A 67,043-nucleotide genomic window follows, 5' to 3' on the forward strand; every position below is an offset into this window, starting at 1 on the left:
CTTCCTTGGAGGGTCCTCAAGTGGTGTGAACTTGCCAGTGTGCGCTTAGTTTTTCCACTGCAGTAGGCTGACCTAGGAAGACAATGATATTGATTAAGCAACTGAGAGACTTTGGCATTCTCCCCACTTTTTGCATAACAGAAACTATTTAAGGGCCACTAGGCATACTTGGATAGCTGGATAAGCGCACTGGAGGGGCTGCAGACCGCTGAGATGGCGACCTGGACAAGCCTTTTCTTGATTCAGTTGACATTCATTGTTGCATCTTTAGCAGAGGAGCCAGAAGCTGCTTGCAGTGCATGTGAGTGTGACTTTTCCAACAAGGTACTCAATAAGGAAGCTGTGGCCCTTCGGATATTGTTGGACTCTGCCTCCTCCCATCAGCTTCAGCCAGCATGGCCACTGGTCAGGAATAATAGAAGAGCTTTAGTCCATGTGTCACCTGGAGGGCCACAGCTTCCACATCCCTGAACTAAACAGACTTGCCACTCCTGCCAAAACAGCCTTTGATTGCAAACCAGTACACATCCCATACATTATGAGCTCCTGCGTCTCTCCCATTCTACAGAAAACTTTCCATGCATCCAGTTGCTGATGTAGGTGGAAGGAAGATTTGGACATAGGGACTGGATTAAAAATTGGCCATGTCATCAAGAACTTGGTGCAAAAAACTAAAGTGATTTGGGCCAATGCACTGATAGCTATTTCTGATAACTCCAGTCAAGCCTGCCTGGGGCAAAACTGGTATAGAGTTGGAGTCCTCATACACATACACTTTGGCAGTTGGGAACTATATCCGCAACAGAACCATCCTTTGAAATTTCTCTGAATTTTGCAATTTAGTGCTCCAGCCAAGTAAAGTGTACAAAAATGCATATATTAGGGTAAAGTGTGCATATAAATATATATATTCATGAAAATAATATACTAAAATGCATTACATTGGGGGAAATTGCTTTGCAAAATTACATATGTCAAAACTACACACAAAAATGTGTTTATTGGAGAATTTTGCACTAAAATGCTGATGAATTTCATGAGTGTTTTTTTTAAAAAACCCACAAATTTCTGCAGAAGTTTGGAGAATTGAATTTAAGATAGGAAGAATAAAAAACCAAGAGAACCAAAACTGGCAGATTCATCCATCCCCAATGGCAGCCACCAGCAGCTTTTATTTGGATATCCCCTACATCCACAGGAAGGATAGGAGCTGCCTTGAGAGCTCTTACAGGCCTAGTCACGTCAGAGGCTTGGCCACAAACAATGTATGCTGACTACTGGGCAGCTGAGGTCAATTCAGAATATATATCACATCTCAGGTGTGACTTTTTGCTACAGAAATCACTTAGAATTTTTGCAGCTAGCTTAAAAGAAGCAGTTATGGGGCAAGTATTGCTTTTGGGGACTGTTGTAGCCTCAGCACTTAGTACTGCTTGTCTGAGTTTGTTTGCCTGTTCAGCCTATATCTTAAAAACAAATAAACAGCTTTTAGAGCACAAGTCTAAAGACTCTCTCTTCACAAAGGCGACAACCCTTTAGATTGGCCCTGGAATTTCTTACTATCCAAGGCACTACAAAACATGCTTTATGTGAGGCTGCCCTTGTATCTAGTCCAGAAGCTGAAACAGAGTTTGCCACCTGTGAAATAGATGTACTTTCACAACAGAAAACTGAGTTCAAAAAAAGTGCTCTTGTGTGTTTGGGCTCAGACTCCACCTCTGCCTTATAGTCAAGTTCTGGACCAAGTTATTTGTGTGTTAACCTCACCAGATTGCCTTCTGTGAAATGAGTTTCTGACATAACTACTTTCAAAATCAAGGTTGTTCATTGTTCAAGGCAGGAACCTGTGGGAGGACTCACTGAACAGAGCGCATGAGGTGTGGAAACTGAACAACCTTTCAGTTAAAAGGTTCTCAGGTAACAAGTCTGGAGAACAGTACCTTGGACAGCTACTGCTAATCTGAGGGCCAAAATAGATGAGATTCCAATTGCATGATGAGCTTTGCAAAAGTAAATTGAAGGCTCAGGACAGCTGATCCATACTGGAATCCTGACATGAGGGCTTAGGGGGCTTTAACCCCTGCATCTGCTATTTACACTGGGAAGTTGCTGCTGTTGTTGTACTGCCTTCTTTGCCAAAAAGGCCACAATTGTGATGCACAACAATAAAATCACAAAGCAATCAATAACATTATTTAAAACACATTGCAAAAAAATTACAAGGAATTAAAAATACTTGAAAGGCTAAATTAAAAAGATGTGTCTTAACAGACTCTTTCTAAAAGCCAGGAGAGTGGGGGGCTGTCATAGCTCTAAAGGGATGACATTCCTCAATTTGGGAACGACACAGGAAAAAAAGTCCTTTCCTGCATGTCTAGCAGGCAGGCCTCTGCAAGCAACTGCATCCTGGGAAGGGTAGTTCTTGCAGCTATTAATGAATGGGCAAGTTCATACCAAGACAGGAGGTCCCTTAGAAAATGAGGCCCCAAGCTGTTCAGAGCTTTAAAGGGTTAACTGTAACAGAACAATATTGTTGCTATGTCTAACTCACAAGTGGACATTCTAGGTATATTTTTAAGACTTCTGTTGATTGCATGGAAGAGGCACCAGGCCATCGTTTCTGTGGAGGTTTTGCCAATTGTTGTTTTGATCTTATCCAATCTTCTGTGAATAATAATAATAATAATAAAATTTTATTTGTGAGTCGCCTATCTGGCCGAATTAATGGCCACTCTAGGCGACGTACAACTTCACAGTAAAAATACAACAAAAGCCAAAGAGGACCACAACAATAATAATATTACCATATTAAAAACTAACCCACCCCAGAGGTCCCGTAGGCCTGCCTGAACAGCCAGGTCTTTAAGGCCCGGCAGAAACCTATCAAGGAAGGGGCATGGCGGAGGTCTAAAGGAAGGGAGTTCCAGAGGGTGGGGGCCACAATCGAAAATGCCCTCTCTCTGGTCCGCACCAGCCTCGCTGTCTTAACTGGCGGGACCGAGAGAAGGTCTTGTGTGGCTGATCTTGTTAGGCGGCATAATTGGTCTAAATGAATCTAATTGGTCTGGTGAATTTGGTAGGTCTGGCACACTGGGAAGTTGCTGTTTCTGGCTGTTTTCTACAAAAATGTATTATAACCTGGAATGGGTATCGGAACATGGTTTGCATGGATGTTTTGTGGCTTATTGCATGAATCCCATGTAGGCATGCGAGACTGGCGAATTTGGTAAGTCTGGCTCACTGGGAAGTTGCCATTCTGGGCCATTTTCTGTAAAACATAGTATAGCCTGGAACAGATATCAGAACGTGGTTTCTGTGGAGGTTTTGTGGTTTGTTGCATGAATTCCATCTAGTCATCTTTGACTAGTGAATTTGGTGGGTCTGGCACACTGGGAAGTTGCTGTTCTAGGCTGTTTTCTGTAGAAATGTACATTATAGATATCAGAGTGTGATTTCCATTACGTTTTGTGGGTTATTGTACAGATCCAATCTGGTCATGTGTGACTGGTGAATTTGGTATGTCTGGCTTGCTAGGAAGTTGCTGTTCTGAGTCCTTCTATTCCATTCCAGATGGCATTTTGGTTGTTAAAGGGTTAATAAAATATAATATCGGAATAGTTTTGCTTCCTAAGTGTTGTTCTCAAATGTCTCTAACACGTCCCAGTGTTTTTTTGCATCAATTTCTTTTATAAAGGATCTGTTCTGACCCGTTCCGTTCCAGCTTTTACACCGTCCCGCATTTTACATCACTATATGACATCCGAAGCAATATTACCCATTAATGATTTGGATTAATATTAACACTAACACATGCCCGCGCACACACAACAAACTTTCCAGGTCACACATCTGGTGCTCACTTGCTTGAAAAGGGTACACATGACAATACGAAGTCACTTCGAAATCTAACCAGTGTAAAACTAAGCAGTGTGTGAATTATATTGTATAAGTCTATGAATCAAGTGTTATAAATCTGTAATCCACCACCCCTCTTACACAAGCATAGATCTCGCGAGAACAGAAGACGACGACCGCGGATCGTAGAGTAGGTCAATAGAGATAGAAAAATAGAGTCACGCGCTATCACAGTACATTCTGTACTTTCTCTAAAGTTATTTTCTCACTCCAGCTTCCAATACGAATAATATTGTTTAGTAGAGTTTTCACCAAGGTAAAACATCAACACGCCCTACCTATAGAGAACAAGAACAAAAGGTCACCCTTAGTTTTTACCACAGCGCTAACAAGGGAGAAAATGCTTTCCTTATTGCTGTGGGTTTCCCAGCAGTTCATACTGCACGTAGCTCTAACCTATATATTTATTTATTTTTTGCTACCTCCATGGCTAAGGATAACCCGTGTGGATCTCACGACGCCACTCTCCTTGTGCAACCCCGGACGGAGGCACTCCCGGTGACGTCAGCTCCGCCCCGCCCTTCCCGCCTCCGGCTTCTTCCCACAACATCCAAACCGCTCCTCCCTAAACTTCTGAGTGACGTCTCCGGAGAATCAATGAGCCTCAAGGCGCGGCCGGAGGCCCCGCCTCCGAGGCGGTGAGCGGCGTCAACCTGAACCAATGCCGCTGGAGGTAGGCGGGACCGCTACGTCGGGTTGGGTTAAGGCTGCGCCTGTCAGTGAGGGCGGCGGGATGGCGGCGCTTTATGCTTGCACCAAGTGCCACCAGCGCTTCTCCTTCGAGGCGCTGAGCCAGGGACAGCAGCTCTGCAAGGTCAGGGCCAGGAACGGGCAGTGGCTGAGGGAGGGGGGCTCGTGGGGGTTATTAAGAGGGCGAGCTGGGAGCTAGAATACCATCCACCTACTCCTTCCTTCCCTTCCTCCCTCCCGATCCCAACTCGCTTAGACGTTTCCTTGGGTGCCGTAGTCAGGACAGCATTGCTCGGCATCTAACCGTCTTCTCTCTCTCTCTTTCTCCTTCCCCCCCCCGTCCCCAGTTCATTTTGGATTCAAAACACTGGCTTACCTCACAGGTTTGTTGTGGAGTATGGAGGAGGTATGCTGTACTCCATGGACAATACTACGTGGCCTCTAACCAATTTCTCCCTGTCTCTTTCTCTCTCTTTCCCGTGCCTCCATTCACATTGGAATCAAAGCAACACTGGCCTACCTCACAAGATTGTTGTTGAGTGTGGCTGAGGTGTGCTGTATTGCATGGACAGCATTGTGTGTTAACCCATTTCTCACGTTCTCTCTTTTTATCGTGCCTCCAGTGTATATTGAAATCAAAGCAACACTGGCCTACCTCATAGGGTTGTTAAGTATGACCGAGACATGCTGTACTTGAGGAGCTTTGAACAGGCTAGATGAAGGGGAGAGATAAATAATGATGTATACATGTTCTTGCATTTGTAGCCACCCTTCTGCAAAGGAGCCCTGGGTGCTGTAGGTGATGGTTACCTCCATTTTATCCTCATAACAGCCATGTGAGGTCAGCTTAGTTTGAGAGTATGTGGCTGGCCCGAGACCATCTAGGGACCTTTCGGGTGAGTGGGGATTCAAACCCATGTCTCTGTGGTCCAATATTCTAGCTCAGTGGTTCTCAAACGTTTTTGGTTTGTGGCGCACTGTAAAACATATAAAAATTTTCTGGCGCACTTCGTGTACAAAATTTAAAATATATTAATATATTTTAAACTATGAATAAAAAAAACTTAATAATAATATACTTTCATAATATTCACGGCACACCTAGCCACCTCTTACAGCACACCAATGTGCCAGCGCACCGTTTGGGAATCACTGTTCTAGCTATTATGCCACCACACTGACTCTCTGGGCCTGGTTGCTGTTGCTTCTTCAGGCAGGCAGCGCTTTGATAAAGAGAAGGGGAAAAGGAATGAAGCAAGACACTAAGGTTTCAGTTATGTGCACTTACCTGGGAATAAGCCCTGTTGAATGTAGCAGGCCTTATTTCTGAAATAAACATGAGTAGGATTGGACTGCAGATTGTAGTAGGAGTGGCTGCTTAAGGATGTGATTTAGAAATTGGGCAGGGAGTTGGTACTTGGGTTTGAAGGTATCCCCACAAAACCCCACTTAACACAACTTAGTGATTCTCTTAGTACATCTTTTGTTCATCCACACAGAGTTGAGTTAGTTAACACTATTGTTTTTGTGTTTCTGCTAACGTGGTAACTTCTAATTGTGGTTTGTTGAGAAAGATGTTGTGTGTGGCAGTGTGATGTTACTTAGCATAATTCGTATGCTGTCCTTCAGCCAAATGGCTCCCAGGTGGGTTCACAATAAAATCAATGCATTGAAGTAAGAACCATACAGCAGAGCCAATCCATTGTAATAGGACTAGTAATAAAGTTGCTGTTGGGATCTCATCCTATGATTGACTGACTGATTACCCGCCCTTCCTCCCAGTACTAGGCACTATGTTGCCGTCGCCGTGACCATATCACGCCAGTGTTAATAGATCTTCACTGGTTACCAGTTGTTTACCGGGCCCAATTCAAGGTGTTGGTGCTGACCTTTAAAATCCTATACGGTTTCGGCCCAGTCTATCTGAAGGAGCGCCTACAGAATCACCAATTATGCCGCCTGACAAGATCAGCCTCACAAGACCTTCTCTCGGTCCCACTGGTTAAAACAGCCAGGCTGGTGCGGACCAGAGAGAGGGCATTTTCGATTGTGGCCCCCACCCTCTGGAATTCCCTTCCTTTTGATCTCCGACATGCTCCCTCCCTGATGGGTTTTCGCCAAGCCTTAAAAACCTGGCTATTCAGGCGGGCCTATGGGATTGGGGAGGATTAATTTTATAAGGTTTTAAATGGAAATTGGTTTTAAATGGATTATGATTGTGTTTGCTTGTATTTTATTTTGTATTATGTACTGCTCTCTATTATTGTAAGTCGCCTAGAGTGTCCACTAACCTGGACAGATAGGCGACCAACAAATAAAATTTATTATTATTTTATTATTGTTAATTTGTTGAGTCGCCTAACACAGAGCAGACTCTATGTGACTTCCAATCAAGTTTAAAAACAATCAGATTTAAATGTTGTACTAGAAGTAGTTACTGACATCTTGCTTTGAACTCTTGTTTGTAGTTAGATGCTGTTTCCTGTCTAATGTGGTACCTAAGTATCACTAATAGATCCTCCGTGGCTCAGAGTGGTAAGCGGCAGTAACGCAGCCGAAGCTCTGCTCACGGCCGGAGTTCGATTCCAACGGAAGGAGGAAGTCGAATCTCCGGTAAAAGGGGTCGAGGTCCACTCAGCCTTCCATCCATCCGTGGTCGGTAAAATGAGTACCCGGCATATGCTGGGGGGTAAAGAAAGGCCAGGGAAGGAACTGGCAATCCCACCCCATATATACGGTCTGCCTAGTAAATGTCACAAGACGGCACCCTAAGAGTCGGAAACGACTTGCACTATAAGTGCGGGGACACCTTTACCTTTTTTAAGTATCACTAACTGGTCCTCTTTTGGAGTGCTTGTACAGTATGAAAGTCAACATTCATTTCCCTCGGTGAATGATTATGATGAAGAATAGCCGTGGCAATGAATTTCACTGTGTGTCCCTGTGAATGTAATAGTCTGTTAGAGAGGCTGTTATTTCTCTGAAAATAATCAGTTATCGCTGCTACTAACTTAATATGAGAAAGAGCCATGAAGAGGAGAGAGCATAGAATTGCATAAGGGATTGGCTGCAGGTGGCTTTGCCCTGGCCGTCTGCTCTAGTGGAATGCTGTGTTAAGGGGTAGCCCAGTCTGATCACTTGGTGAATAAAGAATAAAAAGACCTGTTGGTACTTTGCCATTTTGAGTCACAGCTCTAGTAGCTGCCTTCATCTTTGTTGTGACAGGGTCTCTGTCTTCACTGTTCCTTGTCAGTATCTCTCTCCTTGAGCTTATAGGATGTTAGAGACTGCCAAATACCCTTTTGGATGTTTTTGCCTTTCATCAAGAGTCTATAGATACTTCCAACCTTTTAAAATCTTTCTCTTTCAGGAATGTCGGATTGCACACCCCATTGTTAAATGTACTTACTGCAGGACTGAATTCCAGCAAGAGAGGTAACTGCTCAGGCTGTGTACATTGGCTTGTCGGAGTGGGGAGCAATGGAACAGCCTTCTTTGAGATAACATAAATGACAATTTTTCATGCTTTGTTTCCCAAACAAGGGCCTTTTGTTCTGCCCTTTTTGTGTTCCTTTGGTACTTCTTGACTGTCCAAACACTTAAGCTTTTGTTTTAACCAGTGGTGAGTTGCTTTGCCAGGGTGACTCAGTCAGGGCGTCTGAGTTATTACCCAACAGAGACTCTCGCATCAGAAGTGAGCTCTGTTGAAACTGATAGAGCTTGCTTCCAAGGAAGCGAATTTGGGATTTCAGGCTTGGGCACAGTTCATAAGTGCAATGTGGCTGCTTTAAAAAGATAAAATCAAAATTGCTCCTGCATGGTTGAGGTTCACATTTTGATGGTAACATATGCAAAAGCTGATCACGTGGATTGGTGGGTTGCATAGTTGTATTCAGTGTCAGTCCCAGCAGAGGTTTGGCATTCATGTGGGAATTAACCACATGATTGACGCTTCTATTCCTGCTGCAGCTACAGTGGGGTGGGAGGTTTTTTGGTGTCAGCTGTGCCTAATTAGGTATGTCTGATGGCAAATGTGATATGAATCTCAGTTATATCCAGTTGGCTCATACTTTGAGCAGACCCATTCTTCTTGCTCTTCCGTTTGATATATAATCTGTAAATGCAGACCACATTGCATCATATTTCCCTGTCTTAATTTAATCTTCTTTTTTTGTTCCGATAGCAAAACTAACACAATATGCAAGAAGTGTGCCCAGAATGTGAAATTTTATGGAACGGTATGTATCAGAGTCCTTTTTCCCTTCTGCGCTGGAAGTATATCCTAATTCCTATAGTGCATGCCTGGAGGATTAAATTTGGTAGTCAGTCACCTGATGTCATCGTGATGTAAGGTGATGCTGTGCTTGGAAGCCCTGGCCGTCATGCTGAGCAGGATTTTACTCGTGCTCGTCCAATCCTGCTGCTTTGCCTGTTTGCACTAGATCCCAGCAGGGGAACTGGTGCACACATAGGAGGACAGGAAGCTGCCTTGTAGTGAGTCAGACCATTGGTTCATCTAGCTCAGTGCTGCGTGCCCTGACTAGCAGCGGCTCTCCAGGGTTTCAGGCAGGAGTCTTTCTCAGCCCTACTTGGACATGCATGGGATTGAACCTGGGACCTTATGCATGCAAGGCAGATGCTCCACCACTGAGTTACAGCCCGTCCCAATGCAGAACCAAACCCCACCCATCACCTGACATTACCCTGCATCAAAGTGTTGTCACCTGATTGGCAGGTGGGTGTTGTTTTTAAATGTCCTCATAGGCCACATTTGACCCCTTGGTCAGCCAAGATTGGTCCATGGACCAGAGGTTTCCCGCCTTTAGTAGTCTTTTAAAGCCGAGGTGGGTGGAAAGTAGTTCATGAGCCATTGGTAGAACTCTGGTCAATTTCTGGCAGGCAATCTAGGGCTTGCTGGTTACTAGCATTTTTACGAAGAATGCTGTGCTAGATGGTCTTGTTTTGATCCAGTTAAGGCACTTCATTGTTCTTAAGCAAGATTAACACAGAATAGTTACACCTTAATTGACAAGAGATCCTGAGTATGCACTCTTGTTTTGTAAGTTTGAAAACACTTTAGCGGGAAATGGGGATTCTAGCAAAGGGAAAAAATGGGTAAGTCTCTTAAGACTATGACCCCTGTCCTGACTTAACATATCCAGGGATAATTTTGCATGAATTATTAAAAAAAAAGGGTAGCTAAATGCAGCATTTCTCAAAAAAACTCATCCCGCTTAATTGTGAGGCAGGAGGGGAGTAATGTTGGGAGCGATTAAGCAGATGGTGGTGGTTGCACAAATGATTAAAATGCATTGCTAATCTGTTTGCTATTTATCTTTCTTTTTTAAAGCCCAAGCCCTGCCAGTATTGCAATATAATCGCTGCATTTATTGGTAACAAGTGCCAGCGATGTACAAACTCTGAGAAGAAATATGGGTCGCCACATTACTGTGAACAGTGTAAGCAGCAGTGTGCCTTTGACAGGAAAGACGACAGGAAAAAAGTGAGTGTCTGAATATATTCAGCATGGAATGCAAAGAAGCTGTCTGCTGTGTGTAGATTCTAAGCACCTAAAGGGTATTTATCACATAACGTGTTTTAAAGTATGTCCTACAGATACGCTGATCGGATTGCTCCTTATTGCGTTATTTTGGGTGGGAGGAGGAGAGCTTGGAGAAAACAGCCCCAACCTGGATGCAGCTACTGAGCATTCAGTCCCTAGTAATAGCGGCTGAGAGACCTCCTCATTTGCTGCTCTAGCCCCTCCTTTGCCTGCTGAGATGTAGATTCTTCAGGCCTGACTAGCTGCCTCTGGTTCAGTAGCTGCCGCCTTCTCCCCCCTCTGTCTTTGGGGGGAAAGGTTAAGTACTTTCCTGGTGCAGTTCAGGATGCCCATATCCAAACCCCAAGTCATGGCTGGTCCAGCCAATGTTTGTTTCTGGATCAGTCTGTTAGCTAGAAGTGTAACCCTGACACCATGGCTCCTGAGAACACATTCTATGACAAATTGAGGTTCAGTCCCTTGTAATGCATGGTCTAATGCTTGCAATGGGATGTCTGTCCCAAGTCATGTCATCTCATTGAGGTGTCATCTTTATTGAGTGTTCTTACGCTTCCCCAGTTCACTGGGCAACCTTGAGATCTGGCTAGGCATCCGGTGTGAGAATGAATTAAACTTAAATCCACAGGCTTCAGGGAAAGGCCTGTGTAAATTGGCCAATGTCTTTCTCACCAATAAGATGTGTTTGGTATGAAATGTTATATCCCTGTCTGGCGAGAGCTGAGTGACTCTTGCTTTGTTTTTTTGTTTGTTTAAACCAAGGATAGCCAATATGGTGCCCTTTTAGATGTTGCTGGACTCCAACTCCCATCAGCCCTAGCTGTTGTGGCCAGTGGTAAGGGAAGATGGGAGCTCTAGTCCTTCAACATCTGGAGGGCATCACATTGGTTTAAACAGTAACAGATAATCTCATTTTCAGAACAGCTGTTTCTCAATTCCATTTTAGCTGATGTGCTTTTCCGTTTGTTTAATAGAAAGCTTGATAATATCCTGTCCGTCTTGTGGACTTCCCTTTCTGGTCTTCCTAGGTGGATGGGAAGCTGCTCTGCTGGCTTTGCACGCTCTCCTATAAAAGAGTCTTGCAGAAGACCAAAGAGCAACGTAAACACCTGAGCACCTCCTCCCGGACCAGCCTGCCAGAAAAGGAACAGTATGGCCGACTCAGTGGCAGCAGCCACTACAACAGGTAATTCGCTGTCACTGTAACACACTCTGCAGTTTCACTCCTTTCACTCTTGGGTGTGCCCCTGTGGCACAGGAGGGCAAGGTAACTCCACTTGCAGCAGAAAAGCAGGCTTGGTTTTTTGGCCAAATTACTGTATTCTGGCAACAATGCAGATCTTCAGTGGCCTGCTGAATTCTAAGAAAGGCTGCATACAAACATAAATTTATTTATTTTATTTATTATTTTATTTATACCCCGCCCTTCCTTCCAGCAGGAGCCCAGGGCGGCAAACAGAAACACTAAAAACACTTTAAAACATCATAAAAAGACCTTAAAATACATTAAAACAAAACAACGTTAAAAACATTTTTAAAAACTTTAAAAACATCTTTAAAAAAAAAAAAAGGTTAAAGACATGTTAAAAGCAGTTCTGACACAGACGCAGACTGGGATACGTCTCAACTTAAAAGGCTTGTTGGAAGAGGAAAGTGGAAGCAGACAGGGGCTTTAAGAGAGAGTGTGGAACATAGGGACCTGCCATTGGTCTGTCTACCTCAGTATTGTCTAGAAGACTGACAGGCAGCAGATCTCCTGGGTTTCAGGCAGGAGTTTCTCCCAGCTCTCCGTGGAAATGCCGGGAATTGAACTTGGGACTTTCTGCATGCAAAGCAGATGTGCTATCACTGAACTAAAGCTCCTTCCATTAAAGTGATGTTACAACTGAAACAGCCAGAAAAACTGCCTTCTGCTGCACACTGGAAAAACTGGTTTTCTCTCAACTTGATCTGGGGGGAGAAGATGGCACTTGTGTCCAAAATGTGGTAAATGCACATCCACTGTGGGCTCTCTGCTAAAACAAACTATGCTAGAAACACCCATGGTATAAACCAATGTGTTATTGAACATCTAGACTGTATATCTCCAGTCATTTATCAAGGGAGCTCTCAGTACTAGGCTATTGCAAAATAGTATTTGTTAAACAAGGTGCTTTAATTTCTTGGGATGATTAAAGAGCGTAGGCAATTGTCATATACCAGGGCAGACTGTAGCTATAGCCCAGTGTTGCCTTGTCAGCGGCTCATCAGGGTCTCAGGCAGAGGTCTTTCATGTAGCTTGCTCTTCGATTTTTTTTCTTAATTGAAGGTGCCAGTGATTAGACCTGCCATCTTCTGCTTGCAAATCATGTGCTGTGCCACTGAACTGTGGTTGCTTTTTCAGAAGACCTAATTAACTGCTAACACAGGGAATAGGAGGGAAAGGCTAGTGTACCCTCTCTGCCCCTTACAGAATTCTCTTTGCTGTAGAAAAGTGTTCAGGCGCTGTGCCCTTGATGCAGAAAGACGAAGCTGCTTATTGTCCATAAGGTTGTATCAGAACTGAGGTTTGCAATCTGGGAATATAGACCATCTGAATAAAATAATGAAAATCTTGAAATCTGTAAGATTTTCTGAATTAGCACTTTTTTCATGAAAAAGACAGTCTTGTTCTTGGAGTGAAAATTGGGTGAAGAGCTTGGGGCCCGGGGGGGGGGATGTCTTCCAAGACAATGGTTCTACAACAGAATAGAGTTTTTACAGTAAACCGTGGCCATAGAGAGAGCCCCCAGAATTGGCATCCTTTACCACCTTCCAGCCCAAGTACCATTCCAGAATGTTGTTCCACTGTACAAACTGCCAGGGCATCTCTGTGCACCCCTGCCGACAAAAAACATAGGTCCTACAAACCATAACGCTTCCTGGCAGCCAGTTTCAACCTTAGCAGAAAATGCGACAGGGTTAGTTCTTCATATAGTGCTCTCTACATCTTGCTGGGGTGGGATGGAGGGGAGTATATTACGTGCCAAGGAAATACAAGTTCTCCAGGAAAATGTGTATACTGCAACACACAAGTTAAACAAATTGAGCAGATGTGCAATTGATCTTAGTTTGTAGAATTTATATTGCAATTTTTACAGTTTTGAATAACTTGTCCTTCAGTTTTCCATTCATGGTGAGGGACAAGAAGACACAAAGAATACTAAAATCCACCAGAAATCTTTAGTTCGTAGCATCTCTAACAGGTGTTGATTATTCCCTTCCCCCCCCAAAAAAATTTTTTTACAGCCATGGGAACTAGAAACTTCCTATTTAAATTTTAAATAAAAGAAATCAAAAGTTTATCAGGACATTTAATTCTGCACCCAATACCACATTCAGTGCCTCTCCAGAATCACAGCACACACACAGCCCTGCTTAAATAGGCTCTTGGAAGCTGTTTGGCAAAGAAGTAACAACTGGTATTAAAATGTGTAGCAATTGAGCATGTGGAATTTTTTAAAAAGTGGATGCATTACGGTTGTCTCATGTTTATAGATAAAGCAGCAGTGTTTCTTAAAAAGAAGAAAAGAACTCTTGTTTCAAGGATTTTTTTGCAGTTATTGAAAACAACCAGAACACTGATGACAAATTGCAAAACTTCTCAAAAATGTATTTGTTGCTTGTTTCCTTTTGCAGCCAGAAAACACTATCTACATCTTCTATTCAGAATGAAATCCCAAAGAAAAAACCCAAGTTTGATGCCATATCAGCCAATGGAGACAGGTGAGCCAGTTAAATTTTGGAAGTTCAGGTGGAGGGGATCTGATTGGTCTTTACTTTAAAAAAAGGAAAAAAAGAAAAAGCCTCAGCACTTAAGAGACTTAAAATGAAAGCTCCTCTTCTGGAGTTACAGTGTTTTTGTGCACTTAGTTTGTCATTATGGGAAAAACATTTGCCAAGAGGCTGCTTTTTTAAAAATATGGCTATGCAGTATAGTTTTGGCGTTCCAGACAACAGGCTTAAATTAGGCAGCACAGAATAGAAATATAAGAGACAAAAGAAAGCTATCGTCAAACAAGGACTTGTTTAAAAACTCCATCTTTTTTCCTCTCCCTTGTTCTGGGAGAAGGAAAGCAGCTGCCATTTCTGAAGGCTGTAGCTCCTGTTCTGTGCAGCTTTGCGTAAAATGTGTTGGGTGTTTTTTTTGCCCATGTTGGAAAAGTCACAGCAAGTGAAGTAGTAAGACAGGGTTTCCCTGACACTGAAAATCAGGAAAGAATGCGGGGGATGTAGTTAGAATTGACACTCTTGATGTGCATATTTTCATTCCTCCCTTTCCTCTCTAATTCTCAGCGTTCCTTCCTCTCCCGAGATGCTTTGCCCCCCTATCCAGAGTGCCCCGTCCGTGTTGGTGCAGTGGGCTGCTTCCCAACAGAGTCTCGGTGCCCATGATTGTCCTGTTTCTCACGGCACTGACATCCTGAAGTGAGATCACCTATCATTTTCTCCCCCACCCTGTTTCCTTCCCAACCCTGGGAACTGTCTCATTTTCTGGAAGCAATCCATACTGTTGGATTTCCTCATCATGTCAGGAGTGTGGGGGAGATTGTAGGCCAGAACGTCTAAGTGTGTGCCTTAAATTCATTGGTAACATGCTTATTAACCATCGCTTGACAGTCTGGTTTACCTCTATGTTACAACCCTGTCACCGCTTTGTTGTCTGTGATGGCTACATTTAGAAATATTGAGGCATGAAATCCGTGTGCAAAGGCAATATTGTCCGATGTGCTAATATCGAACATATTTTCCTAGTGTGAATCCTTGTGGAGCCAAGATGGCACCATCCATGCATGAGAGGGAGATATCGGCAGGCTTGAGAGTACCCCAAGGTTTGCAAATGTGCAAGCCCCACCCCTCTCCAATCTTTAGGGAGAGAAAGACTTAAAGAGGCAGGGGAGAACCCAAAGCAGCCCAGTGAGGACTGAGCATGCTCAGTGGGCATGGAATACTGACTGAGTTGGGGGGTGGGGGTGGAAAACCATGGTGGTGGAATGGAGTGTCCTAAAAAAAGGCATGGCTGGTTGGAACCCTGAACAGGAGCGTTCCAGGCAGCAAGGTTTTGTTGCAGGTCCTGCTTAATCCTTTTGAATGACAGGTTGCTGGAGGTCAAATGACAGGAGAAGGCCATCACTTTCTTGCCCTGCTTCTGAAAAGCCAAAGGTATCTGGCCAGTTGCTGGTGAAAGCAGAATACTGGATTCTGTGGACCTTTTGGTCTGATCCAGAAAGAAGTTTTTCAGTGCATTTTTTTTTAAAAAAAGAGCAATATCTCCCTCTGTGCTACGGATATGGGAGCACCGCAAGATTCTGTATGAAACCAGAAACTTAATCCCGTTCTCTTTCCTCTCCCTTCCTGCTCTCCCATGAGCCTGACCCAGTTTTGCCCGACCTTTACTTTTGCCGTGATTCTTATTGCGGCATCCTGCAGGGGGGCAGCTTGGCTGCTTCACTGTGAGCTCGGTTTGATCTTTGGACAAAACTTAAGGAAGCGCCCTAGCTTGGTAGCAGAGCACACCCTTCGCATACTGAACATCCCATGTTCAGTCCCCAGCATCTCCAGGTGCGGCTGGGGAAGACCCCTGTCTGAAACCCTGAAGAGCTGCTGCCTGTCACGGTAGGCAGTACTGAGCTAGATAAGCCAGTGGTCTGACTTGGTATATAACGCAGCTTCCTGTGTTTCTCTGTCAATGCCCACAATGGTACGAAAGGCAGGGGCTTCATTGAATCTGCCCCTCAGCAGTCTTCTGTCCCCCCTCCTGGCCCTTTTATTTATATATTTCACTACATTTATATACTGCTTGATTGTAATAAAACCTGTATGCAGTTTACAAAAAAAATAAGACATTATTATCAATAAAACAGGTATTTAAAAGCATTCAAAAGAGAATTAAAATCAACAGCAAGCAAAAAAGATTAAATGCTAGCATTCTGCATGTCTGGATAGGCTTGCCTGAAGAAAAATGGTTTAAGCAGGCACTGAAAAGGGCACGGCAAAGGCAAGGGAGTTCCAAAGTGTAGGTGCTGCCACACTAAAAGATTGCTTACAAATGTGGAGTGAGTATTATGTAGCATGTGTTACAATGTCAGTTCTGCAGATAGAAGCGGTCGAGTGGGCAATCACAAGTTTTGCTAGCTTAGTAAAGAGTTGTTGCGCTTTGAGCTTGTGCACAAGCACCCTAAATTTTCAGAAAGGCATTGCTTCCAAGGGAGCCGACTCAAGTTTCCTGTGTTTATTTAAAATGTTTGTATCGTGCCTCTCCGTGCTTTCAAAGCAGCTTACTATAAACTAGCTAGCACAGAAAATGTCCAGAACGCATTCATTCATTCAAAAGTTTATAATCTGTCTTTCAAGGCACGCTGCCCTCATAAAGGAGTTTACATGAAAAATCAAAACTAATAATTACAACTAATCATTAATTTAGGACCATTAATCTTCACAAGCAACAACTAAAATTCTTTAGCACAGCACATCAATCAGATGTGTTCAGAGTGTTTGTGTGTGCAGATATTTTCTTAAAAACTACTTCCTTCCTAGCCTTCTACTTAGACTGCTAGCCAGCTGTTCTGCAAAATATCACATGCTCTGGAAAAAGCATGGGGTAGTGGTAGTTGCCTTGTTTTACTATGTAGGTGAAACTAAGGCCAGTGCAAAGCCCGCAAAGATGCCTTCCTGGGAGTTCAGTGGAGCTAAACATTTCCATCAGGCTTAATGTCAGCTCTCGCACTTCAGTTTGCACAATATCTTTCAAGATAGTGGCTCACCTTTCTGCTGGCTTCTGAGGATTGCTCAGGAGTTACAGTGATCATATCAAATATATATGTGAGCTGTGTTTTTTTCCAGAGAATTGGCATAGTTCTAAGATGGATCTGTGTAACGTGAGAATGATGCTTCATTTCTGTGTGGCAACAGGAAGATGCAGATAGTGAATGGCACTATTGGGTCGTCGTCCCCAAAGAAATATTTTATTTATTTATTTATTTGTTTCATTTATAGACCGCCCATAGCGAATAGCTCTCTGGGCGGTGTACAAAAAGGTTAAAATACAAAATACGACAATAAAATCAAGCTACACACAATAGCGTTATAAACATTTAACAGTTAAAATGCCTGGGAGCATAGCCAGGTCTTAACCTGGCGCCGGAAAGACAGCAGCGTAGGCGCCAGGCGTACATCTTCGGGGAGGCTGTTCCACAGTTTGGGGGCCACTACAGAAAAGGCCCTGGATCTAGTAACTATCCTCCGGGCTTCCCGATGAGTTGGTACCCGGAGGAGGGCCTTAGATGCTGAGTGAAGTGACCGGGTAGGTTCATAGCGGGAGAGGCGTTCCACAAGATATTGCGGTCCCACACCGTGTAAGGCTTCATAGGTCAAAACCAGCACCTTGAATCTGGCTCGGAAGCAAATAGGTAGCCAGTGCAAACGGGCCAGAACAGGTGTTATATGCGCTGATCGGCTAGTTCCCGTCAACAATCTGGCTGCCGTGTTTTGCACTAGCTGGAGTTTCCGAACTGTCTTCAAGGGCAGCCCTACGTAGAGCGCGTTACAGTAATCCAATCTAGAAGTTACCAGAGCATGAATAACTGAGGCGAGGTCATAAATAAAGTGAGATGTCCAGAAAAATTGGGACACTGCTGTAAATTCCTACATATTTATTCACTATCCAGTTCACAGGACAGAGGCACAATGTGAAAAGCTTGTTTTGTACCAACAAAACCCACAAAACCTCTATCTCCGTGACCGGCAGCAATACAAGGTCTTGTCCTTGGCCAGTCCCAACTCCCCTCCAAAATATTACTGATGTTTTTCATCAAAATATTGATATTTTCTTTCAAATATTGATATTTTAAAAGGAAATATTGATAAATGAAAGTACCAGTATTTAGAATGAAAGAAAATATGGATAATTTGAAAGAAAATATTGATAAAAGGAAAGGGAAGCAGTTCTGCCGCCGCCAACTTCTCCGCTGTGACTGAGGCTGGTCAGTTTTCACGTTGGTAAGCGAGCAGAGACAGCTTCCACTGCCTCCTATCTCCTCCTATGGTCAAAGTGGTTGAGGCTTGGCTTTTTTCCTCTCGTTTGGAGTTTGGATTATTGGAGTAGTGTCAGGTGGCGGGGGGGGGAAAGAGGGTGCTGTAATGCTGTACTGTGCAATTTAAAAACAGTACAAGAGCAATAGGAATATTTGAGGTGGGGAAAAACAGCCAGGGAAAGCCACTGAAGTTCCGAGCAAACAGGACTGCTTCGCAAAGATGGAAAATATGCAAACCACTGAAAAATCTGGTGCTAAATCTGAATTCAGCGGAATTGTTGCCCATCCCAAGCTAGATGGTCTGACTCTGTATACAGCAGCTTCCTGTGTTTCTAAGAGTAGGACCTCCTTCACCCAACAGCCCTGCCCGTTGATTTTTTTAAATCAATTTTGTAAACCACAAAAGTCCTCGTAGTTGTAATGCCCTATGAAGTTGCCGTTGTGCAGCTCAAGCCCTCGCCAAGTTCTAGTTGTGGGTTTGTTTGTTTTTCAAAATCTTTGAAAAGCAGCTAGGCTGCTCCCTTTCATATTAGCTTCTTGTTTCAAGAACTTTTTTAAGTTTTTAAAAAAATAATTTTTAAAAAGTCCCCTGCTAAGCTGAGCCAGCTCTGAGATGCTTAGGAGATCCTGCTAATCCGCTGCCATTACTTGTCTCTGTAGCACTGTTCAGGTGACTGTTCTGGAGTTAAATCAACACACAAGGAGGGGAGAATGTACACAAGTGCACTAGTTCTGCAAGGGTGACTCTGCAGCAGGAAAGCCTTCTGTATTTGAGGCTCCCACGTGTTTTGAAACCCTGGAAAATCTGGGCTCCAAAATGCATAAAAGCCTCCACAAGTGCAGGAGGATTCCCTGCTACAGGGACCCTTGAACATGCGGAGGGCAATAGGGACAGGGGGCAGAGCTGGTACATGTACATGCACTCCTTTCTCCATGCATGTTCATTGAACCCCATAATGCAGATGTGGGGAACTTTGTGCCCTCCAGATGTTGCTGAACAACAACAACTATCAGCTCCAGCAAGCCTGGACAACGGCCAGGAATGATGGAAGTTGTTGTTCAGCAACAACTGGAGGGCCGAAGGTTCCCCACACCTGCCATAATGAATGCCTGAAGGGGGCTTTTATCACTTTTATATGCCCACTCTTGTGCCAGTTTAAAGCAGCTTTCTGTGGGGCTCCTAGAAAATCTCTTGTCCAACCTTTGACTTAGCTTAGATCTGGTTCATTTCTAACAATGAAACAACTGTGTGCTCACACCCCTCTCTCCTCTCCCCATAAAGAGCAAGATTTTTTGCCCACTATTATATTACTGAATCTGTATCAAGCTTCAGTGATTAGAACAGTGAGAATGAAGTCATGTGTGTGTGCTCTTATTTAGTACTTATTGCTCTAATCCCCCTATATTCTGTACACCTGAACTCAATGGTATTATATACCATATTATATTATATAACAATTTTTCAAGGATTTTTTAATATAACATATACAATTTCTCAAGGATTTTTTAAGGAAGTGAATTCAGTTCTTTAGCACAGTCTTGCGTTTCCTCTGCACTGCCACTGGAGGGCAGGTGTAAACCAGGATAAAGAAATTACAGGCTTGTCATGATGAGTAAGAATTCCTGTTTGGAAGCAGCACCCTGACTGCAACTGGAATCTTTCAAGCTAAGGCTGCAAGGCTTCTGCCATAGATATAGCCTGCCGTAATCTGGGTGGTACAGCAGAAAGCCTCACAAAATCTTTCCAGATTTGATGTCCAATAATATCTAGAGCAGGGGTTCTTAACCTGTGATCCCTGGCCCCTAGTGGGTCTATGGATAGGCTTCAGGGAGTCTCTGAATTAGGCACACACACAAAGATAATCGATTTCTAATGCAATAAAATACATTATATGTAAAATGTTGTGTGTATGTGTTTCTGTGCATTTTTCTGGGGAGGGAGTCCATAGCTTTCATCAGATTGTGAAAGAGGTCTGTGACCCAAAAAAGGTTAAGAACCCCTTGATCTAGAGGGTCCCAGTTTCCACAGCCCTGATTTACAGCAAACCTGCATGGCATGTGACCCACCACCATGCTCACTGCAGCCTGCTGCATGCTAGGTATACCTTTAGGTTTTGCTGCCTGCCTGGGACTGTTCAAAACAAAATGGGCAATTGGGAAGGTGGAAAATCTGTAGCAGTATTGTGCAACGGTGTCTGGATCAATCAAGGCTAGGCAGGAGGGAGAAAATAAAATGATGGGCAAAGGGAGTCCTTGCCTCCCCTAGTGGTTGCCTAATGCAACTCTTGCAGAGCGCTGGGTCTAAAGTTGCCTGGTAATGAGCAAGATCACATTAGCCCGGCCTCATATTGAACCTTTGCCTGGTACCCATAAATAATCCAGGCATTCCATGTAGGTCAGGGTTAGGGAACCTCAGGCGTGGTGGCCAAATGCAACCCTGCAAGTCTCTGTCTGGCCTTCAGGGTTCTCCTCAGACCACACCCCTCACTGGCCCTGCTTTGCACCCTCCGTGGGTGTTATTTCCTGGCTCAGAACTCAGATGTCACTTGCTGGCCTGGGCGAAGAGGGATGTGCAAGTGGGTGTAATGACAAGCCTACAGTACAAAGGTAAATTTACCATTTGTTGCTGTGCTTACTTTTGCTTCTAGTCCTGTGGCCCTTGGAAGGTTGCCAGAGGGGAATGCCGCCCCTTGGGCTGAAAAAGATTCCCTGCTCCTGATGTCTGTGAGTGGGTAGAATGGCAAGAGGGGCAGATTGCTCTATCCCTCCTCTGCCAGCCCACTTCACTTCCAGACTGCTTGGGAAGTAACAGGCTTTCCTTCCTCCATAGCTGGCATGAAAATGAAGCAGGCTGGCAGAGGAGGGGCAGATTGCTCTGTCTCTCATTGGTAGAAGGCAACCTTTTTTTTGCATTCATTTGCTAGGAAGGCAGTAGCTTGCGTTTCCATGCGACTTGTCTCTAAGCAGGCTAATCAATAACTGTAGGCTTTTATCTTTTATGGATTTATTTGCAAGACTGTATTAGCAAATGGGGGGGTTCTGTTTGCGCTGTTCAGCAACATTCTCCTACTCAAGAGCAGCCTCAGGCACACCCGGGCCCACAATTGCACGGTGGAAGCAATAGCAAGAACTGGGCTGTACAATGATAAACAGTTCTACAATTGTGGGAACGGCCGTGGTTGTATCTTTGTGCAACCTGGTTCACAATAATGCTTCCCCATGTGATTGTAGGTGCGGTTTCTTGTTGAAAAGGGGATGTGTGCTTGCTCGTGTGTAAGAGAAACTGACTGTGCAAATTGACCCTTAGAGAAGAAGCTGTAGCTCAACTTACACGGCTTTGAGTATTGCAGAAAATACTCATCTTCCATGTCTTTGTTTTCCATTCGTTGTCTTAATTAAGGCTTCTGTACTGAATGTGCCATCAACAGAATTGAAAAAGACTTTTTATCTGTCATCCCCCATGAACTTTCACTGTAATGTAGGGTTTCTACTTCCAATTGGGTGGTTGTTTCTGTCTCCATTACTAATATTTATGTTTGTTTGTTTATATCCTGCCCTTCCTCCCAGCAGGAGCCCAGGGTGGCAAACATGTTGCGTTTAATGTGTTGTTGAATTCAGACTAAGTTCATTGTACCTAAATCCCACTGCAATCCAGGGGTCTTGAGATAGTAATGAGCACGTTTTTGCTTTGATCTTCAGTGATAACATAAGGGTGCCTAAAGTGATCTGGATCCACCCTATTGTCTTTCCCGGCTTCTACAGATTCCCCATGACTTATAATTAGATTTACGCCAGGATTCTTTGCCTTTCCAAAAATGTGCATGGGATAGTAATGCAATAGCATTTATCTGAGACACACATTGCGTGCATTATTCTCATTGGAGTCCAAGCGCGACCTGGGAAAAAAAGCACCATGTTCCTCACTGGGAACATGCAAAATAACTTAACCAGGATGCTGCTAGAAACTGGTTTCCAAGCAGACAAAGCAATGAATCCCAGAGCAATGAATCTGGAGGACAGCGCCCAATATGCATGAAGACTTATTACTACTCTGCTTCCCCAGTGAAACCGTGGGCAAAAGCACTTTGATTAAAGTTCAGTAAGGATGTAGGAAGACACTTCATAGTCTGCAAGCATCAGTTGGCCGTTCCTGTCGACACTGGGAACTGCAGTTCTGTGACGGTAGATTCTCAGGATTCTTTGGGAGAAGCCAGTAAGATGTGGGATGGGGAAACCTGGTGCCCTCCAAATGTTGTTGGACTCCAACTCCCATCAGCCCCACCCAGCACAGCCAATTGTCAGGGACGATGAGATTTGTGGTCTAACAACATCTAGAAGGCTAAAGGTAGGGATGCAAGGAGGCATTATTTGCTGTTCTGCCTTTTACTTATCACATAAAGCACTGTTTCTGTTCCACTGCAAGTCATCTTCTGCCCAAAACTATGTTGTTCTCCTCAGTGTTGACTGTGGCAAAATTACATCGTTTACATAATTAATTATGTAAATTATAGTGTCATATTTACATTATTCCGCACCATTTATTCCAATGCAAAGGAAACACAAGCAAATTGGGGGGAAATACACAATTAATTACGTATCATTTGCAGACTGAAAACAACAACAGTGAAATGATCGTCTTTGCTGGACTGATTTCCATTCTGGATCTGGGATGAATAACTGCACACTGGCAATTTCCACTCTTGTTTCTGTGGTTGTCGGAATTCTCCGACATCCCTAGCTCCAAGCATAACTGAAGCCTAATTGTGTAATATAGATATTCCCTTGTTGAGGGGGTCATAGACAACTATGTGTCATATCCACTGTTAAGCTTTTCATTCTTCTTACTGTTGTAGCCTTACCTCTTTCTCTGCATGCAAGGAAGGTTTCCTTGATATCCCACATTTTTGCCTGCTGAAGGTTACAACATGAAGAATACCAAAGCACATTAACTCATTTCAGCGGCGGCTGGTGGCTCCATGTCAGTGAGGAAGAAGAATCTGCTCTGGGTTTTAGCCTGAACTTTCAAAGAGCTGTCCAAGGTGCTGAAGCACCTTGAAAGTTCAGACTAAAACCTGGAATGGATTCCACTGCCCCACTGACATGGAGTCACCAGCTGCCACTAACTCATTTTGTACACTAGAAGATCCATTGCTCCTTTCTAAGCTGCTCTTTGCTGGCATGCTGATAATAGTGTTCCTCACCCTTCCATGTAAAGCTATTATGTTGAATACGGGAGGCCAAATGGGATTTATCGCTGTAGGACTAGGCTGAAAACAGTGTCTTAAAATCGACAAAGACAGATGCATACAGTCTTATACACAGGAGCTCAATAACATAGAGAAACTCCGCAGAGGGAAAACTGAACCTGCATGGAAGAATTGCTGTGAATTCTTATGGTAATGGATCGTCCAACACTGCTGCGAACAAGGGGAAGGCAAAGGTCTAGAAAAGCTGGTTATTTGTTTTGAGCAGAGACAGACACGATCGAGAAGGTGCATAACTTTCTCCCTTCTTTCCAAGATAGCTAGTGATACATTTTACATCCCTGCAGCCCAGCCTATGCATGTTTACTTGGAAGTAAGTCACAGTGGGTTTAGCGGAGTTTATGTCTAAGCAGTGCTTATGCATGCATGGAACTGGAGTTGTAGTTTGTTTTGAGTAACTGTTCTCTTTATTTTGTTTGCTTATTAAAATACTTTATGCGCTTTCATAAAAATGCAGGAAGCCAGTATACAGCATACAAAATTCCAATAAGAAAAATAAAAACATCAGTAAATACTGGCTAGTAAAAGGAAACTTCAAACTGCAAAGGCCTGTCTCAACATATGATTTTTTGAAGATGTCTAAAAGAAGGCAGGAATTATTGCTGAACCTCTACTGGCAGGGAGTTCCACAGGGCAAGGCCACACTAAAGGCTCGGTCCCTAGTAAAGGTCAGCTGAACCTCAGGGATGTGGAGAACCACCAGAAGTGCCCCATTAGAGGATCTCAATGATCAATTTGAAGCATAAGGAATCAGGCAGTCCTTAAGGCAGTTTGTGTTCGAGTTTTTGGATGATACATAATGCAGCGGAGTGCAGGAATAACTGTTATTTATTTATTTATTTATTTATTTTATTTTATTTATATACCGCCCTAAGCCCAAGGGCTTTCTGGGCGGTGTACATACAATAAAGCACTCAAAATATATAAATACAATAATACAATATAGCAATACATACATCAATAAAATAATGCAATTCTCAAAATTAAATAAATAACATTATTAAAAGAAAAGGAAAAAAACATTTAAATGAGTCATGATCAGAGAACTTCATACAGCCAGGTTTTTTATACTAGATATGCTCTGCTCCGGAGATAAGACAGTCTCAATTTGAAAGGACACAAATTGGCTCTTCTTCAGCTTTTTCAGGACCTGATCTTCGTGACTCCCAAAAACACTGTCCTCCATCCTAGCTTTTAAAAATGTTTTCTTTCTTCACAAATTTTCATTTTGTGTTCATCTACTGACTAACACAACAGTCCCTATCAGTAGTTGCTCTCACCACCTGTGAAGTCCCATGCCCTTGCCAATCATCTTGTCTGGAGGAAACAGTCTCCCTCGTGCTCTAATGGTCTTCAGTATCAGTATCAGTTAAGCCTGGTAGTTGAAAGAACAGAGAAACGTTAAGTTAGTTAAGTTATTACTACAAAGAGATAGAAGTCATACATGCTAAAGTAACTATGCAGCTTCCACTCAGGGTGCCATTAATGGTACCCTGAGAACTAGGACAGGAAGCAAAGGGGAGGAGTGCAAAATCTGCAAAAACAACAAACGCTTTTTGAGGAGGAAGCAGCAGAAGGCAGCATAGGTTGCTTTTCTGTTGATCACCCCCCACTGGTTCAGGTCACTTGTAACACATGTTGGTGCTTTACTCCAAACAGTTTGGGCCTGAGTTGTTTAGGGCTTTGTGAATTAATACAAGAGCCTCTTTGTCACAAAGTGTGGATTTATGTTGCAGAAATGGAAACACATTAAACATTAGCTAGAGCTTTGCATTGGTAATTGCCAAAGAAGGGGTGGGATTGCCTCCCCCTCCATTTGTTAAAAAAGAAAAGCCTGAATATATGTGTCAGGCACTATTTAAATACGTAGTTGGAGCAACGTGCTTTCAGTGAATGTGCTGAGAATGTATCGCATAGGTATTCTTTTAATTATTGTAAACCAACCTGAGATCATTGGTTAAAGGGCTGTATACATCTCTAAATACACCTCACTGAATGATGATGGCTTGATATCCGTGGGGTACTTTCCAGGCCTGTTAGTCTGTGGGACTGGCCTCTCTTGTTCATGGCTTACCATCCCATAAGAATCGGAGCATAGTGGTGTCTAATTAATGAGATTCCTCCTTGCTGTCTCTTCTAGTTTTTCTCCAGACCTTGCCTTAGACTCTCCTGGCACCGACCACTTTGTCATCATAGCCCAGCTGAAAGAGGAAGTGGCTACTCTAAAGAAGATGCTGCACCAGAAAGACCAGATGATCCTGGAGAAAGAGAAGAAGGTGATGCCTCCTTTGAGCCTCCTTGGTGGGACAGTTTGCTTTGAATGGTCCTCACCAGCGTACTTGTATTCATTTTGCTCGGAAACACTTGCTCACCATCCACCTCTCTGGGAAAGGCCAAGGTCTCATTTCTGGCATCATGCTGTGTCTGAGCATCTCTGAAGCCCAGCACAACCGCCCATACCCTCCTCACGAGCTCCAAGTGGAAAGTGAGGCGGGAGTGTTCCTGTTGCATTCAGTTTCACACTCGCCAAATAGGGAGGGATATTCTCCCTGATGAATAAACGTATGGACCCCTTGCACTTAGCTGTATCTTTTTAAATGGCTAAAAAAACCCAGCATTGTGTTTGCTGGTGTATTTTATCTTATTTTATTTAACAAAAATTATATACCACTTAATTGTAAAAAATAGTGTTCCTCACCCTTCCGTAAGGCTGTTGTGTTGCGTATGGGAGGCCAAATGGAAACTATCGCTGTAGGGCTAGGCTGAAAACAGTGCTCTGAAATCCAACAAAGACAGATGCGTACAGTCTTACACGCAGGAGCTCAATAACGGAGGGAAACTCCAAAGAGGGAAAAACTCTAAGCAATTTACATAAAATAGAAAATAAACATTAAATATTATCAAATAAAGTTATCACTTAACAACAAAATAAACTGTAACTATCATATGCTCCAAGTTAATTTCCCTGCTAGTGCTGCATTGTTATATTCTGTAAGACCAGAGCTGAATGGAAAATCCCGCTTTCTTTTTCCAAAAATGTGCACTGTCTATTTGAGGTGCAGTCTGCAATTGTGCTGGAAGGTCTTTAATGTGTTCATATTTCGCTCCTTAAAGATGGTGAGCAGAGCTAAAGCTAGATCTTGAGAAGCTGCCTGTTGCATAATATCCCCAGGAATGATACCGGGGCGGTATAAAAGAGGCATTAGATAATAAAGACTTGTGAAAAATCTTTTTAAAAATAAAACATAATCATCATGGATAAATAGAGGTAGCTAAAAACTACCTGAGCAGACTAAACAACAACCAACTTCAATGACTTTTGGCCTCGTGCCAAAATAATTTTAATGTTGGCGGATGTCATACTTTTATGGGGAGGGCATTCCACAGACAGGGTGCCACCACAGAGAAGGCTGTCTTCCTGGTTGCCACATAATGAAGTCCTTCTGGCAGCAGAACATGGAGAAGAGCCTCCTCTGAAGGTCTCAAGACATGGGGACATTAGTGTAGGAAGAAACACTCCTTCGGGTATTTGGGTCCCAAGCTGGAAGGTACTGGTTGCATTCCATGATTTTGGAAATTAAGCCGCAAGGCATCCTTCAGCAACCTGGTGCCCTCCATATGGCTTGGACTACAACTCCCATCAGCCCCAGCCAACACTGATGGGAGTTATAGTCAAAAACATATGGAGGGCATCAGGTTATCAAAGGCTGACATAAGAGATTAGGCTAATGTCAGCAAGGTTCCTGCTTTGACTTTCAAGCTAAACATACATGGAAGCTAATAAACCCTGTTATCGTGTTCCCAGGGCCAGTCCTGTAACTTATTTAACATGCTGGTTTCTACAAGGATATCTTCCATTGTATGGTATATAGTGGATGCAAAGGAATTTAAACTAGTTAATCTTCTTTCTGTGTGTCTTGCAGATAACAGAACTGAAGGCTGATCTGCAGTACCAGGAATCTCAGATGAGGGTGAAAATGAACCAAATGGAAAAGACTCACAAGGAAGTCACAGAACAATTGCAGGTAACTTTGTTTAACTTTCTCCGTTAACGACTATTCACGAAATTGATTAGACGTTGTCTATATAGCGACCAGCTCAGCAACCCTTTATATTGTTAGACCTACTTATATCCTCCTTTGGATAAGTATACTTTAAGCGAAAATAAACTTTAAGTGAAGCAATTGTCTTCACTTGTACTGCACACAATCACCACTAGATGGCAGCGGCGTCATGCCAATAAAGTGCACGTTATTGCGAAGCGGGCAAACGTTAAGCGGGGGATGGGGACGGATGGAGCATGTACGTTATAGCAAGGCAACGTTAAGTGAAGCGACGTTAAGCGAGGTATGCCTGTATATTGTTAGACCTACTTACATCCTCCTTTGGATAAGCATAGGAAGCTGCATTCTGCCAAGTCAGACCCTGGATCTGTCTAGCTCAGAATTGTCTAGGTTGATTGGCAGTGGCATTCCAGGTTTTCAGATGGGAGCTTTTCTGAACCCTACCTAAAGATACTGAGGGCTGAGATCAGCATTCTCTGTCTGCTAGCACAAGAGCTCTTGCACCAGTGGACGGGCGAGTTTTAATGTTGTGCAACAGAGGAATCCAGTGCAACAGTTGCACTAGCAGAAACTCATTCCACAACGAAGTTACATACCTGCTTGTACTTTCTCTTGCGCAACAATGTTCTGCTGGCACAAGCCATTTCGTCAGCATAGCAGGTATACCGCTAAGTGACTTTGATTTAGCGCTACATTGGATGCAACCCTATAAAATTAAACCTGGAACCTTTTACATGCAAAGCATCTGCTGTTCCAGCTGAGCAGTGCAATTCATCACTGGAGTTACAAGACCCGAATTTCATGCAGCAGACTGGTGGTTCTGGGAGGATGACACTCCAGAGACTGCACTGCATTGACCTTCAAGGGCCAAAACTACATGTTAGGTTAAACATGTGATCACATTTCAATATGTCTGGGTTTTTAAAAAAAAAAAAACCAGCACTGAGTGTGTGTGGGAGTCACAGGTTCATCAGGGCTGCAGAGAGGAGGAGTAACTGTTTTACTCCCCCCATTGTCTCTACCCTGACAAAATCCCCCCATAGCATCTTTAGGGAAGGGGATTTCTGTTGGGACTGTGGCACAGGAGAAAAGATTAAAGCCCCCTTTCTGTTTGACATGGTCCTGATCTCCCCTCCCTCCACACAGCTGTTATTTTTAAATTTTTAATGTTACATGTCGTTTGGCCTTAAGCAGCTTCGTTTGAATCCAGCCCAGGCCTGCAGTGGCTGAATGTTGAAATCTTCTATTTGGCGTCTTCAGTTAAAACCTTACCTCAATCCCTGTTTCCAGTGAGCTTCTCCACCTCCCCTGCCCTCCAGTTACAACCCAGGTGCACTTACTAGGCACACCCAAGCTCTTCAATGACTATGGTATTAAACACCCCACCCACTCCACCGCTACTGCCACCCTCATTCAGCCTGAGCTGGTCTTCCAACCAGGCTCAATCACCTTTGCAAATGGGCCTTTAAGACTGCAATTCTGTACACATGTAACTGTGAAAATAATCCAATTGACCATAATTGGGCTTACTTTTGAATAGATATGCGTAGGATTGTGCTGTTCAGCCCCAAGGAGTACTAGGTAGAAAGGTGCTTGCGTTTCTCTGAAAGATTTTATATTGCCAGTTGATGGTGCTATGACACTCAATTTAGGAACACAGGAAGCTGCCTTATATCGAGTCACACCACTGACCTACTTCTCTTAATGCTGTCTGCAAGGACTGACAGTAACTCTCCAGGCTTTCAGAAAAGGGTCTTTCCCAGGTCTACCTGAAGATGCCAGGGATTGAACCTGAGACCTTTTGCATGCAAAACATATGCTCTGCCACCCAGTTACAGTCGTTCCCTTAAAAATAAGGTTCTAGTCCTCATGATTATGAGTAAACAGCTGATTGTTTAAATAACACAGCACTCTGCCTTATGATGAATCAGACCATTGTTCTGTCTAGCTCAGTATCATCTACTGAGACTGGCAGCAGCTGTCCAGGGTTTCAGAAAGGAGGCATTCCCAGCACTACCTGGAGACAACAGGGTTAAAATGTGATCACATATTTAACAGGGACTTTCTGAATGCAAAGCATGTGCTTCGCTGCTGAGCTCCAGCCCTTCCCCGAGAGTATGCGTTAGATCATATTGCTTTTATCTGTGGCTGTGTGAATGCCATGCTTCTGTTGGGAGTGCAGAAATCCTGCAGTGTGTGGTCTTAGGTGTAGAACTCAGCTTCCTGATAATACACACTTTCATTGTTCAGCTGCAAATATATGCTTGAAAGTATGTGGGCAATGTCTGCTAGAAAGTCTTGGGAGGTGGAAGGATGGCTGAGTAAGATCTGCAGGGCTTCAGTGCCTTCCTCTTGACCAGTTGCAGAATTGGGAAAACTGCGGTATGGATCACTTTGCATAATTTATGCAGGTCACAGAACGGAGCTTTTCTCAGTCCAGAATGTTATTTTAAGTGAACACCATCGTGCTTGTATTCTTTCTTTTCCAATCCAAGATTCTGTGTAATTGCCAACAATTACTCTGAATGAAACTCTAGTCCAGCGCATTCAAGTAACACATTTTTCTCTGGGTTGTTTTTTCCCCCTTTTCCTACAACAGGCCAAGAACAGAGAGCTCCTGAAACAAGCTGCAGCTTTGTCAAAGGGCAAAAAAACTGAGAGGTCGGGAGCAATAACCTCCCCTTAAACACAGTATGGGAGGTCTTTCCACACTAAGGTGGCAAACCCAGCTGGTTCAGTTGGAATCCTTCCAGAACCTCACTTGGATTGTTATTGTGATGGATGCCATGGAAACCTCTGTGGGTGACCATTCAGTAGCATGCTTGAAGTGTTGGGGGTTTTTAATATCTGGCTCTCCTCTCCCAGTACAACGATGAGGATGGCTGGGGGCACTTTTTCCACTGCTCCTATCCTTCCCAGCCCATCAACAAACACTTTCAATGTAAAGGTTTTCTTCAGTTTTATTATCGCTGCCATCAAGTCGGTGAGGTATCAAGATGGGATCCTCCATGGACTTCTGTTGCTGTCGCTCTTTTTTCCCCCCCAAGGCATTGTAACATCCTGCTTGGGTGTAGCATTTTAAAGGGAAATATTTAACCTGGCTTACTCCTAGAATGCTTACCTCTGGCTCTAGTATGCAGAGCACCTTGAGACCCTTTCTAAAATGTTTCCCTTAGGTCTGTAGAACAAGGGACATTGAATCAGATGGAGGTTTAAATTAGCAAACGTCTATCAAATTCTAGAGGTTTAAAGGCTCTTGGCAAACTAATTGGGGACATTATTTGGAGGGAAGGGGGTTCATTGATTGAGATTTTACTTATTCTGGTTTTTTTTTTCATTATTATGCTAACTTATATTCCATTATTTACAAGGGGGGACCTGCGGATTCTTTGCCTGATCAAGATTTGACTGCTCTCCCCCCTCTCATTTTTATCCCACTCTGTCTGTGGAAGTATTTTAATAAGATCAGTTGCAGTTTGAGGAGACTCCCAAGGAATGTGGTGATAATTGGGTAGTAGCAAGGCACAACTATGCTGAGTTTCTAGGAAGCTGGGCAGAGAACAGCCACCATCTTTTCAGTTAACTTAACGGCAGTACAAAAGGATTTGGGAGACTGCCAGGAAAGGTGCTAGTTTTGTTCTCCACAATGATGGCTTCACAGGAGAAGGAGGCTGCTGGGAGTGCCAGTAAGGTCAAAAGACTCCTATCTTAATTAGTGGGAGAGATGAGATGAACTGTGCAGCTGTTTGAGCCCTGCCCCTCAAGGCATCTCTTGGGAAATAGCAAGTGTTCAAATGCAGTTGAGATCATGGCAAGTAGGTATCTGGCCAGCTTGCTTCTTTGTACAGAGCCCAGTCAGAAGAGATGTCTCAAGGGGAAAGAAACACACACATCCCAGACACACACCTAACAGCAACCTGAGATGGTGTGATGCCAACTTTCTGTAAGATAAAGGGACATCTGCTGCAGCTTGAGTTTTATGGATATTTTAAAATATATACATATATATATTAAAGATGATTTTCTTCAATAGCACTTTGGAGACCTACAAGCCTTGAAGGCGGAGGAAAGGATATTGAAATGAATGCTCTGCTGTGGGTTATTTATTTTCTAATCTTCTTTTTGCTGTATTTGAAAGACTTGATGAGTTAAGAATCCATGCCACCGGAAGGAGTTGTAACAGCAGAAACCTAACTTTTATACTCAAAACATTTTTAGGGGGGAAAAAGAAATTTTAGTGGGATTGGTTTTTAGCATCCTTGATCTATGAAAAATAAAGACAAGGAGAAGGATTTTTTCTGTAAATAGTGTCTTTTTTCTTAACTGTGACAACTTGATCATGCATTTAAGTGGGTGATTTATAGTGATGCTTTTTTTCTTTCTATATTTGTAACATTGGCGATCTTAAGAAAGAGTTGCATTGATTTGTACAAATCATGTACAATGAAAGTGGTTTGGGGGAGGTGAGGGGGGAAATATTTTGGTGGTTTCATGTTTTGATATTTTGTCTATGCCTTTCTTGGTTAAGTCAGCAAGGAGAAACCATTTCCCCCCCATTGGTTTGGGCCTGATCCAGGTACAGGCCGTCAGCGCAAAGCACAAAAAGCTTTTGGTGCTATTGTGGAATTTGATGTATGTAGAGGATTAAACGGTATTTTCTGTTATGAAAGTTTCTGGTTGGATATGTCTCCTTCAGTCTTGTCACATAACTGCACCTATTGTTGCTTGCTAAAAAAGGGGGGGAGGGGGAATGATAACTACTCCCTCAGCTCCCCCCCCAGTACCAAATAAGGTAGTCCTTTATCATTTTTCTTTTCCATGCAAGAAAACTTGATGAGCTGAAACAAAAATGGGAATATCCCTGAGATAAGTGAGGAAATGAGTGGAACATTTCTACAAGGCGACAAAAGGTCTCAGACTCCCACAACATTGTTTGAACATGCTCTGCTTATTATTTTATCTGCTCCAACTTCCACATTACGAGGAATGTGTACCTGTCAGCAACCTGCATTTCTCTCCCTGCTCCTCCATCCATCTTCTTTATAATGTTTTGCTGAAGAAGACATATGACATGATATCATTGTAGTCAGAATTGCAGGTGAGATGGGAAGTGAAGAATAAAAAAGGGGGGATCTTTCAAAAACGATATTACTGCAGTTTCCAGTCCTTTTGTGGAACAGGTTGTATGTTGGAGGTCTATAGACAATGTGTTTCTAATTTGGAGGGGATCGGTTGAACATCTGTGCAGTTTCTTTGAATGGGTGAACTGCAGGAGTGTTAATATCCAGTTTGATTTCCATCATAGTCTAAAAGAAATTAATTTTCTAGATTTACTAATTAAGAAACAAAGCGATCGTTTGTGCACTTTCATGTATAGAAAACCCACAGATAGAAACACCTATCTAAGGTTTGATAGCTCCCACCCTAGACCACTAAGACAGAACTTGCTGCATAGTCAATTTTTAAGGATTAAGTGCAATTCGTCCTCTAAAAGGGATTTTATACATCAATCCAACATTCTGAAAAAACATTTATTCGAGAGAGGTTATCCGAAGAATATTGTTGAGGATAATTTCAGAAAGCTTCCCTAACAGAACACACTGACCTTTTGCAACAAACGATTAAAACAGCTTCTAATAGTTTGAATTACAATGTGACTTTTAATCATGTCACTAATTGACTACAAAGTAGCATTAAAAGGCATTGGCATGTCATACGTCATATTCCTGGATATCATGAGAAAGCTATTATTTCCTTCAAGAGAGCCAGGAAATGAGGGATATTTTGATTAGAAGTGAATTTAGGGACAATCAGCCAGTTTTTATCACCATACCGGGCATAAATGTACCTATGGGTCATCATTCCTGTGGGCATTGTGCCTATTGTAGATTCACATGTAAGATGACAGAGTTTGTTAACCATCAGTCACAAAAAATACACTTGAATCAATTTTCAACATGTAATACTGCCAATGTCATCTATGCAATTCAGTGCAGTTGCCAAAAAATTTATATAGGCTAAACATCAAGGAATGTCAAAAGACATATAGGGGAACACCTTAGCAATATTAAAAACAGATCTGGGGGGGGGGCTTGGTGGAGCATTTTACAAGATGTCATCACTCCTTTGCTGATTTTAAGTTTTGGGTTTTAGAAAAAATAAGTGTGGAAAAAGTAATGTTTGATTAAGGAGAAAAATAGCGTGGATTTTGGAACTAAAAACACTGGCCCCTGGTGGTCTTAGTGAGGAATTGGAATTTCTTCCTCTCCTATAAATTTTAACAAATATCGATGATCCCTCCCACATTCTTTTTCCTCAGTTGCATATAATTCCCCTATGTTTAATTAGTTGCACCAGAATTAAGAGACTTAGGGATGTATATACATGAGTATGCTCATGTGAATTCTTCTTTGTGGTCGTCTATCATTCCAAGCGATCTTGTTCGAAAAGAATACTGCAGACCAGTCCATGTAAGTGCAAAAATATTTTTGTACAGATTAGTTTATGCAGAATATGATTTTATGCTGTAATGTACTTTATTATGTGTAATAATGTAGTGTGCCTTTGCAGTTTTATTTACAGCCCCTGACGAAGGCCAGACAATATAGTGGCTGAAAGGCATTGGGCTTTTTTTTTTTAAATAAACACATTTTCCAGCATCTTGGGGTTTTCCCCTTTTTTATTCTTGGCTTTTTGGATGCTTGCCACTTTCTGCTTTTGAAATGGGAAGTGAACACAAGGCAATTGAGGTCAGGGGTATCACATATTACCAGGAGGTTGTTTATTTATTTAGAAAGATTTATAAACAGCTCAGTCAAAGAGTTCTCTAAGCACTGTACATAATAATATTGTAGATACAGCACAGCTAAAAGCCATGAAACACACACACACACATATATATGCATACATAAAATATCATTAAAACACAGATAAAATCAGTTAAAAAATTAAAGCCAATATAGGTAACTACTAGGGCAGCCTTTCCCAACTAGTGGGCCACCAGATGTTGGACCACAATTCCCATCTTTCCTGACCATTGGCAATGAACATAAGAACATAAGAAGAGCCTGCTGGATCAGGCCAGTGGCCCATCTAGTCCAGCGTCCTGTTCTCACAGTGGCCAACCAGGTGCCTGGGGGAAGCCCGCAAGCAGGACCCGAGTGCAAGAACACTCTCCCCTCCTGAGGCTTCCAGCAACTGGTTTTCAGAAGCATGCTGCCTCTGACTAGGGTGGCAGAGCACAGCCATCACGGCTAGTAGCCATTGATAGCCCTGTCCTCCATGAATTTGTCTAATCTTCTTTTAAAGCCATCCAAGCTGGTGGCCATTACTGCATCTTGTGGGAGCAAATTCCATAGTTTAACTATGCGCTGAGTAAAGAAGTACTTCCTTTTGTCTGTCCTGAATCTTCCAACATTCAGCTTCTTTGAATGTCCACGAGTTCTAGTATTATCCACTTTCTCAATGCCATGCATAATTTTATACACTTCTATCATGTCTCCTCTGACCCGCCTTTTCTCTAAACTAAAAAGCCCCAAATGCTGCAACCTTTCCTCGTAAGGGACTCGCTCCATCCCCTTGATCATTCTGGTTGCCCTCTTCTGAACCTTTTCCAACTCTATAATATCCTTTTTGAGATGAGGTGACCAGAACTGTACACAGTATTCCAAATGCGGCCGCACCATAGATTTATACAATGGCATTATGATATCGACTGTTTTATTTTCAATACCTTTCCTAATTATCGCTAGCATGGAATTTGCCTTTTTCACAGCTGCCGCACACTGGGTCGACATTTTCATCGTGCTGTCCACTACAACCCCGAGGTCTCTCTCCTGGTCGGTCACCGCCAGTTCAGACCCCATGAGCGTATATGTGAAATTCAGATTTTTTGCTCCAATATGCATAATTTTACACTTGTTTATATTGAATTGCATTTGCCATTTTTCCGCCCATTCACTCAGTTTGGAGAGGTCTTTTTGGAGCTCTTCACAATCCCTTTTTGTTTTAACAACCCTGAACAATTTAGTGTCGTCAGCAAACTTGGCCACTTCACTGCTCAGTCCTAATTCTAGGTCATTAATGAACAAGTTGAAAAGTACAGGTCCCAATACCGATCCTTGAGGGACTCCACTTTCTACAGCCCTCCATTGGGAGAACTGTCCGTTTATTCCTACTCTCTGTTTTCTGCTTCTTAACCAATTCCTTATCCACAAGAGGACCTCTCCTCTTATTCCATGACTGCTAAGCTTCCTCAGAAGCCTTTGGTGAGGTACCTTGTCAAACGCTTTTTGAAAGTCTAAGTACACTATGTCCACTGGATCACCTCTATCTATATGCTTGTTGACACTCTCAAAGAATTCTAATAGGCTACTGAGACAGGACTTTCCCTTGCAGAAGCCATGCTGGCTCTGCTTCAGCAAGGCTTGTTCTTCTATGTGCTTAGTTAATCTAGCTTTAATAATACTTTCTACCAGTTTTCCAGGGACAGAAGTTAAGCTAACTGGCCTGTAATTTCTGGGATTCCCTCTGGATCCCTTTTTGAAGATTGGCGTTACATTTGCCACTTTCCAGTCCTCAGGCACGGAGGAGGACCCAAGGGACAAGTTACATATTTTAGTTAGCAGATCAGCAATTTCACATTTGAGTTCTTTGAGAACTCTCGGGTGGATGCCATCTGGGCCCGGTGATTTGTCAGTTTTTATATTGTCCATTAAACTTAGAACTTCCTCTCTCGTTACCACTATTTGTCTCAGTTCCTCAGAATCCCTTCCTGCAAATGTTAGTTCAGGTTCAGGGATCTGCCCTATATCTTCCACTGTGAAGACAGATGCAAAGAATTCATTTAGCTTCTCTGCAATCTCCTTATCGTTCTTTAGTACACCTTTGACTCCCTTATCATCCAAGGGTCCAATCGTCTCCCTAGATGGTCTCCTGCTTTGAATGTATTTATAGAATTTTTTGTTGTTGGTTTTTATGTTCTTAGCAATGTGCTCCTCAAATTCTTTTTTAGCATCCCTTATTGTCTTCTTGCATTTCTTTTGCCAGAGTTTGTGTTCTTTTTTATTTTCTTCATTCGGACAAGACTTCCATTTTCTGAAGGAAGACTTTTTGCCTCTAAGAGCTTCCTTGACTTTGCTCGTTAACCATGCTGGCATCTTCTTGGCCCTGGCGGTACCTTTTCTGATCTGCGGTATGCACTCCAGTTGAGCTTCTAATATAGTGTTTTTAAACAACTTCCAAGCATTTTCGAGTGATGTGACCCTCTGGACTTTGTTTTTCAGCTTTCTTTTTACCAATCCCCTCATTTTTGTGAAGTTTCCTCTTTTGAAGTCAAATGTGACCGTGTTGGATTTTCTTAGCAATTGGCCAGTTACATGTATGTTTAATTTAATAGCACTGTGGTCACTGTTCCCAATCGGTTAACAACACTTACATCTCGCACCAGGTCCCGGTCCCCACTGAGGATTAAGTCCAGGGTTGCCGTCCCTCTGGTCGGTTCCATGACCAACTGGTCTAGGGAATAGTCATTTAGAATATCTAGAAACTTTGCTTCTTTGTCATGACTGGAACACATATGCAGCCAGTCTATGTCCGGGTAGTTGAAGTCACCCATTACTACCACATTTCCTAGTTTGGATGCTTCCTCAATTTCATATCTCATCTCAAGGTCTCCCTGAGCATTTTGATCAGGGGGACGATAGATCGTTCTCAGTATTAAGTCCCTCCTGGGGCATGGTATCACCACCCACAACGATTCTGTGGAGGAGTCTGCCTCTTTTGGGGTTTCGAGCTTGCTGGATTCAATGCCTTCTTTCACGTATAGAGCGACTCCGCCACCAATACGTCCTTCCTTGTCCTTCCGATATAGTTTATATCCAGGGATAACCGTATCCCACTGGTTTTCTCCATTCCACCAGGTCTCCGTTATGCTCACTATATCAATGGTCTCCTCTAAGACCAAGCACTCCAGTTCTCCCATCTTGGTTCGCAGGCTCCTAGCATTAGCGTACAGGCACTTGTAAGCAGTGTCTCTCTTCAAGTGTCTTTGGCACTTGTGGTTAGGCCTGTGGTAATTTTGCTCTTCTGAATTTATATCCTGTGCCCCTGCTCTCACAATGCCTACTTCTAGGCCTACCCCTTTTAAAATTTCATCATTTCTTTGGTTTTTATCCCAGGGGGGAGGTTTATTCCGAACCGGACCTTTCTCAGCTCCTGTCGGGTTTCCCCCCTCAGTCAGTTTAAAAGCTCGGCATGAGAGGATAGCTGCTCATCCCCCAAGGAATGGGGTCCCTTCTAAGGGATCGTTTCCCTCTTCCTCAGCTGGATGCTCTCCTTCCCCGAGACCATCGTTCTCCATGATAGCAGGAGAGCTATCATCGCTGGAGTGGGACACAGCTATAAGGTCCCTGAAGGCCTCCTCCACACACCTCTCTGCCTCTCTCAGCTTTTCCAGGTCCGCCACCTTGGCCTCAAGGAAATGAAGTCGTTCCCGGAGTGCCAGGAGCTCATTGCACCGAGAGCATACCCACGACTTCTATCCAACAGGCAGATAGTCGTACATGCTGCAGGCGGTGCAAAACACTGGAAAGCCCCCACACCCCTGCTGGCTTCTTACCTGCATAGTTTTGTTTAAGGTTTATTACGTCAATGGGTTGGAGACTGCGGTTTAGTTGAGGTCAGGGAACAGACGGGCAGAGTGGGGGGCCGTGGCCTCGCCCTGCTGCCGAACTCGCTCTGCTGCTTAACTCGCCTGGCTGAGGCTGATGGGAGTTGTGGTCCAGCAACACCTGGTGGCCCACTAGTTGGGAAAGGCTGTACTAGGGGCTCCACCCCTGTTCACTTTACTTGCCAACCAAGCCTACTGTCACCAGCGCTCCTCCCTCCCTCTCCCCCATGGGTCACCTGTACTCCCCTCCCCCCATGGATTGCCAGTACTCCCACCTCCCTCCCTGCACATGGGTCACCAATTCTGCTCCTCCCACCCTGTCATCAGTCTGCCCTCTCCTCCACGGGCCACCAGCCCACCTTCCCCCCCATGGGTCACCAGCACTCCCTTCCTACTCATGGGTCACCAGCCCTCGCCTCCAGCTTACCCTCCCCCCGTGCATGGGTCTCCCACCTACTGAGCAGTTGACTAAGGGCTAGGCTCAGCCAGCACAGCCGTTGCCACCAGGTGCCTTGCTTGCCTCTGCCCCCTTGCTCGCTGCCAGGCCCCTACTTCACTGCCGCCATCAGATGCCTCATGTGCTGCCACCGGGCACCTCAAGCACCGCTATCACTGCCACCATCACTGGGCGCCTCATGTGCTGCCATCACCACCGCTGCTGCCAGGCACCACCTCCACCACTGGTACTGCCACTGCCGCCGCCGCTGAACACTGTGCACACTGCTTCTACTGGGTGCTTTGTGCGCCGCCACCTCACCTAGCAGCGTCGCACTATGCTACACTACGGGTAGTGTGACGCTTAGAAAAATATTATATAGTAAGAAATATTTCTGGCCAGGCTTGCTGATATTTTTTTTTAAGTTTTCAGCAGGTGTCTAAAACAACACAGTAAGGGTGCTTGTCTAATGTCAATAGACAGAGTCCAAAAGCACAGGTGCTACCCCAGTAAAGGACAGACTCATCACAAATGTAGACTACTATAATCCTTGTACGTGTTAACAATATCTAAAATGTGAATGTTAACAATCCTAGACACACTTTTCTTTAATTGTCTGAAAATGCAGAGATAAGCTAATGAATGTTGACTGTCACCTAGTTCCACTTTCAACCATTCCCAAAATTCATCTAGGCTTCTCGGCCAATCTGTTGCACGTGAAATGTAGACATTCACCCAAGCAGCTGTTCCTTTCTATCATACAAAGGTGCAGGAGCTGTTTCCTAGACTGCAGCAACTTAACATGTCAGTGTGACCTTGGTGTGCACTAAAGATAGTTGGATCACAGGTAAATGCACCTACTCTGCTAATTTTCAGGTGGGACGGGGAGGGGCGGGAAAGAGAGAGAGAAAAATAGAAGAATGCAAATGTGTGCATGATAATAAACAAGACTCCTTCAGTTTCCTGATTATTCCACCTCCTAATCCAGTAAAACACACAGACGGGTATGCCTGAAGGCGAAACTGGACATGACACCATACAATTAGCAAATCTGTGAATGGTGTTTTAAAAGTAAATAGGTACAGACGACTTAAGACAGGAGCTGTAGTGAAGATCTCACTGCCCTTTCAATGTCTGAAAGCATAGCTTATAATGGTCACTCTCATTTGGATACCTAGCTGCATATATAGACTGCTTACATTAATTTATGGGTTTTATGTCAGGATCAATGGAATACTTTTATTTTTAAAGTCAGTGACAATGTTTTTTTTCCTGTTGTATTTGCAAAATTATTATGAAGATAGGGACTGCAGTGCGGGGACGAACAAAGAGCTTAAGCCCTCTCCTTCCCCCACCAATCCTGATATGGATTGGGCCACCTGCTTTGTAAAAGCCAATTCACATGGTTCCTAATTGCATTCATGGCATTGGATCTCGTTTTGCCTCCACTCTCAGCCTCCTTTGCAGCTACCCACACACCCTTTCATGGCCATCCCTTGCTGATCCTGAGAGCGTCTGAGGGCAGACATTGTGCTTCTTCCTATCCCTACCCTTGCAGTTCCACACAGTTTATCTATGAAGGTTTTGACTAGTCTCCAATTAAGACCTTCCAGTGTTTTCTGTACAGCGGGCGTTTGTCTGGAACTCGCTGAGGATGCATTAGCTCCCTGTATCTTTAGGATACCCTCATCCCATTTGTCTTGGGGCTTTTGTACTTGCTCTCTGCCTCAGAACATAAGAAGAGCCCCACTGGAGCAGCCCATTTCTCCCAGCATTCTGTTCTCACAGTGGCCAACCAGATGCATAGGGGAAGCGCGCAAACAGGACCAGAGGTCAAGAGCACTCTCCCTACACGTCATCTTGTCAATCGTTTGTTCATCCCACACTTTTCAGTGCATTTGCTTGTCACTTTCCTAACTGCAAAATGTCTTTTGTAAGTGGATGTGTTGCGCAAGGGCAGCAGAGTGCTTTTAGTCCACTCTAATTGCACAAACCTATGTACTTGTACCTCTCCTGCAAAATACTGGCAGTCTGGACACCCCCTAATTCTTCTTTACTTGACTCTGGTCATATTTATTTACTAACTCAGTTTTTCCTGCATAAATATTTTAATGAGTTATCACATAATCTCCCTCCCTCCCTCTCTCTCTCCCTCCCTCTCTCCCTCTCTCTCTCTCTCTCTCACACACACACACACCTCACACACACACACACACACACACACAGTGGTCAGGTGGCAAATACAGAAGTGCAGGGCCCCTTCATGATAGTTACACGCATGCCTCTCCCCATTTTTTTGCTGCTGGCTTGAGAATGAGAACCTTGCTAATGCCTTCCACGATACCAAACCTCCCTAGGAGCCAATACACATGGAAGGGGAGAGTGTTAGGTACTGAGAAGAGTCTTCTCAGTGGCTGACTATTCTCCTTTCACTATGATTGGCTCCAATCAGCAGGAAAGGACAAGGGAGCATGTTAGAAGACTTTTCTCAGTGCTCCCCTTTCATATTGATTCACCCATAGGATGCTGAAGACATAGGGACTCTGCTGAGACCCTACTCCCAAAAAAGTAAAGGGTCTAAGACTCTCCGAGATCCTGGATGACTACACCCCTGCACTCTCTCTCACTCTCTCTCTCTCTCTCTCTCTCTCTCTCTCTCTCTCTCTCACACACACACACACACACATGGTGTGCTTTTCAAAAAGTTCACAAATCCCTGGAGAAATCCCACCTTGGCACACAATTTACCCATATACATCCCTCCTCCATTATACAATCCATCCTTTCTCCATTCATCAATTTCCAGTTTGTATTTCGGGTGCCTGTTCTAGGATTATTGCCTTTCAACATAATCCTGTACACAAATATACAGCCTGTCCTAATTATGTACACGTATAAGACCTAAACACAGTTTGAGACAAGACAGGGCTGAGAAAGAGAAGGTATTTTTAATGCATCTTTTAAAAATATCTTCTTAGGAACCTTCAGAACTAACACATTTGCCACAACACACGTTAAGTCTTCAAGGACTCACAAGACTTTATATACCTATGTGTGTGTGTTTGCTTTAACACAGCTTTGCTTCTGGAGCACTGTGCATCTCTTGATTAGAGTTTAATTTGCTGCTTCTGGCACAATCTGGACAAAGAAACTACAACTCCCAGAATGCACCACAGCTTGTCGCTTTAAGCTTCGATCCCCTATACCTGTCACAGCTTGCAGTTTTGGCTGTGCTTTCTCTGACTGCAGAGACAGACAGATTGCATCAGCCTGAGATGTGCTTTTGCAGCCTGTCCCTGCCTCCTGAACAACAGCAAGATTTAGGGGTACACTGCTTGCTGAGGCAGTTTCAACCTGGTGGGTGTGGTACTACTGCTAGGCAGTGATATCTGCTCATGTGGGCGTGTCTGTTGCAAGTGGGTCTAAGAAACTTCCAGGTGGAGAAAGGCTGAAGGGAAAGAGAGAGAGAGAGAGAGACTGCAGAACCAGTACCCTTGATCCCAGAAAAATGACAAGCCAGCCTATTGCTGGGGTTTGCCTTAATGCCACAATCAGTGCTGAAGATGCACAACCTTACAGAGATGCTCAGCAAAGTGCCACCCATCAGGATCAGGAAAAGCATCAGGAAGTGGCAGAGGGCCATCTGGACTCTTCAAAGTGGGTCGGACTCCACAGTTGAGAAGACCTGAGGAGAAGCGATGGACACCTTGGCCCAGGCTGTGTGGAGCACCATCCACCAGCAGGCTTGCCCTTCCCAAAATGGCCTGAAAAATGGACGGTCGTCATCATTGTCAGAAGCAGCAGTGCTGGAACTCCACCAGATGCTGGTGTTCCTGCTTAGGCTCTCCAGAAGTTGCCCTTTCAGAGACGCCAGGGAGCGATGCTCTCAGACGCTACAGATTGCCCAGGTAAGATTCTAAGTCTAGTCAGGCTGGATACACTTTAAAGGCAGAAGAAATACCAGCGTGTGACAACAGAACCACCTATGTTAAATGAGCTCGGGTCCTTTTAGCTCACAAAGTGCAGCTTGTGTAAATCCCCAGGGAACCTAGAGAAATTGCTCCAAGGCAGAATCCTATCTAGGAATTGTGCCTTCTGAGCCAGAAGCTCTACCTCCTTATTTGGGATGCCGTTTTGGGAGATACACTGTGGATACTCAGTGCCAAGAGGCACTCTGCACATGATCAGAGGCACTCCATTATTGCTTCTAATATGAAAGGGCCACCAGGCTGGAACAGGAGAAAAGGTTCCAGTCCTAGTTCAGAATTAAGCCCTGAACCATCCATACCATCGTCCTACCAGCCTCAGCTAGACTGCGTCACCATAGGAGATTACATTCTATATTTCATAACAATGAAATTAGATTTGTTGTCACCCATAAGGGCTAGGAACTTGCTTTTTTAAGAGGAAGAAAGGAAGCTGAGATTTTCAAGTTGTTGAACTTCGTGGTCAATACCAATCTGCGTGCTTGCACAGTGTATGTAACCAGGAAATCACATCACCCTAAACATAATATATCTTTCTGAAAGCGTTCAGGACTAAGGCAATAGAAAACCCAGCCTATGAATTTCAGATGAGGCTGCCTAGGACCAGGCCTAGAATTGCTTCTGCACTGTTCCCCTGCTAAGAAAGAAGTGGCAACTATTTCATATACATCTTCCCTGAGTAAAAGAATGTGTAAACCACTAATAAATAGTTGGTGCAAATGGGTGTACCTCTGGTACGTTTCACAAAGGCATACACTCCACTATCTTTGTTTCATCAGGAGTGGTCATTATTTTTGACGTTTGTTGTTATGTGCCTTCAAGTCGATTACGACTTATGGCGACTCTATGAATCAGCGACCTCCAAGAGCATCTGTCGTGAACCACCTTGTTCAGATCTTCTAAGTTCAGGTCTGTGGCTTCCTTGATGGAATTAACCCATCTCTTGTTTGGCCATCCACTTTTTCTACTCCCTTCTGTTTTTCCCAGCATTATTGTCTTTTCTTCATTTGAAATGTGGTGTTGGAGATGAGCTTTGCGGATACCATGGACTGCGAAAAAGACAAATAATTGGGTGTTAGAACAAATTAAACCAGAATTGTCACTAGAAGCTAAAATGATGAAACTGAGGTTATCATACTTTGGACACATCATGAGAAGACATGATTCATTAGAAAAGGCAATAATGCTTGGAAAAACAGCAGGAAGTAGAAAAAGAGGAAGGCCAAGAGATGGATTGATTCCATAAAGGAAGCCACAGACCTAAACTTACAAGATCTGAACAGGGTGTTTTACAACAGATGCTACTGGAGGTTGCTGTTCATAGGGTCGCCATAAGTCGTAGTCGACTTGGAGGCACATAACAACAACATGGTCTTTTCTAGTGAATCCTGCCTTCTCATGATGTGTCCAAAGCATGATAACCGCAGTTTCATCACTTTAGCTTCTAGTGATAGTTCTGGTTTAATTTGTTCTAACACCCAATTATTCATCTTTTTTACAGTTTTTGACTTAGTATTATTATTAATTATAATAATTTATTACCTGCCTTTCACACTTAGGTCCCAGGGTGGATTACGACAATTTAAACATTAAAAACAATTTAAAACAACTTACAGTCCTGATACTCCGACTGTCCCTATTTCTGCCTTTTTATTTATTTGCTTGTTTATTTCCCATTTATACCTCACCATGCTATAAAGGTGATTCTGCGGCCCTCCAGATGTGGCTGGACAACAGTTCCCATCATCCCAGACTATCAGCTGGGGCTGATGGGAGTTGAAGGCTGACAACATCTGGAGGGCCACAGGTTCCCCATCCCTGCTCTAAAGTATGCAAGGTGAGATACTGCTGGGTGAAAATGTTGTTGGGGCTGTCATTCTACCGGAATCCCTCTGCACGGCGTCTAGGGAATGAATGCATCATGAATGCAAATACATGTTCAGGAGCCAGACATTTCAACTGTCCCACTGTTCTTGTTGTTACCTCATCCTGTCAATCCCTGTCCATATTTTGTTTCTATTTTTGTATACGTTTTCATTCTTCAGGGTTCAGCCCAAACACTAGGGCCTCCTAGAAGTTACATTTCTGAGTGGGGAGGGATGGGGTAGATGTATTGTTCTTGACTCTAGTGCACCTGCAAAAATAAATAAATAAATGCACGAGCATGAACAATACAGTAACCAGGACCGGCCCTACAATAGGGCCCTACTTGTCGGCGCCCCGCTTTTTGGTGTTCCGCTAATACGGCAGTGCCAGCGGGGCGATCAGCTGGAGCACAGGGAGCTCCAGCCACCGCGCTCCAGCTGACAGGGATCAGCTGGAGCGTGTGAGCTCCCCGCACTCCAGCTGATTGTGCTCTCCAGCTGATCAGCTGTAGCAGGCGATCAGCTGTAGGATGGGGAGCTCCCATGCTACAGCTGAGTAGGGCTCCACTTTCCGGTGGTTTTCGCTTTTCAGTGGGGGCCTGGAACAGAACCTGCCGTACGAGTGGGGCCCTACTGTACTATTAAGGTGCAGCCAACGCAATTCCCTCAACACAGATGTTCCCTAGAGATTAATGACTACTAGCCACGATGGCTATGTTCTGTCTCTGCTGTCAGAGTCATTATGCCTCTGAATACCTGTTGTAGGGAGTCATAGATGGGGAGAACATTGCTGTGTGCAGGGTCTGCTTGTGGCCTTCCCACAGATACCTGGTAAGAACAGAATGCTGGCCTGATCCAGTAGGCTCTTCTTATGTTATTGGGTGTTGGCTATCAATAACACTCGTGTTGAGGGAGTTGTACTGGCTGCCAGTACACCACTGCGCTGTTTTCAAAGTCTTACTATTAGGATAGAAAGCCCTGAACAACCTGGGGCCAGTGTACTTAAAGGATTGCTGGTTTGCAGAGGACAAATGCCCTTTTGCACGTGCAGTTTGAGTTCAAACTGCAAATGTTCAAAGCAGGGCTTGCTCTCAGTGTCAATCAGCTGATGGGCACTAACAGCAAGCCCCTTTGAAGTTTCGCCTGATGTCATAAAGATGTCAGGTGAGTAACCTGCGGGTGGTGGGAGAGATGAGAATCTGGCCTGCTCAACTGAAAAGTTTCCCCGCCCTTGACACAAGACAATCAACCAAAGAGACAGGATCAGCAGTTAAAGACAAACATAAAAACATTAACTGCTGCATACAATGAAAGCCTGAAGAAAAAAATCAGTCTTCAAAAACACAGCACAGCTGTTCTTCCCAAGGCCGGGTGTTCCATAATCTAGGTGTGTAGCCACTGCGAAGGCCCTCTGTGTGACAAAGATGAGTTTGTTGCAAGCATATCCCTATTTTTATTAGTGAAATGCTGGAAGGTGAGATGAACACACAGGCATCACGCAGACTGCTATTTCACACACTGCATGCAGCCACATGGGTGTGTTGTGAGCTGGAGGACAGCTGTTTTTCAAGCATATCGTTAACCAAATAAACAAACACCTCCTTGGCTTTTAAGTCAGTGGAGGACAAGCTGTTGCTAGGGAAATGAACACAGCAGGTGCATGAAGCCTTCAGCAATGTGCAAGTGCGTGTGTAAAAGACTGGACTATGATCCTTGGTTTCATATATTAGGATGTCACAAGCATGACCCTATTTTTACCTTTGGCAATGTTGGAAGGTATGCAATGACAGATTCCATAATCCAGATAATTAATCTACATTAGGCCATCAGTTTGGTGGTTGTACTATTGTATAATTAGAGATGGGCATCTATGACCATTTTGATTTATCTCTGTTTTTCCAGCCATAGCTTCTGTTCTCCGCATTTATTTATTTATAAAAATATTTGTGTACTGCCATTCTTAAAAAAAAAAATCAAACTGGTTTATAACGATACCTATATAACAAGAAAAACCATATAAAAATTAAAATCAGAGATCATCAACTAATAATTACAGAAATATATTTTCTTAATCGCCTGCATAAGCTTGGTGGCATAGGAAAGTTTTCAGCAGATATTTAAACATTAAAACAGAAGTCACCTGCCAAATCTCCATTGGCAAAACATTCCACAGGACTGGTCCAATGACATTAAAGGCTCAATTTCTTGTTGTCACAAGATGAGCTTCACCAACTCGGGGAAAAATCCACATCAGTTTGCAAATTATTTTTTCTTAAAAAGTCCTCATGAAAATTCATCAGCATTGTAATGTAAATTTCTTGTAAGGTACACGTTGTTGTATGAAACTTTGCTGAATCCTCCTATCTATATTTTTCTTAGGGTGACACCACGCAGAGTGACGAGAGCCCCCCATGGAAGCAGGCAGGCTGGGCACTGTGGGGGGCAAGCAAAGTGGGCAACTGGGGAGTGACCTTGTAGCAGGGGCAGGCAACTGAAGCGAGTGAGCAAGGCAGCGGTGGCAGTGGGGTGCAAGAGGAGTAGCGGGAGTGAGTGGGGCAGTGGTGGCAGCAGCAAGTAGGGCTGTGGCAGAGGCAAATTTATTTATTTATTTATTTAACTATATTTGTATACTGCCCCATAGCTGAAGCTCTCTGGGCGGTTTACAGTAACTAAAAACATTAAAACAAATACAATTTAAAACAGATCTTATAAAAACAATTGAAAACACAATTTAAACATTTAAACAGTATAAAACACATGCTAAAATGCCTGGGAGAAGAGGAAAGTCTTGACCTGGTGCCAAGAAGATAACAGTGTTGGCGCCAGGCACACCTTGTCAGGAATATCATTCCATAATTTGGGGGCCACCGCTGAGAAGGCCCTCTCCCTTGTTGCCATCCTCCGAACTTCCCTTGGAGTAGGCACCCGGAGGAGGGCCTTTGATCTTGAACATAGTTTACGGGTGGGTTTGTATCGAGAGAGGCGTTTCATCAGGTATTGTGGTCCCAAGCCGTGTAAGGCTTTATAGGTCAAAACCAGCACCTTGAATCGAGTTCGGAAACATACAGGCAGCCAGTGCAAGCGGGCCAGAATCTGTTTTATATGTTCGGACTGTCTGGTCTCTGTTACCAATCTGGCTGCTGCATTTTGCACAAGCTGCAGCTTCCGAACCGTCTTCAAAGGCAGCCCCACGTAGAGTGCATTGCAGTAATCTAATTTGGAGGTTACCAGAGCATGGACAACTGAAGCCAGGTTATCCCTGTCCAGATAGGGATGTAGTTGGGCCACCAACCAAAGTTGGTAGAAGGCACTCTGTGCCACTGAGGCTACCTGAGCCTCAAGTGACAGAGATGATTCTAGGAGAACCCCCAAGCTACAAACCTGCTCCTTCAGGGGGAGTGCAACCCCATCCAGAACAGGTTGGACATCCACCATCTGGTCAGAAGAACCACCCACTAGCAGCATCTCAGTCTTGTCTGGATTGAGCCTCAGTTTATTAGCCCTCATCCAGTCCATTGTCGCAGCCAGGCACCGGTTCAGCACATTGACAGCTTCACCTGAAGAAGATGAAAAGGAGAAATAGAGCTGCGTGTCATCAGCATACGGATGGCAACACACTCCAAAGCTCCGGATGACCACACCCAACGGTTTCATGTAGATGTTGAACAGCATGGGGGACAGAATTGACCCCTGCGGAACCCCACACTGGAGAGTCCAGGGTGCCGAGCAATGTTCCCCAATCACCACCTTCTGGAGGCAACCTGCCAAGTAGGAGTGGAACCACTGCAATGCAGTACCTTGCACTCCCAACTCAGCCAGTCTCCCCAGAAGGATACCATGGTCGATGGTATTGATAGCCGCTGAGAGATCAAGGAGAATCAGCAGAGTCACACTCCCCCTGTCTCTCTCCCGACAAAGGTCATCATACATGTGCCACAACCAGGCCTGAAACCAGACTGAAATGGATCCAGATAATTGGTCTCATCCAAGAGTGTCTGGAGCTGGCCCGCAACCCCAAATGAGGGGTGATGCTGAGTAGTCATGGCAGGCAGCAGGTGTGGCAGGTGAGCATCTGAGGTGGTGGAGGCTGGCTGAGCCATGGAGAAACAGTCCGGAAAGGCCTGGGCAGCTATTCCTGTGCCGCTCACCTCAGCCAGCCGCCTCCCTCCTCTGCTTTCCTCTTGCTCAGCAGAGAAGATCTAAATGGGGGAAGGAGACTTGGAGACCTGGGGGAGAGAGTTAAGGCTTGACCAGGTCTAAGGAGAGGGGGAGTTTGGCAAAGCCTGGGGGTGTTGTTGTTGGTGGTGGGGTTGGCATTCCTGGGTTAAGTGCTTGGGTTGGCACACAATGTGCGCAGGGACAGAAGCCCCTGGTACGTATATATTTTTGCAAAGCAACATTCCCTAATATAATGCATTTTGTTTGTTTTTTTCACCCATATATGTATTTTTTAATACACCCTTTATCCTAGTGCACATTACTTGGTTGGAGAACTGCATTGCAAAATTTGGAGAAGTGTGAATATTGAAGGATGGCTGAGTTTCAGGAAATTCAGTATATTCTTTTAAATGTGAACCGAATTGCTCCTCCATTCCTGTCTGTAACAGAGCCGTCTCTTTTCCCTAACATAACAAGGATAAAAGACATCTCCTGGATCAGATCAAAGGCCCATCTAGTCTAGACCACTTATGTAGGGCTAAAAAGAAGCAAATGGATCATAAAAAAAGAACAAAAGGGGACATAAAATTTGCATGTGCTAATAGATGCAAACTGAGACATAATTACTATAATTTAAAGCAGGAGTGTTGTTGGACTCCAGTGCCCATCATCCATGACTGTTGGCCATGCTGGCTGGGGCTGATAAGGGTTGACATCCAACAGCATCCAGAGGACCACACGTTCCCCACCCCTGGCTTACAAAGAAATTCAATACACCTCACCACTTCCAGATGACCTGTTTATAGAGCGTTCATCCTGATTTGTTTGCAGGGAGGTAAGATGATATTGACTATTTAATGAGCATTCTTTCAGATTTGTTTGTGAGGAGGCATGATGATGTTGTATCAAAGCAAGCGTTAGCTTACACATTTCAGTGCAGTTTCCTGTCACTTTCCTTATTGCAAAAAGTCCAATCTTTTGGCGAAGCAGGTTCATTGTGCAAGACCTCTCAGCCAACTATAAGTGCACAACCAGAATTTGCTGGGATGTGATTTAATCCAACCTGAAAGTAGCAACAGTTTGGAAGCACCTCAGATGCCTCTGAGAAGCCCACATGGAGGGCAAGTGGGCAACAGTCCTCTCCTGCTGTTGTTCCCCAGTGACTGTGTGGGACTAGGATTTGGGAAACCAAGGTACTTTGCCATGAAGTTCTCACTTAACCTAGTAGTCCATCAGCATGGAAGGGGAGTCTGTGTGTTAGCTACTGAGAAGAATCTTCTCAGTGATTGCCTCACCTCCTTTCACTCTGATTGGCTCCAATCAGCACGAAAGGACAAGGAAGCATGTTAGTCAAGTGAGGACTCTTCTCAGTGACTAACACACTTCCCTTTCATGCTAATCAACTCATACATAGGGACTCTGCTCCCAAAAAAGTAAGGGGTGTACAACCCACACACACACAACCCCAGATGACTATACCTCAGTTTGGATACAAGCCAATAGGACTGACTTCTGAGTAGACCTCATTAGGATTGCACTGTAAGTAGACTTGGTTAGGATTACACTGTAAATTGTTGTGCACTTTAAATTGTTGTGCACTTAGGGATACAAGGTTTAATAAGGAACTAATATGAATACTGTTCCCTGTACATCTTTATAAATTATTCAAACCTTCAATAAGTCCCAAATTCCCCATTCCTTGCAATTCATTCCCCTTTTCTCCATTCTGACTTTGCCTGCCTTCCTTTCTGGATGAGAAGCTGTCAAGAGAGAGAAATTGAACTCTGGGCAAAATTGAACAAGAAGTTGTTCCATTAAATGCTCTCTCTCTTTCTCTTCTCATTAAGCTTTTAATATATATTGATTTTGGAAGGACTGACACAATCACAAATTTCTATTAGTACACTAATGTTAGGGCAGGTATCTTAGATAGTACTTCTGAATAGTTTGATATAGTGGAGTAAATACTTATATTAAGGTTTTTCCCTTAACATTTCTCACAAAGCTACAATGCCCAGTCGCCTGGGAAGAGGGATTAATTGTTAAACCACTCTTGGAATTGTAGCTCTGTGAGGGGAATAGTATCCTTACCGTTCCTAGGATACTTGAGGGAATTGTTTAAAGTGGTATGATACTGCTTTAACTGTATAGTGTAGATGTGCCAGCTGGTTCCCTATTGGTTCTTCAGCTCACATGGTCTACAGAGCAACAAAGGAAGCTGCCTTATACTGAGTCAGACCATTGCGCTATCTAGCTCAGTACTGTCTACACCAGCCTTTCCCAACCGGTGTGCCTCCAGATGTTGTTGGACCAACAACATCTGGAGGCACACCAGTTGGGAAAGGCTGGTCTACACCAAGGGCGGGGAACCTTTGGCTCTCCAGATGTTGTTGGATTCCAGCTCCCATCAGCCCTAGCCAATGTGGCCAAAGGTCAGGGATGTTGTTGAGATGTTGGGACCAGAGCTTGGAAAAGTTACTTTTTTAAACTACAACTCCCATCAGCCCCAGCCAGTATGGCCACTGGATTGGGCTGATGGGAGTTGTAGTTCAAAAAAAGTAACTTTTCCAAGCTCTGGTTGGGACAGCATCTGAAGGGCCAAGGGTTCTCCACCCCTGGTCTCCACTGACTGGCAGCGGCTCTCCAAGGTTTCAGACAGGGGACATTCCCATCCTTACCTGGAGATGCCAGAGGTTGGACCTGGGACCTTCTGCTTGCAAACCAGATTTACTAACACGGAGCTACAGCTCTTCCTGAGGTCTGATGAGCTACAGTACCTTCTCTGGCCATTATACAGGTGGTGCTGTAACATAGAGAGATCTGGTTAGTAACTCCTTCAACCAGCAAGCTGCCCTGGGTGCCTAAGTCCCTGGTGCCTACTAGGGAGGGCAAGAAATTTGATTCAGTTCGCATTTCAAGCTGAATCTATCAAACTCACACTTTCCAAAACAATGCAAAAACTGAAACACAGCCATCCTTCTAAATCTATACTTATTTGAATTTTGCAGTGCAGTTCGCCAACCAGCCAATGTTTACAAAAATGTGTAAGTTAGGGGAAAGCGTGCATAAAAATGAACATATTTGTGAAAATAACATATAAAACTGCATTATATGACAAGTAATTGCTTGCAAAAATGCATACATTAGTCAAAACTGCCTACAAAAATGGGTTTATTAGGAGACATTCGCACTAAAATGTTGGAGAATTTTCATAAGGATTTCTTTTTTAAAAAATTGTAAATTGCTGCAGAAATGTGGAGAACTGAATTTAAGACTGGAAAAATGAGAAACCGAGAAAACCAAACAGATCTTTCCATCCCTAGTACCTACACCCACCTACAGTAAAAATCATGCTTCTAAGCCAATAAAGGGTGGTCAATTATGTGTTGCCAAAAAGAGGCCACTGATTTGCATGTGGCAATTTGTATCTATAGATGGAAATTTAGAAATAATTACAGAGGGTGGTAGTCAATGCTAGTCCTACTCGGAGTAGACCCATTGAAGTTAATAGACATGACTAACTTAGGTTTATTCATCTCAGTGGATCTACTCTGAGTATGGTTAATGCTGCTAACTGTTGCTGGGCAGCTTCCAAGCTCACACTCTTCCATTTCACGGCTCTTTATCTTCCAGCCAGACTTGGACCAGACAGTCCTCAAAGAGAAGACACCGTTAATTAGAGAACTGTCTTCTGGCAGCCCTTCAAAATAGAGGACTGTCCTCTGTAATGTAGGACACATGGATAAATCAGTGTATTTCAGTTTTGCTCTGTTTCTAATTTTTTCAGTCTTCAGTTCTCTACATTTCCATGTCAGTTTGTAAATTTTTAATGCGTATTTCAGATGAAAATTCACAAGCATTTTTGTGTGAAGTTCTCCTATTATACACATTTCATATGCAATTTTCTCAAATGCAGATGTTTTTGCAAAGCAATTTCCCCTAATATAATGTATTTCTTCTTGTTATTTTCAGTAATATCTGCAATTATACACACCCTTTCGTCTTATACAGGCATACCCCGCTTTAACATACGCAACGGGACCGGAGCGTGTATGTAAAGTGAAAATGTACTTAAACTGAAGCAATTATCTATGCATGTACTGCACGGCAATCGCCACTAGATGGGAGCGGCATTATGCCATTAAGTGTCCGTAATTGAGAAGCACGCATATGTTAAGCGGGCTATGGTGGCGTATGGAGCATGTACGTTATAGCGAGGCGACGTTAAGTGAAGCGACGTTAAGCAGGGTGTGCCTGTATACACCTTTTTGTACACATTACTTGGCTGGAGAGATGCAAAACTGCAAAATTCAGAGAAGTGCGAATTTCAAAGGATGGCTATGTTTCAGTTGGCATCTTGTTTCGGAAAGTGTAGATTAAGTAAATTCATCTTTAAATTAAACAGATTTCTCCACCATCTCTAGTCAGAACCAATGACAGGCAGAGACAACAAACTCTAGCTTTGTCCTATCTTCCACCTCCCTGCTAACAGGGCCGGTGCCAGAAGATGGCCAGTTTGGGCCCTGGCCAAGGGCCCCTGTGGCCCAGAGGGACCCCTGAAGGATCCATGATCTGCAGCAGCATCGGGTCCTGCAACCCAACCCTATCTTGGAGAGGGAGCTGCCAGGCACCTCCCCAATACAGATAGCACAGGCTTCAATAAACCTGCATGCATGCCCCACCTACCTCTCCCGTCAGTAAGAATACCATGCACACTATGCACACATGCCTGCCATCAGCCAAGAAAGCAGCAGGGTCTTCCTTCAGAGGCTGATGCCCCTGCCACCATCTTGGCTGATGGCAGGTATGCCACTACACGTGCACGTCATTGACATGAGAGGTAGGTGGGGTGCCTGGGTAGGCTTATTATCCCCATGCCACCTGTATCGAGGGTGTTGGCCTACAGCACCACAGGTCTGGGCAGGCTGGTGCCCAAAGGGCCAGTCATGCCTGGCACCGACCCTGCCTGCTGAGTTCTACAGTGGCAATACTGAGACTAAGGAGGAGGAAGCTGACAGCCAGAGCCACCCCCTTGGACTGGATGGAAGGCAGGCAGGTTGGGGCTGGCTGAGGGCAGACTGAAGCTGCTGGGCAGTGCCCCATTTGTCCTAGCTGACTAGCCTCCACTGGTGTTATTCCACTCCTGACCAAGCCTGGCTTGGAGAATGTTCCCTCATAGGAGACCAGCTGAATGATCACTGTAAACAATTCCCTAATTCCCTAAAATGTTTGATATCCCACTCCTTGCTTGTGTATTGGAAGCAAAGGATCCTCCAGTGTCAACAATGACCGGAGGAGGCCAATTTAAATCAATGAAAACAAACAGAGATTAAAGGCTTACTGTATGGATCTGGGGAGGTGGAGTGCAGGGGAGTTGGAAAAGCTGGATTCTTTTCTTTTTTGAAAGAGAGCAGATGGGAAGACAGGGGTGGTAGAAGAAATCTTGCATCCCTGCATTAGAAGTGAGGGGCAGCTGATGTGCCTGGTGGTTGCTGAGGCTTGAGAGAAAGAGGAGGGGTGCAGACAGTGCTGGCTCCAGATTTGAGGGACCCTCCAGAAAGCTCCCTCCGATATTGCCCCCATAGTTGGAGATTTATATGGTAGTTGCTGTAGGTAGCTACACACCACCATCATAAATTTCCCAGGGTATGACAGGGCTTACCAAACTGTGGTCCATGGACCACCAGTGGTCTGCGAGCTTAATTTCCGTGGTCCATGGCATGCCCGTGGATTTGCGGCTGAAGATGGGAGATGGCACATCCATTGCATTAAATATTCATATTGATTTTTAATTGTGTTTTTCTTGCTTCTTTTATTTCTTCTCTTGTATTTATTGGGCTTACAATCCGAATTCTGTGGAATTCAATCTGTAATACAATGCAAAACACTGTATAAGATGTAAAAGGAGCAATTGAAATGCAATTAAAAATCCTACAGCATCTAGCACAGCACATTATAACTGCTTACAACAGGCAAAAAAATCATTAAAGGGTCCACCAAGGCAATAAGCAATTTTCAAGTGGTCTGTGGAGGGGAAAAACGTTTGGGGATCGCTAATGTGTGAGAGTCAAATGCCAGTGTGCTGTAGTGGTTGGAATGTTAGACTAGGACCTGGGAGACCAGGGTGCAAATGAGCCCTCAATAAGGAAATTTGCTGGTTGACCTTGGGCCAGTCACCATCTCTCCACCTAGCCTACCTAATGTGGTAACAATGAGGATGCATCGCAGAATGACTAATAAAGCAGAATGATGTGTGGACGGTCCACTATTAAATCCCCCACTAATGCACTATCACTGCATTAATGACATGTTGCAGAATACACCCACAAAAAAAGACCAGTCTGGAGGGGGCCAAAGAGTTTCCATGCAGAAGGAAGATTAAGGTCCGAGTCTCTCTTCTCATCACCCTGTATGAGGTTCTGAAGCATAATGAATAAAAGAAGCATACTCTGGGTATTTTGAGGCTTGGAGACGATCCCAGATGCATCAGTTTGTCAACAGATTTGTGGCATGTGCTCATAGACCTTTGCCTAAGGACACACAGCCCTGGTGTTAATATCTCCTGCTTCTCCTTCCCCTAAAGGCCCAGCTGCCACTCAAGCTGTCACTTTGAGGCTTGTCCTCTGCCTGGAGGTTAACAAACCTGGGAGGAGATGCTCTCCCTCTGCCATTGGCCTTTCCCTGAACATATGGCCCTTTTGGGAGATGTGAATAGGATCAAACACTGGCTGATAAGCTCCCTAGAGGGTGGCTGGGTCTGTAAGGAGGAAGATGCAGACTGGCGGCTGATGAGGGTCTCTTTCATGGGTTCCCAAGCCCAGTGAAGGGGGAGGGGGAGGGAGCATTAATTTATCTCCCTTCAAGGTCAAACTGATCACCATATTTGGAGGAACGGAAGGAGCAAAAGCAGCCAACATGGTACCCTCCAGATTATTATTATTATTATTATAAGTTTATTTATACCCTGCCTTTCGGCCAAAGGCCCTCAAGGCGGCTTACAAGAAAAATAAACACAGGTATAAAAATACAATAATATACAATATAAACAATACAATATACAAAAATTAAACTTGGGACATTTGCACTCTACAACTGAGCCATGACCCTTCCCCAAAGACACACACCATGCATTTCAGGCGCATTTAAAATGCATGCCCCCAAAGAATCCTGGGAGCTGTCCTTTGTTAAGGTTGCTGGGAACTGTAGGTCTGTGAGGGGTAAACTGCAGGTTCCAGGATTCTCCTGGGATGTGTACGCAAGGGAAGGGAGCATGAGGTTGTATTCAAGGCTAGTCCTACTCAGAGTAGACCCATTGAAATTAATGAATATAACTACGCTAAGGCCATTGATTTCAATAGGATTACTCTGAGTAAAACTTACTTTGCAATTATTGATTGTATTAAATTAAGGCTTGAAGGGCAGCAGTGCAAGAGAGCAGTGTGTCTCATTCCTGTGCAGAACCCGAGGCAAAGGAGATCCAGGCAAAAGGGCAATGATCCAATGAGTGTGGTGGTGCTCCCGTGAACACTTCATGAATCTGATGCAGTGGTTCCTGGCCCATTAAAACCGTGGCACACCACAAGAAATGTGTGCCGCCTGTCAGATGCCACAGAGCTCTGTGGCTGTGGCGCTTGTTTTTGCTGCAACAGCTTAACAGGGCACGAAGATTACCATGTGACAATTTGCAAACAGCAGTAACTGGCTATAACAACATAATCTTCCTTGGCTCGCTTGAGGAAACCCTTGTGGAGCCAGAGAGTTGTGCAATGGAGAAACATTGTTAAAAACAGCTCTTGCTTATGTGTGTGGTGTGCCTTTTCCCACCCCTGCTGCTAATAAGTCAATAAGGGGTCAGATGATTCTGCTTGGGCAACATCATAAGCATCCTCTTCTCTCCTTCCCCCCCAATCTTTGGGCTGTTATTTGCCCAGATTGGCTGAGGAACTGCCTGCCACCCGCCTCTCCTTTCCTCTTCACCGTAGCAACTCCCCATTCATTGGTTGCTCTGAGAAGCCCTCGAAGGCAAGGTGCAAAGACATGCTCCTCTAATTGGCAGGCTTCCCTGAGTGGAGCTGTTGCTGGGCAAAGCAGAAAAAAAAAGAAAGGAAAGGCCTGCAATGTTTTGTTGCAGCTTTCTCTGTTTTGTGGACTTTACTGCATGGAAGTATGCACAGCAGACAGCAAAGATTGCTATCTGGGGCCTGATTTTAAAATCTCTCAATGGATGAAATGAAAGAGCTGAAACTGACAGGGGGTGGGGGGGCAAAGAGAGAGAGCGCCTAGATGTGCTGCTGAGGTTTCTTCTGAGTTTTGAATAAAAAACTGATTTATTTCATCCTTTAGTCACTAAGGATGGAAGGATCTGTCCATTTTGATTTTCTAGTTCAATTTTTCAGTTTTAAATTCAGCCCTCTGCATTTCTCCAGCAATTTGCTATTTTTTTTAAAAAAAAACTCATGAAAATTCTTCAGCATTTTAATGTGAATTTCGCCTAATAATCATAAATATGGGATCACAAAACAACATGCAAAAATGCATTATATAAGGAGAAAGTGCTTGCCAAAATGCGTACATTACCCAAACAACTTACAAATATGTGTTGTTCTGAGCAATGTACATTTTTGCAAGCACTTTATCCTTATGTAATGCATTTTTGCATGTTGTTTTCACTAATATATTCATTTCTATGCATACTTTCCCATAATATATGCATTAAACATTGGTTGGTTGGAAGGCTGCATTGCAAGCTTCAGATAAGTGCAGATTTCATAGGATGGTTGTGTTTCAGTTCTCATTGTTTCAGAAAGTGTGAATTTGATGGATTCAGCTTTAAATGCAAACTGAATCAAATTCTGGTTAGAGGCAAAACAGTATTGTGTGGCATTCAAGAGAGGTGCGGGCCCAATCCTCCGCATGTTTCCAGGACAGCAGGTTCTACTTTAGTCAACATGAATTGCTTCCATATTTTATTGATTCATTGATTGATTGAATTTTTTACATGCACTTCACTGTTAGGTCCTGGAGGCAATATAAAAATACAGGATCAGTTACAATTAGGGATGTAAGGAGGCAGCAATTACTATCTCCACCTCTGTCTGTTGCAATGAGCGCTGTATCTGTTCCTCTACAGTTCCGCTTCTGCTAAAACCTATGTTGTTTATGTAAATCATTTTAGTGGAAGGGAAATGTCAAAAACAATGCAGAAATAATGTAAATATTTATGTAATGTTTGTGGACTTCAAAAAAAGTTAGCAGTTTGAATTGAGTGATTTCTGTTCCTGACATCCACTGAATTTGCACATTGGCTATTCTTGTTCCTGTTTCTAATGGAATTCTCTGACATTCTTTCAACCTTAAGAAAGTATGTAATTATGGTGTCCCGCAAATAATAAATTACAATGATACTTTATAAATTAATTATAAAGTATATAAATTTAACATTCAAATATTGTCCCACTCTATTTTATACAACTTTATTTGTAATTATTATTTTCATTGCCTGATAGTAAAAATGGTTAAATTTCTAATCATTAATGTGCTTAATTATTACCATTCTGTTACTCATTTGCCAATTCAGTGGTTTCTTATTCTTTCTGTTTAAATTCTATATAGATATAGATATATATTCAAGATTAAAATATAAATATAAGTTTTATTTATTTATTAACAGTATTTGAATACCACCCAGTTATAAAGTTTTCTGAGTGGCTTGTAACAGGAATAAAAACAAACTGTGAGATAGTGATCTTTTACTGTGGCAGTACCTCTGCTGTGGAATTTGTTGCCTATGAACATTAGGCAGGCACCTTTGTAATTCAGTTTTAGGTAACCCCTAATAACTATTTTTGTTTCAACAAACTTATCTGGACCCGCAATTCAATTGTGCATCCTTTCTTTATTGCAAAAAGCCTGAACTTCTGGGGAAGTGGGTTTGTTGTAAAAGAGCTCTCAATCGACTATAATTGCACAACCTGTATTTGCTGATGTGTGATTAAATCGCACCCCAGTCTGGAACCACAGCCAGTGTGGACGTCTCAGGACCTAACTAGATGTGACAGAGGAGATCTGTGGTGGGATCTTCTGATGTAATTTTTCTTCTTCAAAAAACAGCGCTCTCCTTCAATTTTGATTGGACTTGTGGTGCCCTCATTCACCCACGCTGCTGTCCCCCCAGTCCAAACTGATCCCTTGGAGCTGGGAAGGGGGGAAACATACTGATCCCCTTGTGCTAGCACGTTTTCCCGTCCACAGGTTTGGGGGGAGGGTGGTTTAGACTGGGGACACTTGTTGTGTGGTTCTTCTTTGTATCAGTTTTCATTTAAAATCATTCTCCTTGGGTGACCAAAACTGGACATACTGTAGTATTCAGGTTGTGGCTTCCTTTATACAGAAGCGCTAACAATTTCCCATTGCTGATTCAAATGCCTGGCTTAACACATGTCCTTTGTGGAACAATGTTATATTGACCCATTTGGCACATAACACTAAACCAAACCACAGCCCAGTTTCTGGAAAGAAGATGGCGGCCACTTTGCTCCTCCTCCAGTGTGGCCACTATGGGGCTTCTGTATGCCAAGTCTTGGTTTGGTGTACGGTTAGGTCCAATATTAGGTTTGTGCTTTACCTCCCGCAAACAATAAACATGGCTACAAGTCATGGTTTGTCTGGAGCAAGATATACCATGACCTCAGGTCTGCACAATGCAAAGCCAAGCGATGGTTTAGCTCATAGCATCACAGCAGCAGGACCAGAGGAGGAGCAGAGCAGTTGCAATCTTCTTTCAGGGAACCCACAGTTTGCTTATTCACTCTAAGCCATGGTTTGGCTTAGCATTATGTGCAAACTGGTCCATTGGTGGCTCATAGCCTTGTCAACAACCAACTTATATGAGCCCTACATTCTTTTCCTCCTCTGTGATTTTTACCTGATTAGTCATGTGCTGATAATAAAATATAGTAGTATCTCATGTTGTTTAATCCTTAAAAACAATAGCTAGCCTTTACCAATATCTGTGTCTGTGTCAGGGGGAAGTCATCGGGCACGCCAGGGAAGGATGAGTTTTCCTGACTGACAGACAGTGTAAGTATAGGAAGCCAGCAAAATTTATGCCGGCTTAATTTAAGCTGGTGGAAGTTAACCATGTTCCAAACTCTACTCAGGAGCAGGGCTACTGTTGACTGAGTGGGCCCAAGCCTGGCAGAGGGAAAATAGGCCATTCAAATAGAGTTTGACTAGTTCTAGACTTTTATAGTTAATAAATGAACAAGAAAGGGACTTGGGGTTATGGGGTTTGAGTGTGAAATACGATCTTAAGCGAAATCATTACTTATATGTGTTACATGTTGTAAGACTACGCTGAATCCGTTCACTCTTCCTTTGAAATTACTGTGTATTTTCTTTCTGGAAAACAAAGTATGTTAATAAAAAATATTTAAAAAAAATAGAGTTTGACTTAAACCACCACTTCTGCTGGTCTAAGTTCCATCAGGTTGGCAGGTCACATGACTGAGCCGAAAGGGCTTTGGAACAGGTGTAAGTCTCTCCTTGCCCTGTCCTGCCACACCTCTCGAACGCTCCTTTTGGGTACTTACTCTGGTGTAGGATTGGTATTCAATGGTAGTCCTATTCAAAGTGGACCCATTGAAGTTAATTTTATTTATTTATCTATTTATATAAATGTATTGTCCGCCCTTCAGCCAAAGGTCCCAGTTTTAAAATAACATCATGAAAAACAGTTTAAAACAACCTTAAATCACATCACAAAACAAAACAAGGTGGGTCCTAAAAATATACATTGCAGGTATCAAAGGCCATGGTAAAGAGGTTCATTGATTTACATGGATCTGCTCTGAGTAGGACTCCGTTGCATAAAACCCTAAATTCCTCTGGCTTAAATTCCATTGGCTGAGCCCCAACTGAGCTGGCACAGAGCAAGCTCAGCTGGCTTGAAGGATCCTCAGCTGAGCCGCGATGCAGGAGTTACGCTGACGTAGAGTTGGCTGCTGTCTCATCCCTGTGGATCTTGGATTTGGATTGCACTGTAAAGCTGCAATCCTGAACTCACTTACTAGAGAGTAACTCCCATTGAACTTAGTGGGGCTAACTTCAGACTAAATATGCATAAAATTATGTTGTGAATACCGAGATGTCATAAAGGGCAGGGAACCTTGTGCCTTTAATAGTTAATTTAGGCAGATGACTGTTACTTTTCTTTACTTTTCTTTATTGTTTTATTTATATCTTTTTCAGTACTATGAATAAGGCAAGCAACATCTGCCAAAATTATCTTTCATATTAAAGATACAGTGGCACTGCCTCCTAATTAATGTAACAGAAATAAAATGTATGCTCAGTGGGGTACAACTGCTCCTAAAAGACTAGGTCCGCAGCCTCGGGGTCATTCTTGACTCCCAGCTGTCCATGGAAGCTCAGGTTTCGGCTGTGAGCCGGGCAGCACTATATCAACTCCAGCTGATATGGAGGCTGCGCCCCTACCTTCCCAACCATCTGCTCCCATCGGTGGTACATGCCCTGGTCTCCTCTCACCTTGACTACTGTAATGCGCTCTATGTAGGGCTACCCTTGAAAACGGTCCGGAAGCTGCAACTGGTACAGAATGCGGTGGTGCGCCTGATTATTGCCGCCGGCAAGATCACGTAACTCCAGTGCCCAAAGAGTTGCACTGGCTACCAGTTGCTTGCCGGGCCCAATTCAAGGTGTTGGCTTTGACCTTTAAATCCCTACACGGTTTCGGCCCAGCCTATCTGAAGGAGCGCCTCCAGCATCATCAGCTATGCAGCCTAACAAGATCAGCCTCAAAAGACCTTCTCTCTATCCCACCAGTCAAAACAGCTAGACTGGTGAGGACTAGAGAGAGGGCTTTTTCAATTGTGGCCCCCACCCTATGGAACTCCCTTCCAAATGATCTCCGCCAGGCCCCCTCTACAATGAGTTTCCGCCAGGCCGTGAAGATCTGGCTCTTCAGGCAGGCCTTTGGGGTGGGCTAGATTTTAACATCATTGCTTTTAGATTTTAATTTTATTATATTGATGTGTCATTTTGTGTTATTTTGCTTATTTCGTACGTCGCCCAGAGTGACTGGTTAGCCAGCCAGATGGGTGACTAAGAAATCCAATAAATAAATAAATGTGTTCTACATTCTTAACTAGATCCTTGCAAAACTTAAGACAGCCAGTTCCTAGTAAATTACTTATTGTTCCTTGTTCTTTTCATGTTTTTTAAAGTGGGAGATATTTTTTTATTTTTTTTTAAAAAAAGGATAGTTTGATATGAAGCTATATCCATAAACAAACTGATTTTGGTTTTGTGGGCTTCAAGAAGGATTATTGCAGCATAGAAACAGTCTTCCATTTTAATGCCATTCCTCTGATGTGTTTAGGGCTTCCATGAGTAAAGTAAGGTTTCGGAAGTTGCACTGCTAGTTAGGATTACTGGAATTAAGCACACCAATAATCAACTAAGAATGGCCAGACACTTTGTATTCAACTAAGTCCTGTTCTGAGTAAGCGCACTGAAATTAAGGAATCCAAGATAGGCATGTCTATTAACTTCAATGGGGCTACTCTGAGTAGGACTAGCATTTAATAATAATAATAATAAAATACATTTGGACAATCAGTGTTTATTGTGTCTGGGCTAGATTGACTTTTCCATAATTGTTCCAGCCTAACCACCCAATAAAGACACAGTATACCACCAAGGATTGACTTGAATAAAATACTAATTATTATAATTATATCCCACCTTTCCTCCAAGATGCTAAAGGTGGCACACATAGTTCTCTTCCACATCTTATCCTCACAACAATCCTGTGAGGTAGGTTAGGCTGAGAGACAGTGACTGGCCCAAGGTCATCCAGTGAGCTTCATGACCAAGTGGGGATTTGAACCCTGGCCTCCCAGTCCAACATTTTAACTACTACACCACCCAGGCTGTCTGGGAAGAGATGTATATGGGAAATCAAGGTTCAAATTTCCATTTAACTGTGAGATGTAATTTTTACCTACCTGTTTTATGTTTTGATTATTTTTGAGTTTGTTGGGCATCTTGGGCACTATTTGATTGAAAGGTAGGATATAAATTTAACACATTAATTCATTAACTGACTGTGGAGCCCTTGGCTAGTCAATCTCCCAAAGTTATTAGGGTGAAATGCTGAATGAGTTATTTGGACGGTTAGAATAAAAAACTTTTCCTATTAATAATAATGAATCATAAGCATCACAGTACACCATGGTGGGGAGCCTCCAGTTTGTGGGCCAATCTTGGCCAGCCAGTGGGTCAAATTTGGCTTGCAAAGCCATTTTCTGCAAACCACACCCACCTGTCAATCAGTTGACATCACGTGTGACACCAGCTGATGGGCAGGGTTCAATTCTGCAGTGGGTGTGGGTGCCTGTTCTTAGAAGAGAATAGGCACCTGCAGATAATGCAGTGAATTTATTTATTTATTATTTATATCCCACCTTTCCTCCAAGGAGCTCAAGGTGGTGTACATGATTCTCCTCCCCCTCCCAATTTTATTATCACAACAACCCTGTGAGGTAGGTTATGCTAAGAGACTGTCACTGGCCAAAGGTCACCCAGTGAGCTTCATGGCTAAGTGAAGATTTGAACCCTGGTCTCCCAGGTCCCAGTCCAACACTCTAACCACTATATCATGCTGGTTTATCAGCTGACAAGCTGCCAGACACTTGGGATTCCGTGTGATGGGGGTTCACCATGACTGCTCAGAAGGCTGTCACTTCCCTTTATCCAGCAGGAGCAACAAACCACAATCCCTACTTAGTGTTACATCTAAACCAGGGATTATAGTTTGTTTCACTCAAACAAACCATGATTGGTAAACCAAGAACAAACCTTGGCTTAACACTGTGGTTGCTTTGAAGCAAAACAAACAATAATCACCAGTTTAGATGTAATGCTAAACCAGGGATTGTGGTTATTGAACTGCATACATTACAACGTCAGAAAAATAAGGGGGGGAAAGTTGGGTAAGAGAGGATAAAGCAAATATGAATGAATGTAGTTTATTTTGTTTGTTGAACTCTTGTTTTGTGATGGACCAATAACTAGATAAAAATAAACCAATCTGAATGAAGTCACAGCCCAAAAGAGTTAGACTATCTGAGTAAGTCATCTTTCCAAAGCAAACAATGAGATGATGGCAGACACAAATCTCTGACATGCCCTTGTTGAACTAGGACAGAGTTGCAGGAACCTGTAGCCGTTCAAATGTTGTTGGACTCCAGTTCCCATCAGCCAACACAGCCAAAGGTCAGGAATGATGAGAGTTGTAGTCCAACATCTTCAGGTTCCCCATCCTTGACATAGGAGATGAAGGAAAACCAAGTTCTTTAGAGCAGTACTCTTCAACCTTCTGAAGTTCAGGACAATACTGGGCAAGACGGATACTAATCTTAGTCAACATAAAGTACAGAATAAATTGTTCTACACCAAAGAGAGCAGTTGAGGCATCAGGAAGAATGTGCTGTTTATGAGTAGATTACTTATTTCCTGTAACTTCAGAAGTGCTTCTTCAGCACAACCTGCCTTGAGGGCAGATTTATTGTTCTGGATCAACGCCCTGAGCCTTCCAGGAACAAATGTTATTTGAACAGTGCTCAAACAGTGCCCTCCTCTCTCCGCCCTCATACTCTCTTTATCCCTTTGCCGAGTTTTTTCCTCCACTGTAGCTGTTTTGCACATTCCACTGAGAAGACAGCCTTCTCCTCACTTGATCAGTCTGTGTTTGTTTTCTTAGCTCATCTCAGACACTGAAGGCAGGAAAAAACACCTATTTCTCCTTGGTTACTCACAGAAAATGTCTATTGCTGGCTTAGTCATATCTGTGAAATAAAGGAAGACAATTAACTCCCTAGGTGTTGAAAGCAACAAGTCCACAGCCATAACTGCAGATCCAGCTGAACTAAAATATCACAGCTCAATCCTTTGCATGTTTACTCAGAAGTCAGTCCCATTATGTTCAATGGGGCTCGTTCCTAGGTGAAGTGTGCATAGGATTGCTGCCTTGATTGATTGATCATTAAATTTATATCCCACCCTTCCTCCTAAAGGAGCCCAGGGCGGCAAACACATCAGTGATAAAACAATATAATTGAAATAAAATAAAAGCATATTTAAAAACAATTAAAAACATATAATCACATACTCTCACAGCTAATAATTTAAAGGGTGCCAGGAACAGTATCTTTCGGCCATTAAATACCTGGATAAACAGGGATGCTTTTAATTGTTCCCTGAAAGTTAATAACGACAGATGCACCTCACCAGGGAGAACATTCCATAAACAGAAAACTACCACCAAAGAGGCCCTGTCATGTCAACACCAACCAGGAAGCAACACCAACAGGGCCTCCTCTGCCAATAATAGGCCAGATGGCTGATATTGGGGAAGATGTCCTATTAGGTACTTGAGTCTCAGCTCTTTAGGGCTTTGGACACTAATGCTAACGCCTAGAACTGGGTCCAGCAGCTCACTGCAGTCCAATACATACTTAGCAGGGAGTAAGTCCCATTGATCTCAGTGACTCTTACTTCTGAGCTGTAAGCCTCTTTGGATCAGAATTCTGAGTAAGTACGCCTAGGATTAGGCTGCATAATTTAAGACCTGTGGATTTCACTTTGTTTATTTGTATGTTTAGGTTGCTTTTCTGCCCAGGGGCTTCAAAGAAGTGTACAACATAAAAGCAGATAAAAGATCTGATCATAAATAATTAAAAATAAATAAATAGTGAATGCTAAACCCTGGCAAAGTAACCTCCAACAACAAAATGCATCAGTGAACTAGGACAGCAACTGTTCATTCAACCCCCCACACCCAACAGAATAAAATTGTTATTTTCAGCATGTGGCAAGGTATTCAGTGTAGGAGCCAAACAAGCCTCCCGGTGGAGGTATTTCCATAATCTAGGTGCCACTTCATCACCCCTAACTGCACCTTTGATGATGGCAAGTCCTTAAGAAATCCTGGGTCTCAAACTGTACTGACTTTTAAAGGTGGTGACCAGTACTTTGAACTTATTTATGACATTAATATCTCACCATTTTTCCAAGTAGCTCAAGGTGGTGTACATGGTTCTCCTTCCTCTCCATTTTATCGTCACAACGATCCTTTGAGGTAGGTTAGGCTAGCCCAAGGTTGTGACTGGCCCAAGGTCACCAAGCGAGCTTCATGGCCAAGTGGAGATTTGAACCCTGGTCTCCCAGCTCCTAGTCCAACACTCTAACCACCCTTTCCCAACCTTTGGGTCCCCAGATGTTGCTGGACTACAACTCCCATCAGCCCCAGCCAGCATGGCAACTGGCCAGGAATTATGGGAACGGGAGTCCAGCAACATCTGGGGACCCAAAGGTTGGGAAAGGCTAATTACTAACTAAGGAAGACTATGTAGAAACAACAGAGGAATAATGTGGTCCCTTATAATGAGCATCAAAAGCAGTGTGGTGTTTCCCCCTTCAATAAGATTTTTTGTGATAAGGAAAATGATGAGAAAATGAACTGGAATGTATGGGAGAACACTTGCTTGACATGACATTGCATAAGCTTGCCGCAAACAAATGAGAATTAATGCTCAACAAATAGCCAATTTCGGGTGCTTCTCGACAACCTGTTTATTGAACATTCATTCCAATTTGTTGCAAGGAGGTTAAATGATGTTGTGTCAAGCAAGTGCAATCCCACACGTTCCAGCGCATTTTTCTGTCACTTTCCTGACTGCAAAAAGTCACATCTGTTTGAGGAAGTGGTTTTGTTGTGCACATCAACCTTAATGGTACAACCTGCATTTGCTGGTATGTGACTGGATCCCACCCAAAAATAACGACAATCTAGAAGTGTCCATCACCTAACCTCCATGTGCAAACTTTGTAGAAATCAGAAACAATGCTCAACAAACAGGTCATCTGGAAGCAACTGAAGCATATATTGAGCAATCCTCTTGATGTGTTTTTTCTCAAAAAATGCTCACAGATCACATGGTATCACTGGTAATTAGTGGTTATTCTGCACTTTCCACCAGTTTTTCACTGCTTTTCTTCCCACCAAATGTCAGGAGGGAGGAAGCATGTTTGTTGCACAAGAGCACCATTTAAATCACTTCCAAATAACATGTTTATTGAGAATCCATCCTGAATTTGTTGATATGTGATTGACTATCACTCGCAAAATAGTGATAGTCTGGAAGTGACCTCTGGACTATATTTAACTTGAATCCTACTCATAGTAGACCCATTAAAATGAACAAACCTAAGTTGGTCATCTCCATTAACTTGAATGGGTTTACTTTGAGTAGGACTAGAATTGAATACCACCCTTAGTGTTTGTAATTTATTGCATTCATTC

The 67,043-nt window shown here is 43.5% G+C and overlaps 1 protein-coding gene across 3 annotated transcripts; it reads left to right on the forward strand.

Annotated features, from left to right (window-relative positions):
* The first annotated feature begins 4,512 nt into the window (after window positions 1–4,512).
* Window positions 4,513–32,213, forward strand: FAM76A (family with sequence similarity 76 member A). 3 transcript variants are annotated; one of them, XM_061597236.1, is made up of 10 exons: window positions 4,513–4,588; window positions 7,976–8,040; window positions 8,789–8,843; window positions 9,956–10,108; window positions 11,194–11,351; window positions 13,823–13,909; window positions 14,480–14,611; window positions 25,621–25,756; window positions 27,404–27,505; window positions 30,144–32,213. In XM_061597236.1, the coding sequence occupies exons 1-10, from the start codon at window positions 4,577–4,579 to the stop codon at window positions 30,228–30,230; spliced, it is 987 nt and encodes a 328-aa protein (XP_061453220.1). In that variant the 5' UTR covers window positions 4,513–4,576; the 3' UTR covers window positions 30,231–32,213. The 3 variants fall into 3 exon arrangements, with proteins under 3 accessions (XP_061453220.1, XP_061453219.1, XP_061453221.1); XM_061597235.1 differs by lacking the exon at window positions 4,513–4,588 and adding an exon at window positions 4,600–4,729; XM_061597237.1 differs by lacking the exons at window positions 4,513–4,588; window positions 14,480–14,611 and adding an exon at window positions 4,600–4,729.
* Window positions 32,214–67,043: the final 34,830 nt, after the last annotated feature.

The sequence above is a fragment of the Rhineura floridana genome, chromosome 15 (genome assembly GCF_030035675.1).
Source record: "Rhineura floridana isolate rRhiFlo1 chromosome 15, rRhiFlo1.hap2, whole genome shotgun sequence".
Classification (NCBI taxonomy): domain Eukaryota; kingdom Metazoa; phylum Chordata; class Lepidosauria; order Squamata; family Rhineuridae; genus Rhineura; species Rhineura floridana.

Coding starts and splice junctions, on each gene's coding strand:
- FAM76A (XM_061597235.1), top strand. CDS start 4,649: ATGGCGGCGCTTTATGCTTGCACCAAGTGCCACCAGCGCTTCTCCTTC. Junction 8,844..9,955: donor ATGTGAAATTTTATGGAACG/GTATGTATCAGA, acceptor TCTTTTTTAAAG/CCCAAGCCCTGCCAGTATTG. Junction 25,757..27,403: donor TCCTGGAGAAAGAGAAGAAG/GTGATGCCTCCT, acceptor TGTGTCTTGCAG/ATAACAGAACTGAAGGCTGA.